This window comes from Uranotaenia lowii, chromosome 2 (genome assembly GCF_029784155.1).
Source record: "Uranotaenia lowii strain MFRU-FL chromosome 2, ASM2978415v1, whole genome shotgun sequence".
NCBI classification, from domain to species: Eukaryota; Metazoa; Arthropoda; class Insecta; order Diptera; family Culicidae; genus Uranotaenia; species Uranotaenia lowii.
The window spans coordinates 369,391,948-369,464,036 of NC_073692.1; the positions used below are offsets into that span (position 1 = coordinate 369,391,948).

The window sequence follows — 72,089 nt, forward strand, 5'->3', positions numbered from 1 at the left end:
AGCAGGTGATGATGGACGGTTTGTTTACAAATCACACACCTTTTTCCCCGATGCTGAGATTTCAAAGTTTGTTGAACGACGGAAATTGGATCATGCTCTTTGGGGGGGTGGCAAAGAAAAATCATTTTTCTTTACGCGCGCTGACCCTGAGCGGCTTGTTTGTTTGGGCTGAACTTTTCCTTAATTTTTTTTTATTTCCCAAATATTTTCGACCAAGAGTAAACTAAAATTGACGTGATTGTGTCGTGATCGTTGAAATGAAAATGAAAAAAAACAGCTAAACAACAATTCTCACGCCATGAAATTGGCGGAGATTTTCGTTTTCCGTTTTTTTTTTTTTTCAAATTGAACGCTACTAATTGAGTGAAATTTTTAATGAAAGCAACATAATTAACGTTATCGATGGAAGCAAGAGAAAGAAAGGAAAAAAGTAAATTCAATTTGCCATTATATTTTGAATGGCTCCATTATGCCGTAGGCTGTTCATTTGCGTTTGTGTTCCTGATTGGTTCCGACTAATTAAGCTCAATGTCGTTTGGCAAAGAAAAGTTTACTCATGTTCTCCCTGCTAATTTCAGTTTTTTGGGATATTTTGTTTATGGATATTTTTAAGCTGATTTGCATAAATGTTTTTCTCCTAATAAGACGTTTTTCGATCATGTCAAACTTTCAATAGTGTTATATTGACATTCGGATGTGAGTTAAAAAATTAAATAAACTAAGTGTTATTAATAAAATTTTCAGCATACAAACTCAGAATTCATTGTTCATATGGTGATACATAATTCAGAAAAAAAGAATTTGAAACAGAAAGTTCAAAACCTAGAATTGAATTCATTATTCATCATTTTTGCCATGAAGTTGGAAGCAAGTTTTTTGAAATTCAGAATAAACAGAAAGTTAATGTTTCAAAATTTAAATTCCTAAATTATGTTGCCTCAAATTCTTCAAACAAACAAAAATCGAGTCACTTAAAAATAATGTCCAAAAATTGTTCGAGCATTCCCTAGAGTCAAACAAATTATGAGCACAAATTTTGCCTCATTCAAAGGCAAACCATAAAATTGGCCCAATAAATCCTGCGCCTGCATCCATCCGTTTTTCTTTTGGTCGGATTGTGCTCAATCATGCTCGGGCTTTTTGTTACGATGTTGTAAAACTTTCAGGACAATCCAATGAGGGCGCTCCAGCAAAATGCTAAATGTAAACGACGCCATTATTCGGGATGGCCCTAGCCTAGCTCTAACTTTTGCCTCTCGTCGTCGTCGCTTCAAGCATCATCATCCTGACTGAATCCGGCAAAAGCAAATGAGCGCCACGTCGACGAGGCGAGGCGTCTTTTGCTGGACTTTGGAGGCTGTAGCCGCTTTTGGTCGGGGCTAAATTTTCAGCAATAGTGAGATGGAAATATTTGATAAATAATTCATAACCTCCAACGACGGCGGGTAATAGTTTTACTCGTCAACTTTGCGCGGCAGAATTTTAACACAGAACGAACTAGAGCGGCTCTAGAGTTAAAACTTGATTTGGGCCTTCGGGGTTCGGGAGAACTCGTTACTAGTTGGTGTCGCATTTTAACAAGGTTTTCTCGGAGCGGATTTTGGCAAGGGAGTCCGGAGCCGGAACTGGGATATACCACCTTCGACTTTGTGAGGGTGTATATTTTTGGGTAGAGTGTTTTTGATTTACCTACCGGTTGAGGTTAACGATTTATAGAATCAAAATATGCTGTGTGCCATTGACATTATTTGGGAAACGTACATGTCCTGTAACAACCCATATCGAAAATAAATTTTCTTCAGATAACAAAAAAAATCTGATTTTCCTTCGAATCACAGTTTATCACTGGGGGATTTTTGTGGAAATCGCACTCATTTAGACTCCTGTGCAAATAATACCTAGACGATCAATGACAGTTTTTCAAATCAGTCGTTGATCGCTACTGATTTTCGAATCACACTTACAAACGGCAAAATCATTGTTGTTTTGAACGAAAATTGTTATGAAATGCGAACCAAGGAGTTTAATAATGAAAGTTAATCGACCTACATACGACAAGAAACGAATTGAGAACAGAATGCATTCAGTAGGTACATTCCGGTATTAGAATGTAAATGGAACAAACAAATCCATTATTCGGACGTTTTAAGAATTAAAAATTTAGCTAAAAATAAAGAAATCATCTACTTGTGCTAAACATCTTTCGAACAGTTTGAAGCACAGTTGGCCAGTATGGCTAATCTTCTTAACTGAAGTCAGAGCTGTACTATAAATTAGTGACTGAGTCACTCAGTCACTTTCAAGGACAGTTTTTCATACTCTTCGTTTTATTTATTTATGATTTTGGAGTCTTTAACCGTGAAGTCATACATACTTAGAGCACCTGCAACGGTACAAGCGTAAATATTGGTTTTAGGTATACCAGTTTTAGCACAATTTTAAAATTTGGAATCGGCTAAAACACACGCTTTCCACCGGTGTGAGAAAAAATTGAAAACGGGACACTTCTATTGCAGACACTCAATAGTTGAGAAGAAAAAACCCATTCTATTAGAAAAATTACATAAGTTTGAGTTTCACACAATCTAACATCTTAAAATTCTTTCTACAAATATTATTTTTGACAGAACCGTCAGATCAATTATTATTATTTATTATAAATCTTTATAATGACTACACAGTCAGGAAAAAGGATAATTTTTAATTGAAAACTAAAAGAATTTTTGCACTTGTTTGGCAGAACATTATCAATATTTTGAAAATAAAAGTTTTAAGTCAATTATAAACTTTCCCCAAGACTGCGAGTAATTTTGACTTCTGAAAAAAAGTTACTGGAGTTTTCTTTATGTTTATTTTTCAAAATCTACGAAAATACGAATATAATCGATCAATTATGAGTACATGACTTTTAGCGTTTTCGTTTATTTTCTACTGGCGCGAAGGCAGTAGCAAACTTCTAAAACAAACAAAATCGTCGCCCGGGGCGATGCATTTACATTATCTACGTCGTCATGGGTGACGGTTTTGTTCGTTTATGAGGTAAAAGTGTGCCCCCGTGCCAGTGGAAAATAAATGAAAACGATTTTTTTTGTGATTAATAAAATTTAAAAAAAAATGCCACCCACGATTTCCTCTCAACTAAAACCAAATCTACAATATTTTTTTATAATCTACGACAATACGAATATAATCGATCAATTTTGAGTACTCGAATGGACTAAACAGCTAGTTATTTATTAATTCTAAGTCAAGAATAGTGTGACATGCATTATTTATACTTGATGTGGTATTTATTAACATCTTTTCTCGAGGAAGAATGACCTTAACGGGTTAAACTGTTATTTTTTATAGGTTATTATATCCTAATTATCCACTGGGCCCATAACCTGTTGGGATTTCGTAGAGTAATCGAATTAAAACGCGAATTCAAACTCTTGTTTAAGGTAACTTTATTTGAGCAACACACAGAGTATAGCGTATAACTAGATGTGTTACATTAGTGATGTTTATATTTTCACATTTTCTCGGTGTGCCTATTGCTGATTTGAAGATCCATGAGCATTTAATCAAAGATATTATAATGCAGTTGTCCACTAGATTCCGTTCAATATTGTATCACACATTGTGTCCAATCTCGTGCAATCTTCCATGCAAATTGTCCGTTCGACAGATGACAGCTGACAGATGAAGTCTCCACACGCAGGGCTGTGTTGTTGGTAGAATGTCCAATTGATATTGTGTGCAATTCACTCGACTTGCATATAACCTCTAGTTCCCGAGTGAAATGGTTTCTCAACATAAACTCCTATCAAAAAAGAAAAAAAAATCTTTTCTTAATTTATGTAACGTATAGGCTGGTTGAAGCGAAAAAATAAATTCAAGTATTCCTCAAAAAGAAACAATTATCACACCCAATACTACCCAAACATGTGTGAAAATCGGTGTTCGGCATCGCTAACTGAAAAGTTAGTGGTTCTAATTAGATCGCTATTTCGGTCAAAGTAAGCGATCGCTAATTAAAACCTAAATGTTGCGTAAAAGTTATCGATCTATAATAAAGCGCTAATCGCTCATAAATAGTAGAAAGTTTTGGAAAAAATAAGCAAAACACAAACTTTGCAGCCATCTTTAATTATAATATTGACTAGAAAAGTTGTTAAATGATATCAATAGTGTAGAGAACAAGAGCACTAGCAAATATATAATCCGAGATAAGGTTTACTCGGAAATTACATTATGTTTAAAAAAAAATTGTAGGCAATCGATATTTTCAGTATTGGCTCCTCAACTACCATGTGCGTTGAGACAATAAGAAATGAGAGAATGGCGAGTTTATTCTCTCCCATGTAAAGGAAAAACATCGCATCATCGGAAAGACAGAGAAAAATAGAAAGAGTAAAAACAGGATATCGAAGATCAGTCTATTAACGAATTTTATCGCGAATGGTTAGTTTTTCTGTCATCCGCAAAAAAAGGCGGGTGAAGTGAAACCAGTGTGAAAACGAGGAAAGGTTACGACAAATAGGAGCAGTTTTCGAACTTATTTTGTAACATTTCTGTATATATCAGTTGCGACAGCCTATTTTTAGTTTTAGTCAGCGTATTTAGTGGAAAGTAAAAGGAAAAAATTTGAAATCCAATTTTTCAAAATATTCACCTGTTTATTAATTTTTTAACACCAGGTAATGCAAAAATTCTCTTTAGGTCCAAAATAATTTTTCATTTTTTTTGACATTAATACTAAAAAGATTGATTGATTTATTGACTTATTTTGTCCTGGAAATTTCAATTTTTCACAACTTTTTCATTTTTTCATATTCAAAGAAGGGTCATGCTTGAACATAAATCAAGTGAAGACAATTCAAAAAGATGCTTATTCCTATGATTCCAGTTAAATTCGAGATCGAAAAGTTTCTTAAATCAATCTTTAACGAAAATTTAAATACCTGATCGGATTCAAAATTTGAAATCTGAATGATGCCGAATTTATTATCTATAAGTCTATGGCCAAATAAACACTTCAGCAGGTAGCGTTCTTCAGTTAGCGGAACTAAAAATTAGCGGAACTTTCTTATCCGCTAGCAGAAGAAAACTATAGCGAGAACATTAATTCGCTAACCGAAAGTTAGCGGACTGATTAGCGATTAGCGGATAAGCGTTTTTGTGCCGGACACTGGTGAAAATAATCATCTTTGGCTAAAATTTTCTCACCGTAAACCCCAAACGTCAAAATCGATCCGTTGTATTTTCTAGAAGCCTGTTTCAAATTTGCATGACTTTGGAACAAAGGCGTATAACGGTTGGCATTTTGAAAACGACGACTGTGCTAAAACAGCAATTTACGCTACCGCTGCCAGACAGATGTTTTTAAGTATGGCGTTTTGACTGCTCATTTTAAAGCTGTTTAGCCGTAGGATGAGAATTAAAAAAGGTGAAAACTGCTTTGCAGAGCCATTAAATTTATTGATTTGTTAAACCTTGACAAAAACATTTCTTAAAATTTGTGAAAGCTCTAGCCAACAAAATCTGCCATTTTAAAATGATTCTCATTGGAATTAGTTTTTTATATTTTGAAATGGTTATAACTTTTTTCGTGAAAGACTAAACTTTTTCTCATGTTACCAAAAAAATGAAGCTCAAGAATAGGCAAAACCAATAATTAAAAACAAACTACATTTAAAGCTCAAGTATTTTGGATGATTTAATACGCAAAAATTTCTTCTTCGATACAAAATTGAATCAGGGGCGGTCCTAGAGTTGGCTCTTGGGGGGGGGTGATTTTCCAAATTTTCAAAAATCAGTCAATAAGAAATATCGTAAATACCTGGCGGAAATATGTGTATTTTGAGAAACATAGTGATGGATGAAGGAGGGGGGGGGGGGGGGTGTTTTCAGTTACCAATAAGTCTTGTATTTAGTAGGTTTATAAATTTGTAGGTTTGTAATTTAAAAAATTTGAAATTAACGAAAAATAGTGAAAACTTTTAACAAATTGCTTCATTATACTTATTTTGAAATCTTTTTATTAAACAATCTGCGAATAATAGATGTTCACGCCCAAAAAAAGTGTTGATAAAAAGATAATTTTCGTAATTTTACATTTGGAAGTTAAAAAATTATAACTTTAAGAATTGTACAAAGAATTTTCCGATATAAATGTTATTTCACAAATGAAAATTAAACACACATTGTCTTAGAAGAAAATTTAAAAAAAAATCTTCAAGTAATTTACAATATTTTTACTGGGAATCTTCATTACAGGGTAAGACACTCACCAAAAATTTCAATGATTCTCATTTTGCAACGATTCCAAAACAATTATTTGAGAAAAGTGTTTGTTAATAATTGGTATGAATTAAAAACTGAATATTTAATTATTTTTCTGAAGTATTTTGCTGAACCGTTGTTCGAAAGTATCGAATTATTATTAATTCTTGTTCAAATTCTTCAATTTTTAATTATAAAGCTAGCTTAGCTTAGCTTGATTGACTACTCACATCCACCTCAAATCATTGAACTCGAAACGCACAATGAAATATTCTATGATCAAAATTAATCATTCTTATCAACTCATCAGCTGATAACTTCGTAGGGTTTTTTGATTTACTTTTTTATGATCAGAATCGTTACTATAAAAATACATTTCGAATTCCATGATCGCAGGCGTGGCTCAGTAGAACGAATTCCACATCGCCAATGGTTGCTACTCCGTGATTGACCGAGGCCATCAATTTTGTCCAGAGGTCAAAAGAACGGTGTCTGGGATTGACACACATTCACAATGAACAAGACTGATGCTCTCTCTTTAAACATCAATAACGGCGCCGGCCACGTCCTAGTAGTCAATGGATAGAGGAAAATAAGAGAAAGGGATGATAGAAAATAAATTCATGCTTTAGGACCGAGGTCACCTCTGCATCCTAGCAAAACATTTTTTTTAGGATGGGGGGAAAAGGATATGATCAGGAAACACTTTTGACCAGTGTTGGTGATGAGTTTGATTGAACATATTTACCAAACAAAAGAGCTCTAACTATGCTACACAACTGGTACATGTAATGTTTTAACTATATCCTTTAGTTTCATTTTTCTAGATAGAACTATAGATGTACAAGTTGATAAAATACTGAATACTTAGCTTGAGGGCTTCTCACTACTGCTCCAAGAACATATTTGAATCAGGCTTGAAAGGACCCTCGGAACACAGTTTTTACATGGTGTGCAGAAATGGCCAATGCTGTACCGCAAGACTTCAACCGGCAGAAGGTAACCATTTTCAGCCGCTTGATCAGCTCGCTCGAAATTGCTGACCGTTTGTTTGTTTGGCCGAAGGGTACTCACGTGGCTTATGACCGTTGGCCTGTTTAGTAAGATCCATCCACACACATCGTTTGCTCCATTTGAAGCGAAAATTGGAGCGAATGCGTCTTGTGACCATTGTTTCTTCACTGTATTTGCTGAACACAAAATAAAGATAGGACTAGAGCTATCGAAATTTTTAACGACTCAGATCTTCAGTTATTACAATTATGTACTCCTTAAAAATTTAAAAGTAAAATGCAACATGATGTATTCCACAAGATATCAATTGAACACATCTTTGAATTTGAATCAATTTATACGGTAGTCGAATTGCGTAATGCAATTCTTACGCTTGGCTACATTTTCAACATAGAATGGTGAACATATTTTCTGAGAAGTGTATTCTAATTTTCACAGATGTTTTTTCCCTTTCAAATTTATAAATTGTTCACTGTCTTAAAAGTATGAAATAATTAAAAATTAGTAAGGTACTTAGCTTTAACCATTTTGCAGAGACCCGAGTTTGAATGTTGATTTTCAGGCTATCCGGAAGTTTTGTTTCACCCAGCGTAGCGGTCCACAGCATTCAATGATAATGATCCTGGTTTAGAGCTCCAGAAACAACTCGGCCATACCAATTCCAAATCCGACTGCATTCCCTGTTGCAGCTAACAACTTCACCAAAACTTCGAAAAATTTCCATTTTTCCGAACAACTTTAAAAAATTTCATCGAGAGCAAAATTTAATTCGTCTTGACAAACCAGTCGATTGCTTCGATCTCTTCAATTTTTAATTATAAATTTGATTATAAAATAATATCATCAAAATCATATCTTAGGTATGAAGCTTTTGAAACTTCATTTTCATTTGTTTTTCTCTTGAGTTTCATGCTCTCATACTAGTGTGGTAGATATGATATGAGTTTTGTTGGAACCGAATCCAAAGAAAAAGTTACTAATTTGCAGGAACTATTTATGAAAAAAGTGAAAAGTAGATTTTTCTTCATGCTCTCAATATTTTCAAACTTTTTTTTATGACGTTTGAATTAAATAAAAACATATTGAATAAAAAGTCAATTTCTGAAAGTTTAAACTATTTCAAAATTTCAGTGAAAATTCTTAATCAATTGCAATTGAAATAACCAAACTTTCAGATTCAGAGTGGATTTTACAACCTAAAAAATTAAGCTGGATTTCTACCTCAAATTTTAGATATTATTGTGTAGATGAGCTAAAAACAGTATCTGCGATATAATTGGTGTGAATCCTGAAATCCAGCCTTTTTGGTCAAAAATTAGAAAAATGTCTTTCAAATATTCAACTTGAGCGATTGTCTTGTTTCCGAGAAAATAGTCGGGGATTAGTTTTATCTTACCTGGTAAGAATTAAAACATAGGCAAGTTTTTAAAGTCTATGTTTTAAAAATTGATTTTGGAAATAAATCTCTGAACTTGATTTCAGCTTTCATTCATCACCTTTAGTTTCAGAAGTAATATTTTCAGTATTTTTCGAAAATTGAATAGATATCATTAGAGATGTACCGAATAGTGCGAATGGCCGAATACCAACTATTGGCCCTTTTCAAGTATTCGGTGAAACGAATATTCTGAAAATGAAAAACCGTCAATAAGCTTAAAATGTGTTCATAAGTGCCGTCTGCATCACCGAATATTCTGCAAAAAATACCATTGTGTGTAATATTTTAAAAGTGATGATAGAATTTCAAAGCAAAAGTGCTATTCAAAGCAGGTGAAAAACACTGGTGAAGCATAACTGATATCAAGTTTCAACCAATAATCAAAGTTTCACATTTTTAATGTAATTTTTAATAACCATAAAATCCCCATAGGTAATTGAAATTTATTTTTATAATTTTAATCATAATTTGGTCTCAGAACAACTTTATCGTAACCATTTCTTACTTAATTAACTTAATTTTGAAAGATTTAAATTAAATAATTCATTTTTTCATAAAAACTATTGATCATTATTCTAATTGTTTAATTGTGATAACGGCTCAAATTGAATGAGGCCTTTCGAGCCAAAGGGGTATAAAAGCATAAAAGCTAATGAAAGACGTAAAATATCTCAGTTAATAAGGCTTGGAAAGAAAAATAAATGATTAACTTAAAGAAAAGAAACTTATTTCGAGAAAAATAAACTTTAAATTTGATGTACTTGGCCATTTTCTATATATTTATCTTAAATTTTAATTTCTTTTCCAAACTTCAAAGTATGTAGATTGAAATTCTAAACATCAGAAAATAGTTTAAGTTATGAAGAATGGTTTTATATCAATAAAGCTTAGTTCTTTTAGAAATGGGACAGTTACGAATGCGTGTATCTCAAAAACCTTTCGTTTGATCTAAAAACTTTCTATGAAGGAAATGAAGGTAATCTTATGATTATTCGTGAAAAAATTTGAAAAAAAATATTTATCGTTTTTTGTAAGACTAAATTCTACTTTATTCTTGGTACCTCCCATCGGCTAGTGCACACTTTTTTCAGTCATGGTTGAGATCAGTTTTTCAAACTCAGACTTCGTCTAATCTGTATTTTTAGTGGCTACATCCTCTTCTTTCAATTTCCACTACTTTTTGGACCAATACTTCTCTTTTAGAAAAAAAACTGAGGACAATTTAGTGGATACAGATGTTTCGAAATTAACAAATTTGATTATTTTTGAGCCACTTTTTTAGCGTTTTTAGTGTAATTTCTGCTGGCAAAATATGGCAATAACTAAGTAAAACCACCATGAGATTAAACTTAAAGTATAATCGGTTAGTATAGATCGTAGTTTGCGAAGGGTACATAAAAGATTACACTTTTTAGGCTTTTAAAAGCAGCGAAAACCATAGTTTTCGTTTTGAATATTGTTATTTCTTTACACAGGAGCAGAATTTTGGCAAATCATAATATTTTTATACAAAATAATCAGCAAATATATACTTTAATATACTCGGGACCTTGCCACGAGCGGACATGGTATAGGATTCAAACGCTGGAATGTGTTTTGAAAAGGGTATTTCATAAGTTTTGTCGTTCATCAGAAATCATCTATCCCATAGCCTCGGAACCGGCAATACAGCTTACGAGCTTTAGAACTAGCAAAAATTTAGTGTTTGAGGTGTGGTTTGAATGACTCATTACCAGGCAACACTTTCAGCTTATCGGAGAAAATTTTTTTATTTGAAATTTCAGCGATCTACCCTTAGTTTTTCGATTTTTGAAAATTAAAAATGCTGGTATGAGACTTGATTCCCTGATGACCCTTAGCCGGAGTTGCCGATCATATGCTTCACTCCAATGCTTGATTTGAACTTTGTGGACATTTTTGACAGTATTTGCATACTTTTCCACCACTTACATACAGTGATTCTTCGAATAATCAACGGTTTTGTCAACTATCAATTTGATTATGATGGATTTTGAATGAAACTGTGCAAAATTATTTTTTCCTTTTTCTCTTGCATCGTAAATATCTCAAAAACGCGTTAATTTTTAATTTTGAAAAAAATAGGTCGGATAGTACTTTTTACAGGCAACAAAATGCTGGCAAAATTTTGAATGTCCGATTACTAGTAAACGAGCTATTAGCAAAAGAAAGTGTCCCATTTCTAAAAGAACTATGCTTTAAATCAAAATCGATCATTTTTGCTACGTCGAGGCGAATACAATCAAAGCTCATTTTTTTTAAAAAAAAAGTTCCAAAATAAGAATTTATTTTCTAAAACAATCTTCTGAAAATTAAATGTTTCTTTTTAATTTAAATTGTCTAGACAGTTTCGGTATCTTCAATCCGGAAAACAATATGAGCTTTTGAGAATCTCAAATTGAGATGCATTCTGTAAATCGGAGATAGCAATGAAAATTAAACCAAGAAATGGAAATGTAGTATTAGATGTAGGCAATAAAAATCGAATCTGTCCAGGTGGACATCTGGGGGAGGGGGGTAGGGATTGCCAAATGTCCACACTTTTGCACGGAGAGAGAGAAGAGGGTAAAAATCTCATTTTTCTGTCCACGTGATATCTGGACGGCCACAAAAGTATTGCAGATCGATTTGATCCATCAAACATGGAGCAAATCGATCTGCAATAACTCGTAAGATAATAAAGTTATGGTCGAAACAAGTTTGCAGGCATTTATTGAATAAACTGGCTATTTGGTGAACATAATCAAAAAATGATTAAATTACGGCTAAAAAAGTTTGAAAAAACATTTTCACTAAATATCCAAAAAGCGAAAACAACTCAAGAGCTTTAAATATAACTTATCAGATTAGCGATACGTTGTTTGATGACAGAGACCCGCACGAAATTAAATTGAATATTTCGCATGATCCCAAACTTTTTGCCGATACAACATATTGAGGGGTAAGCCCAAACTTTTGATCGATAACTCAAGTAGCTATTTTATTTGTTTGAAGCACTATGTAAATTTTGAGCACAAAATTTAAAAACATGTATTTTGACATTTATAAAAAATAATCAAATGCATTTCGAATTTTTAAATTCAGTCCACCCTACCCTGAACTGATCGGGTTGAAATATAAAGTGCGATTTTTTGGAAATTTCCCAACGTTAAGCCAAGTTCAAGTCATATTAAGTAAACATATACATTTTGCCAAAACATACGAAAAAGGTTTTGATCATCGACTTTAGAATGAGATCAAAAGATATGCAATATGTCATAAGATGACTGAGATATAACCAAACAAATTTTCTTGTTTTGAGGGGGTGATCCCAAACTTATGGCCGGTAGCGTATATGGTCAGCAAATTCTAATTCAACGCTGTAAGTACCTCAACAAAAGTTATTTGATGTAATTCGTTCCAGAGAATTGCAAGTTACAGCTGTTTTAGTTTGGAGGACCGACTTTTCTTTTCATTTTAAGCTATTAAGTGATTAATAAATTCATTTATTGAACAAACACCCCCACGGAGTGGAAAAATTTGAGAATTCGAAAATACACCTACTATGAAAAGTTCTTAGTTTTCATATCTAATCCAGCGTTTGCGAGTATTTCGTAACGGTTTTTTGCCGCTTGGGGGGGGTGATCACCCCGATCACCCCCCCCATAGGACCGCGCCTGAATTGAATCGCGTTGCGCACATTCAGGAAGTGACCAAATCATCTCAAATTTTATACTGATGCTCGATGACCCAAAAGACATCGAAAAAACATATGAGAGAAAAAAGTCATTTTTGCAGCTGTCCAATGGACCACTATTGGCTTTTCGAATAAGTTTAACTGACTTGAGATCAACTAAAATAATTCATCCGTCATCTAGTATAGATGATCAACAATATTTTGTATTGTGATAAAAAATATAAAACGTCATCAGAAATTAATCGAAATCAAATGTCCTTATCAGAGGTACCAGGTGTCCTGATTTTCCAGGATTTGTCCTGATTTTCAAGAGGCCGTCCTGATTTGTCCTGATTTTCAATTTATTTACAATTGAATTTATATTTCAATGATAAGCGTAACAAAACCTGAAATAAAATAGTTTAACCCATTAACCGATGAACACACTCGTTTACACAGAATAAAAAAAAATCGTAAACCAATATTTTTGATGTCAAATCAGGCACTGAATGCGAAAACGAAATTCAAAAAAAAACCCAATAGAATAGTTTTTGAGTTATGCTTCAAACATGGAATTTTGGAAAAATAAAAAAAAGTACTTGTTCTTGTTCTTGTAATCTTATACCGTAAAACAGGGTAAGATTGATCACTTTTTTCCAATATTTTCCGATTATTTTTTTTTTCTGTTAAGGGGAATGTGGCATGTTTCATATTTTTATAACTAGTTCTGGACTCTACATAATGTAAAACATGGTTGCAGAAACTTATAAGACTTTTTTTAAATTTCATTTAAGGGGCCGTTCAGTTACCACGTGGACAGAAAAATGAGATTTTTGACCCCCTCCTCCCCCACAGTGGACAAGCGTGGACATTTGGCAAACCCCTACCCCCCTCCCCGGATGTCCACGTGGATAAATTTGAAAGTTTTTTTAAATTCCTACCCAAGGTTATTCAAATCCTTTATACCCCTCTTGTACCTACCTATAATTTGACGGTTAGAAAACACCACTTTTTGCCATGAATACTGATGTTATGAAATCGTTTGGTACATCTTTGTACCTGAAAATAATCACATTTTCGTAGGTGATGGAAAAAGCAGGACTTGAACCTGCAATCTCCGCTTCAGTACAACGGCGCGTTAGCCAATTTCACCACGACGAACATGATAAAACCGGCCAACACGAGCAATCGAGCCCTGCCGATCAACTGCTGGACCTTCTATCGTAAACACCATGAATATTCCGCATGTGATCTTTCCCGCTATTGATCTCTCTTGGCGAGCCGTTGTATCTTTTTCGAAAAATTCATGATATTTACGGCTTATGTTCTTTCGTTCTTTGATAGCTCATGTTTTTCTAATTCTTTCCATCACCTACGAAAAAATACCATTTTTTGCCTTTTTGTTATTGAAATGGAAAATGAAAAATTTAAGATTTTGATTTAATCATCTTCATATTTATTCACCTTTCGAAAATATTTTGAAAGTAAGTTTGTCCACGTGGACATGACCCAAACCCCTACCCCCCTCTCCGTGGACAAGCGTGGACATTTCCATACCCCCTCCCCCCCCTAAGTTGTCCACGTGGTATGTGAACGGCCCCTAAAGGGGATTGTTTGCAAGCCTTCGAAAAAAATGATATTTCAAAGTTTAGAAATTTCAATTTTACTAACATTTGAAATTTTCAAAAAACAAACCAAGTTTTATCCAAAGTTGAAACTCATTTTGAAGGTTTTGAAACGTAGAAAAACGTTTTAAAATATTTTAACTTTAGACTTAGTTATTGATGATAATGTTAAAAATTCACTAATATCAACAATACCCTTGATCATACGCAAAAATTAAGTTCAGATGATGAAGATTTCAAAATAATGTTATGCAATCCGAGATATTTGATTCTCAGTACAAGTATTTTTTTTTATTTTCCAAACTGTTCAACTGAAACTTTTTTGAATATCATTTTCGGATTCAGTGTCCGATTTTGTATTAGAGGTTATCTTCAGTTTACTAAGTTTGGTTCAAATAACATTTTAATGGTGTTTTTAGCTTAGCTTCATTGACTACTCACATCAACCTTGAATCATTGAACTCTAAATGTCCCTTAAGATGTCTGGATGAAAAACTTGAAAGTACATATTCTAATATACTCTGTGATTGATTACTAAATTTGGTTTTACTACAAGTCAATACATTTCGGATTCCAAGATTGTAGGCGTGGCTCAGAAGAAAAAGTTCCACATCGCCAATCAATTTTGTTCAGAGGTAAAATGAACGGAACTTGGTATTTGGTACACATTCACAATGCACAAAACTGATGCTCTATCTTTAAACATCAATAACGGTGCCGGCCACGTCTTAGTAGTCAATAGATATTTGAGGGAATGGAAGAAAATGATAAAAGAAGAACTTTGTGCCTAAGGACCGAAGCCACCTCTGCATCCTTGCGAAAAAATTTGATTAGGTATGTGGAGGAAAGGAAATAATTAGGAGACACTTTTGACTAGTGTTATGCTGATAGCCTTTTCTCCTGAAATAAATTGTTTATTCATTAGAGCACTTTAGCTAGATAAGAAACAACATTTTTGAAAGGTGATTATGACTAGAACACTTTAAAGTTAATCGTTTTAATTTGATTTCCATCTGCATATCTCTAGTAGTCGTTGTTCACATAATTCAAACTTTTATGTTAAGCATTTTTCAGGATTTTTTTTTCTAAATTTTACCGTATTTCCTTAGGATGAAATTGTAGAACTTTGTCATGTTCAGCAAAGTTGTTTATTTAACAACTTTGTGAACTGTGAACTTCGTGTTACCTTCTGGTGTTCCCCAAGGTGATCATCTTGGGCCACTAATGTTTATCATGTTCATGAACGTTTTTTGCTCTCAACTGACCTCACAAAAGCTATTTTACGCAGACAATTTAAAGCTTTTTAGCCAAATCATGACACCACTTCACTGTATCTTACTGCAGAATGGTCTTGACGCTGTTATAAGATGGTGCACAATTAACGGGATGTTGGTGAATGTAGAAAATTGTAAACTAGTGAGTTTCTCAAGATCACGCAACTTGCTCCGCCATAATAAAGTTATGAATCATTGCTCTCTGGATAAGGTCGACACCATTAAGGACCTAGGTGTAATCTTCGACAGTCGGATGAGATTCCACACACACGTTGCCACCATAATCAAAAAAGCATACGCAATGCTTGGCTTTCTTCGTCGCAACACTGTCCATTTCAACGATATTTATGCTTACAAGACTCTTTATTGCACGATTGTCAGAAGCATTCTCAAGTACGCAGCTCCTGTTTGGACCCCGTTTCAATCGACTCTTAGCCAATCCATCGAAGGTGTCCAGCCAGCCTTTATTCGCTTCGCTCTACGACAATTAGGATGGAATCCAGAAATCGCAACACCATACGAACACCGACGTAACCTTATACACTTAAAAACGCTGTCCCCAAGAAGGAAATTCTTAGTGTCTACTCGCATATGACATTCTGAGCGGCAACATCGAAAATAGTGAGTTGTTACATAATGTCCATCTGTTCGCTCTTACACGCCCACTTCGAACTCAACAGCTCCTTTGGATTCCCACTCACCGAAAAACGCACTGATACTTCCACCCAATGGACACGTGCAACCGCTACTTCAGTGAGTGCGCTAGCATTTTTGATTTTGGCCTTTCAAAACAAATGTACAAAAAAAGGTTAAGACAATTTTTAGCTCAATAAGTCTGTGCGAAAGTATCCTTCGAAGACATTTAAATGAATAAATAAGAATCAGTTGACTTGCTTCTCTTGCCTAAACTTGGGTGGACGCTTGATTGCTCTGAAGATAACTAAGCGTTTTTTAAATCTACACAGTTTGGGAAGAACACAGCAAAAAAACTACACGCTCCTACTCTGAACGGGCTAATCTGAGGAGCAATGCCAAGCATAACCTACACAAAAGCATCGACATAATTATTTGTGCTTCCGTTTTAAAAAGTCTCAAGTGCTTAATTTTTGTTTTAAGAAATCTCCAGATTGAGAACAAAGTTGGCAAAACATCCGGAAATCCAGGTCGACAACCAAACTCACAGGAATCACGTGCCTTCCCTCTTCTCTTCAAACCAATATGAACTAAATTTTATCGAAACAGCCTCTCCAACAGCAGTCAATATCCGACAAATATTGTTTACAACCCGCGCAAGTGTCTAGCCCCGGGATATCTTGACATGTGAAGTAGGACCCCTAGACTGGGAGTGCGTAGCGTGTGTGCTAATGTGGGTGGGTTAACTGTCCTTTTGAGAAGGGTGTTTGGAGGGATCCATTTTGGCACATCCCAACACAGCTTCAGGCACTGACCTTTTATGAATATTTCCTTTTTTTCATGAATACACACACGTGCAGTTTTCCCGTTCCATCTTTGTGTCAAGTCGACATAAGAAGGATTTGGTTGGGTTTTTTTTTCGCTCTTGTCTTACCCACTCTGGTGTGGCCATTCAAGTTCAACGAACGTTAAGCTCCGGCCAAGATGAATTGGGTTACTTCACTCTATTTAGTTGCTCTCGGCACAGCTGGATGTAGTCGAATCCACATATTGTATGCGAGAAAATTTGAAAGAAAAGCATTCAACCAGAAACTATTGAAAGTTGATTCCTATACGGAATCATCTTGGGTTGGGTTCTTCTTGAATAAACAGCAGGAATTGAAAACGCCAAAATAAATTTAAATGAGACACACCCATATTCATTTTATTTTTATAAGTGCTCTGCACTGCCAACTATTTGCTATCAAAATATTTTTCCGAGAACTATTGAAACATTCCGCTAGTAGTTTTTGCGCACGACGTGATCGTACAGTGCCACCTGATCGTAGACATCGCTCTCCAGCTCGCTTCGGGTAGTATTTGTTCCGTAATCGCCCATGATCGGATCCGGATAGATGTTCTTCCGATCGTGGACATTCTGAAAAACCAACCCATTAACCCGATCAAACATCACTCGGAAGTTCCGGGAGCTGCGATGAGTGGCTCGGTCCGATTGCGAATTGTAAAACGACAAATCAAACTTGCTGGGGCACAGAATCTGTTCCCCAGAAAAAATCGCCCTCCAATCGAGACTTCCAGCTCCCCCGACATCTACCCTCTTCAGTGCGGCCTTAAAATCGATGTAACCAGAAAGCTCCGTCGCACCTCTCCGATACCGTATGAAGATAATTGTCTGCCGGCGGATGGAAATAAAATAAACCTCATTCGATTTCGACTGACCCAAAAACAACTAACCGAAAGAATTCCGAGCTGGTTGGGACGTTCCCTGGAAGCCAGCTCCCGGAGAAATTGACTCTTGATTACGAGATTTTTGCTAAAATTTACGTTGGGACCCTGAGCGACGAAAGCCATCTCGCCCATCTCATGGCGCCGGCTCTCGAAGGCGACCCGGTCCAAGGACCTAAAACGGCACCATAAAGTAACTTCAAAAAATACTTTTTAAAAAAAATTAACTTACTGGTAGCCAGTTTGATGCAATAGGATTCCATTTAGTCGATGGCCCAGATAGCGGGTATCTTGAGTGGTGATCGAGTTTTTCAGATAGGTCTGGTAATCCGGACACTCCAGAATACGGAGATCTTCCTCCAGCAGCTGCATGGCCTCGAAGCATACTAGCTGTTGTCAACCTCACGTAAGGCTTGGCTGGCTTCGATGAAACTTTCGAAACTAAGAGCAAGTTCACTGGTGTTGGGGAAAAATGGTAGAAATTTTGACATTTTGAAAATTTTAGCATGCAAAAGTGTTTTCAATATCTTTGGGCGTTGTATTTTTTTACAGCACTGTTTCTATTCCAGCCGTATGTGATTTTTTTTTGTTGGGTACCTATCACTGCGACCAGTTAGTTGATCTATTGTAATATGTCCCCTGTTTATTTAATCTATGCTAAGTCAAGGAAGATCACTTTCATATATTAGATAGTGTCCCTATCTTGAGATTTAGCATTTTCCCAATCTGGTATAACCGCTCTTATGAAGCTGTTCACCTTTTTAGGACCAATTGAAAAAACTTCGGAGGGATCTATATACCACAGCCGATTATTTTAATCCGTTTCGATATAAGAGAAGGACATTCGCAAAGAAGATGCTCTGACGATTCCTTCTCCATACTGCAGGAACGACACTCGTCAGAGTTTAATCTGCCAATTTTTTTCATGTGATATCTGCATTCACAGTGACCTGTAACGAGCCCTGTAAACATTTTAAGGTCTTTCTTAGATAAGCTAAGGGCTATTTCTGATTTTTTAATACTTGGTTGGATAAATTTTTTAGCCTGTTGCCCTACAACAGAGTTTTTCCAATTGTTTGCAATTATACTTTTTTCTTTATTTTTCATTTCTAATTTAAAATAGCATTTGGAAATACTGCAAAATGGTTCTGGTCCCTCAAGCGGAATAGAAGACCCTTCTCTGGCCAAGCTGTCAGCCTTTTCATTGCCCTCTATACCGCAATGCCCAGGAACCCAGTAAAGATTAACTGAATTTTTTTGAGTTAGTTTTTCCAGGCAGTTGATACATTCCCACACTAATTTTGAAGAGCATGTGTAGGACCTAAGTGATTTAAGAGCTGCTTGACTATCTGAAAAAATGCATATGTTTGCATTTTTATATTTCCTTTTCAAACAAATGTTCACACATTCTAATATTGCATAGATTTCGGCTTGGAAAACTGTCACCCAATTACCCATAGAAATTGAAATGTTTACACCAGGACCTGTTATACCCGCCCCAGCAACATTTCCAATTTTTGAGCCATCCGTAAAGAAAGAAAGAGACCCAGAGCGTAGCGTAGGACCACCTTCGTCCCATACTCTCCGGCTAGGTTCTATTCTATCAAATTAACACGTTCGTCGCCACGCTCATTTTGGTAGTTTTGCTAGCCGGGCCCAAAGAAATTTTCAGAGAGAGAAAGCAAAGAGGGAGAACTCCCATATTTGAAACGTGTGGCGAAGCTGAGCGGTAACTCCAGTAAGAGAGCGTCACCTGCTTTTTGATGTGACGGGACGCTCCAGGAAATACACCCGTCTGCCAAATATGGGTGACGTGGCGACGAACGTGTTAAATGAATAATTGAAAACCGGTTTGCTAGGTATCCAATCCTTATTTAATAAAATCATAGGATTTATCTGAAATTGTTCCTTAATTTTCATTCTATCATTATTCAAATTCATTTGTATTGAAGTTCCTTCGATAACTGTCATTGCTTGTTTATTTGCTTCGAATTGAACACACTGGTGAAGTGGTAACATATGTAGCATTGCTTCCAATGCCTTGGTGGGAGTGCTACGCATAGCCCCGTAGTAGATAATAGAGCGACTCGTTGCAATTTTTCGAGGCATCTTTGTGTTGTCACCTCTTTAGTTTTCGGCCACCATATGAGCGACGCATAAGTTATTCTAGGTTTGACTATAGTTGAATATATCCAGAGAATCATTTTTGGTTTCAGTCCCCATTTTTTACCAAAAGTCTGTTTGCTTATCCATAGGGCACTGGTTGCTTTATTTACAATGTATTTAAGATGGGCATTCCAATTTAGTTTGTTATCTAATATAATTCCTAAGTACTTAACCTCTGATGTCAGTTCTAGGGGACTGCCATTTAGAGTTAAGGCTCCAATGTTAAATTTCTTCTTTCTTGTAAATGGAATAATTGATGTTTTCATGGCGTTTACATTTAATCCTTCATGATTACACCAGCTTGATATGAATTTCAATGCACTCTGCATTCTATTAGTGATGATCTCTTGAAATTTGCCCCGGATGAAAATGACAATGTCATCGGCAAAGCCAATAGTTTCGAAACCTTGCATTTCTAGCTGTGTTAACAGCTCATCTACAACTAGCGACCATAATAGCGGTGACAAAACCCCGCCCTGTGGGCAACCTTTTTTTGCTTTTATTGTAACGGAGGACTTTCCTAATGAAGATGTTATTAATCGATTTGACAACATTATGCAAATCCATTTTGTGATTGTTGTATTGAATTCGCGGGCAAGCATTGCTTTCTCCACCGATAAATGAGAAGCATTGTCAAATGCTCCTTCTATATCTAGAAAAGCAGCTAAGGCTATTTCCTTACTTTCGATAGATTTTTCTATTTTTGAAACCAGTGTGTGAAGCGCCGTCACTGTAGATTTACCCGTTTGATAAGCGAACTGATACTTATTTAGAGGGTTTTTTTCATATAGTCTGATTTTATAAATTCATACATTATTTTTTCCATAATTTTTAGGAAAACTGACGAAGGACTAATTGGTCTGAATGATTTTGGTCAAGATTTATCTTTTTTATTTAGTTTTGGAATAAAAATGACTCTTACTTTTTGCCATTCTTTTGGAAGATAAGTGAATCTTAAGCTAGCTTTTAATAAATTGGTTAAAATTGGAACGATGATTTCAGAACCTTTCTGCAGCAAAGCTGGAAGAATTCCATCATCGCCTGGTGATTTGAAAGGTTGAAATGAATTGATGGCCCATTCTGTTCGGCCTTCTGTAATGATGTTAATGATTGACAGTTCACCAAGTGCTGTTTCAACTGGCTCACAAGGTGTGACTTGAATTTCCGAATCTTCTCCTTCTATTATTTCAGAGCATGGAAAATGGATTTTCATCATAAGTTCTAGAGTTTCTTTTTGAGTAGATGTTTGAGTATCATCAGTGCGTTTGATAGTCCCAAGACCATTACAATGATCTTTTGAAAGTGCCTTTTGTAAGCGTGCAACTTCAGTTGTACTTTCAATTTTTTCACAAGTGTACCGCCAGGTTTTCCTTTTCGATTTGCGAATTTCCCTATTGTACTCTGTTAGTGCTTTTCTATAAATTTCCCATTGACATGACTGTTTTGCTTTGTTGAATAGTTTGCGAGCGTTTTTCCTAAGCTTTTTTTTTAGATTGCAGAGTTGTAATCGAGGATATTTTTAGCTTACAAAAACGAAAAAAAACTTATTTTAAACGTAAAATTCTTAAAGTTCGAAATTTAATGAAATTATTTTGAATTTCAATTCTGAAGTTAGGTGACAATTTTTAAGAAATCGATATTGGTTTTCCCGAACACGCTTCTGATAATGTAATTGACTACACGGAAAAATAAACTCCCACTGACCGGATTGTTGTTCCAAACCAAATACGAGACACATAAGCATTAAAGCGAGACAGAGAGAGAGAGAGCGAGAGAAAGTCCCTAAACAAACAACTGGAGCTGAATTTCCGGCTTTAATTATGGCATGTGCAGCATTCGGATTGGCGAAAATCCAAACAGTAGTTGACATGTCATTAAATTTGCATTTGTCGGTTAGAATTGGGAACCAGTTCCGGTGGATTGAATTTGATTCGTTGCCAGTTGGCTGAGCTAATTAAACGTTGTCAAACGAATTTCGATTACACCTCTGACCACATTATAGTGTTTCCGAATTTGAATGGGATTTCATTTTTTTGAATGAATGAAATTCCAAATCTTCAAAGCTATGAAACATTAAAATATTAAAATTCTTATTTTGACTATGAGAACAACAGTTAACTCTGACACCCGACTTTCAACTTTCATTTCCTGACTTGCGACTCCAAATTCGCAAAGCAAACCCAGTAGAGAACAGCCACGATTTTCGATATTCGGAAGCTATAACCAAGAAGTCAAGCGTAGTGAAAATTAATGTGTACAGAAGTTTATGTATCGCGTCACATGTAAAATTGTGAAATAAATTGTTATTAATAGTTAAAGAGTATTGATAGTTCTAATAAAAAGTAAAAAATAGAGAAAAGTAGCGTACACAGATAAAAAAATGTAACCCTACATTACAAGTGATTTTACATTTTAACACCAGCGCTGGAAGAAAATTGAAAAATAGTATAGCATCTTGACCTTTTCAAGGGAAATTACATGTCAATGCATGCTGAATCCAGCGCCAGCGTCAGTTTGTCAATTTTGTTTTTACTCCTGTTAGATTCTCGTCCTGTTTTGCGTCGGCAACAGCTGTCTGTTTTATATTCGGTAAAATTGTATTTGCTCATTAGAGGTAAAACAATTTTGAAAATAAGTCTGACTTATGTAACATATTTACACTGGTTTTATCATTTGCAGGAAATCGAAAAATTCTCGAAAAGGTAACAATCTTTGAAGCTCCAACTGTGCAACCAGTCGTCGTTTTCATCCGTCAGCGGGGGAATCAGCAAAAACTCGCAAAAGTTCGGGAGTGATCGAACCAAGTGTTGTTTTTTTTCAATTCCAAGTGTTAGTGTAATTCAAGTGAAATAAATTTATTTCTCTGTACTAAAAGTGGTGTTTTCTTTTTCATTCAGTAACCATCCCCTGTCTAATAAGATTCATGAGATGAGATAGATCATGTAAACCTACATGTAATAACAGCATTGAACGCTGACGAAAATTTACATGAAACAACCAGTATTATCGCACGTAAAAGGCCGATTCCTTTCTACCCATGCAGTTTCATGTAAATCTACGTTGATTTTTCTAAGTGTGTAGAGTAAGTAATTATAATTAAGTGTTAATTCAGAGAAATTCTAGGTAAGTTTCTTCAATCATTTTTTTCTGACTGGACGTCCGTAGGACAGGGTAAAAATGAAAGATGACTCGGACTTGGAACATGACGAAAATAAACATAAAAGACCCCCAGACAAGGACTTGGAACCAGATCTCTCTAGCACTGACGACGACAAGGATTCTCCATCATTTCGCAGATTTCCGGAACAGACGTCATCTGAAAATTCACATGAAAAAAACTATCACAAACACGAAGATAAGAATAATGCACCGAGATCAGCTTCATCACAAACACAAAAACAAAAAAAGACATCTGTCACTAACACGATCAAATAGCACAGAAAACACACACACACAACACTAGGTCTAAACTTCCGAAAAATGACAAAGTACAAAACAAAACAAACAAACAAACAAACAAACAAACAAACAAACAAGATGACACGTTAAAAATGATGAAAATTATCTCAAAAATTTACAAGAAAAATCTAATTGGATTAAAAATGATTCGTACAACGATTTTATTATTGAACCCATTTCAACCACAGATGATGATGATATTTTACTCGAACCAATGGAAGTAGCGAAGTTCCTACATGAACTTAAGCTTAATCAGTTCCCGGAACTTTAAAAAGCGGGACAGTATAGATCCAAACTGACATATAAGTCACCCAAGGACACCGAAAAAATTCTTAATCCTGCAGAAGTTTTAAGAAATAATAATAGTAAAGAAACAATTCCTAAGATGCTTCTCGATTGGAATCATAAGAAATATACCGAATTCGATATCTGAGTCGAACGTATAATGAGAATGATCATTAAAAAACTTTATGACATAAATTCGATTAAAATAACGTTTGAAATATCACAATTACCTACATCTGTACAAATTTATAATGTCTTCACTAAGCCTGAAATGTATAATTACCCGGTCCGAATTTGCAAGAAGTGTTGAAGGATCGGTCATAAGGAATTAGTCTGTAAGGGTAAAAAAAATGTGGTACATTGGATGATAAAGACTACCCAGATTGCAAAGAACTTCAAGCAAAGTGTAAAAATTGTAGAGGTTCGCACAAACCAAATGATAAAAATTGTCCGAAAAAAAAGTAGACAGCAAATCAATACAGCCATGGTTTTGAATAAGATAACTTTTATTGAAACCTCAGAACTATATCCCAAAAATATAAACAAATTCGATATTCTTCAATCTACCGAAGAATTCCTTCCAAATAGAACACTAGCTAGATACAGACCTTCTGAAACAATAAAAAATCCAATTAAATACAACAAAATTATCAATGGGTTTAATAAAAATAAACATGAAAAACAGCACGGTGAATACGTACAAAAGCGATTAATAGTTGGCGAACAAATTTTGCTACAAATAAAAAAAATAAATTGAAAAGAATCCTCACAGAACAACAGAATTTAAAAAATTAAAATCAGAAATTATGCAACAAGCATCAACAAAACTAATAAATTTTATGAAAAACACAAAAACGAACAACACTGAAATTGAATCAGATGTTAAAGAAATAGAAATTGGATCAACAATAAATGAATTTATAAATGAAATTATTAAATAATATACAATTGATTGATAAACTCGGACTTACTGATAAATATTTCAAATAGAAAATATAATAGATAAGTTTTAGAAAATTTAAATATTTCCCAAATAAATATAAATAGCCTTAGACCACAATTGAAAAGAGAACAAATTAAAAAGTTTATAAGAGAAAAAGAAATTCAAATAAAGCTAATACAAGAAATTTGGATTAAAGAATCCGAAAAATACAAATTCCTTAACTAAAAGTTTGTTAAGAAATCTAGAGACGAAGGATATTCAGGAGTGGGTATTCTTAATCACCCTGAACTAATTTTTGAAGAAAGATTAATACCTAATATTAACTGAGATCTTATTGCTGTAAAAATTAAAAATATAAAAAAAATCCTACAATTTTTATATCATTATATATTGCGCCAAACATGACACATGCAGAAATTAAATTACCTTTAAAAAATATCTTTGATTTGATTAAAAATAGAAACATACCAATTATAATAGGTGGAGATTCAAATGCTTAACACTCACTATGAGATAGTAAATACAATAAAAGAGATCAATTAGATTATGTATCATAAGGTTGCCAGATTGCCCGGTTTTATCCGGGTTTGCCCGGTTTCATTCGGGTTTGCCCGGATATTTAATACCAAATTTAAGAACAATCCGCCCCGGCCCGGTTGCCCGGATTTCATTGAAAATGCCCGGATTTTGCCCGGATTTTTTAACTTTATTTGGCAAATAAAACATAGAAAAACAACAAACACCCCCAAAACGAAATTTTTTGAGCAAGTTGTAAAAAAATTATCATGAAAGGTTTTTTGGAAGCCTAAAATACGGTTCAATATCTATAAATGAGTTTTGTTGAAAAAAAAAATATTTTTTTTCCTTAATCTTTGTTGAGAAATTACTGAATTATGACAAAATTTGCGCGGATTTTGCCCGGATTTTTGGTCGTCAATTTGAAATTGAATGCCCGGATTTTGCCAGGTTTTTATGTAAAAATTGCTCGGTTTGTCCGGCCAGGATACGTGCTGAAAAAATTCCCAGCAAACATGAAATCGCATTAAAAATGCGACTCAAGTCATTAAAAACGTTGCTGTGAATCGTAATTCCAACTAACGCAAGTAAAAGGTCGTAAAATTCGAAGTCGGATTAAATGGTTTTAATCGGATATGATTGAAAGTCCACCATGTTTGCAGATTTTGAAGACGATTTCGTTCCTTTGCTTTTTCCCGCGTGGGTCAAGTGAGAGAACAGCTTTGTTGTTCTCTCTGCGACCAGCAGTGCAACCAGATTGCTAAAAATCAGATGGTGTATTTGCAAGAATAACCCAATGACAGAGGCAGCAAATATTGTCGCTAGCAACGGTTCGCGTGCGTGGAGAGAAAAAACTTGTGCGCTCTAGCATTCTTTCAGTATGTATGAATATGGTGTCGAAATCGTATACTCTTATCGTTTTAGCCAAAAGTTGAAAATTTGTATGTATATTGCCTCCACTTTGGTAGGTAAATGCTGTTTTTTCGAGTTTCATACGATCATTCTATAATGTATATGAAACGTATAACAAAGTTGCTGGAAAATATACCTACAAAAATGTTTGCTGGGATTCTGGCAACCTTAATGTATCAGATTTGTTGTACGATTATGAAATGATTTCATTAAATAATGGAAAACCAACAAGATGGGAAGAACTAAACCAAAATTCATCAGCAATTGGCCAAACATTGGCAACGACTAGTAAAGCAGGGAAAATTTCGGATGAAGATCTAGGATCAGATCATAAACTGATAGAATTTTAAATATTCGAATACAAAAAAAATACAGGACAATTCACAGATCACAATAATAATCAAAAAGAAAGAAGTTAAAAATATTAATAAAATAGATCATAAAAATATAAAAAATGCTAATGATTTAAATGAAAAAATTGAAAAAGCAATTTCGGATTGTACTTACAACATAGATATAAAAAGTAAATCCAAACTAAAACCATGTTGGAGCGAAAAAGAAAAGCAATACTATGAAATTAACAACAAGAAGCAAATAAAATTTTGGAAAAATTTGACATTAGAAAACAAAAAAGAATATAAACAATCTAAATATAGCTTCAGAAAATATTAAAAGATTAAATAAATAAATATAATAATGAATTATTGGAAAATATCAATGAAAATACAGGCGTAAAAGAAATATGGAATATCGTCAAAAGAATTGAAGAAAACTTCAAAAACAAAGAAAATTCAGAAAATATGAATAATGAAGAACTGGCTGGAAATGAAAGCTCAATTTGGTTTCTCGTCAATAAACTGTATCAATCATTTAAACTCTTTAATAACACCAGCAAGTAGAAATAAGAGAAAATCATTATCAATTTTCATAGATTTAACAAAAGCCTTTGATTCGGTTGATGTTAACATCTTGCTAAAAAATCTCGATAAATTCAAATTGCCGCTCAAATTCATAGAATGGATTCAAAACTACTTAATAATCCGAAATGTTTTTCAGAAACAAATGAGAAAAAACGGAGCACATCCAAGAACAGCATTGAAAAATAATAAAGCAATAATAAGATCACAGATTGATTATGGATTAACAATATATGGAAATGTAGCTAAAACCAATCTTGCTAAAATTAACTCATCATACAATGACTCTTTAAGAACTTGCCTCCATCTTCTAAAATCTACACCGATAAAGGCAATTTACTCAGAAGCAAGGGAAATTCCAATATTTCATAGAGAAAAATGGCTAGCCAAGATAAAAGTTTTAAAATCTTAAATAACAAACCTATTAGTAATATATTAAATCAATTCAAAGAAATAGAACAGCTTCCCAAAAAGTACACTTTTTCTGGAATTAATTACCTTTAAACAAAGATAAATCCTACACTTAACAGCAGATCAAAAAACTCTAAGATTGAAAAATATAAATGATACAATAGAAATTAACATTGAATCTTTAGGAAAGAAAAATGATTTGAACGAAAAAGTCATCAAATCTCTAGCTAAAGAACATTTAGAAAAGCACTTCATAAATTATAATAAAATATACACAGATGGATCAAAAACAGGTAATAGCTGAGGAAAAAAAATTACCATCATGGCAGACTTTCTATCAAATCCGATCTAAACCGACTTTTGACTCTCAACTTTCAACTCTCGTTGACTCACGGCTCTCAACTCTTGAATCAACATTCGACTCTCGACTCTTGACTTTAAGATTTCGGCTGTCAACTCTCGACTTTCGACAGTGGACTTTCGGCTCTCTACTCTTGACGTACGACTTTTGACTCTTGACTCTGAAATCTCGACTATCGACTCTGACTATGTCCGTCAACATTCGATTGTCTATCTTGGACTCTCGACATTGGACTATTGACTGTTGACTCTCGACTGTTTACTATCGACTTTTGATTATCACTTGTTGACTGTAGACTGTAAAATCTCGATTCTCGATTCTTGACTCACTTCTTGACTCACTTCTTGAATCAACTCATGACACATTTCTTGACTCACTTATTGACTCACGACTTACGACTCACAACTCTCGACTTTTAACTCTGAACTGTCAGCTCTCGATTCACGACTTTCAACTCTTGTCTTTCAACTCTCGAGTCAGGAGTCACGACTTTCGACATTTTACTCTCGATTTCAATCTCTTGATCCACGAAGGTCTATTATCGACTCTGGACATTCGACTTTCAACTTTCAACTTTTGACTTTCGATTCTCAGCTCTCGACACCGAACATGCACTTTACAAAATTCGATTTCCGACTCTCAACTATCGATTTCAATTCTCATCTCTCGACTCTCGACTCTCGATGCTTGACACTCGATGCACGATGCTCAGGACTTTTGACTTTCATCTCTCGACTCTCAACTCTCGATTCTAAACTTTCGAATCTCGATTCTTGATTCTCGACTCTCGATGATTGACTCACGACTCTCTACTTTTTTAACGTTTTTTTTTATCTTTCAAACTTTTCTCTTTTTGACTCTTTTTTACTCTTTCTGACTCTTTTTGACTTTTTTTTTTGTTTTTTGACTCTTTTTGACTCTTTTTGACTCTCTTTCACTCTTTTTGACTCTTTTTGACTCTTTTTGATTCTTTTTGCCTCTTTTTGCCTCTTTTTGACTCTTTTTGACGCTTTTTGACCCTTTTTGGCTCTTTTTGACTCTTTTTGACTCTTTTTGACTCTTTTTAATTCTGTTTGTTTTTTTTTACCTTCCATGGCTCGTTTTGAATTTTGTTTACTCTCTTCGACACTTTTGACTATATTGACTCTCTTTTTTTATGTTACTTTTTGATCAGACATTGATTGATAGGTGTTGGGGTGCGGGATACCTTCGTGGACTGTATTTTTGTTGGGGGATTCCTTGGTTGGGTGGAGCTATTGGGTCAGCTCTTTCGGCGATTGTGACTTTGCGTATCAAAACACTGACTTGGATTTTTACACTATTTATTCACAAGTCACAGGTAAGTTTTTGGCACTATTTATTCAACGCGGTTTTTACGGAAAATCAACGGTTTACTTAAACATTTATTTTTACTACGACAACATTTAACAATTAACTATTCTAATTCAACATCTGTTCTAATGGCGTTTTTTCTTAAGACTAAGACTGGATACAATACAAAATTTTGGCTTCTTTTTTGGTAAAGGACAAACATAGTCCACAATCATTTTACTCCTTCTAATCAGCTGTTCATTAGAGATGCTGACAGTTGCATCTCGACATCTTTGAACCGTCCTTCTTCATTAATGATCCAGGGTCGTACGAAGGGTTATTGGTTTAGCCTGACATCGCTCTCTAGTAATCCAACATCCTCGCCCATCCTGAATCGCTCGCGGTTCTGAAAATAAAAGAACGAAATCTCACGAACACAAGGGGGAGGTCTGATCTGTTTGGTTTTCACGGGCAAGTTGGGAATCTTCTTCAGGCTGAAATGATTCTGGTAGTATGCACAGCTTTTCAACTGGGCGCGTAGAAGGTCCTGTAGCCGTCTTCAGAGTAACTACTCTAACAACACCGTCGGATCCAGGATGCAGCTTTTCAACACGTCCCATCTTCCAGCGGCATGGCGGTAGATTATCGTCCTTGATAATCACTAGTTTCCCAACAGTTATCTCGACAGGTGACTTCCATCTCTTGTATCGCCCTTGCAACTGCGTGAGATACTCTGTTCTCCATCTATCCCAAAAATGTTGTAGCTTTTTCTGGATAACTTGGCTCTGATTAAGCCGATTCATCGGTACCTCGCTGTAATCCCTTTCTGATAGCTGTTGAAATGGTTCTCCAATTAAAAAATGCCCTGGTGTCAACGGTTGAAGGTTTCCTGGGTCATCGGTTAACGCAGTGATCGGTCTCGAGTTTAAACAATTCTCCACTTGAACAAGCAACGTGATCATATCTTCGAAGGAAACAGCGTTTTCTCCAAGAACCTTGAGAAGATGCTTCTTGGCCGATCGAACTGCAGCTTCCCAAAGGCCTCCAAAATGGGGTGCAGCGGGGGGAATAAAATGCCACTGAATATGGTTGTTTGCGCACTCCTTGGCTACCTTCTCCTGATGTTGGCTGTTACGGAAATGAATCAGCAGTTCTTGTAGAAAATTACGAGCTCCTACGAAATTCGTCCCATTGTCCGAATAAATATCCGAACAATATCCTCTTCTTCCAATAAAGCGGCGTAATGCTTGGAGAAATCGATCCGTCGATAGGTCCGAAACTAACTCGAGGTGCACTGCCTTCGTGCAGAGACAGATGAAAACTGCTACGTAGGCCTTAACTGCTGGTCGTCTTGGGGCTAAGCGAACATATACTGGTCCGAAGTAGTCCACACCGGTCTTGGAAAACGGTCTCGATCTCGTGACACGAGCTAAAGGCAATTCACCCATGAACTGCTGGATGGGACTAGGTTTGGCGCGGAAACACTGTTTACAGTTGTGTATAATTTGCCGAGGAACATTCCGACCTCCAAGTGGCCAATACTTTAAACGAACAGAGCTGAGCAGCAACTGTGAACCTGCGTGCATCAGCTTCTGATGGTAGTACTCGTACAATAGAACTGTGAAAGGGTGTTTTGCCGGTAAAACTATTGGATGCTTGGTATCTTCCGACTCCTCCGATTTCCCTAATCGGCCGCCAACTCGTATTAAGTTCTCTGCAGAAATTCGAGGAGCAAACCATCTTAAGGGCGAGCTTCGATGAATATCCTTTCCTTCGACCAAGCACTTCCATTCTTCAGGAAACGTCTCCAGCTGTATTCGGCGGATTATAGCGTATTCGGCGTCTCTAAGCTCTGTGACGGTTAGAAAACTCTTGGGATTTGTCTCATTTTTCTTCAAAATACGCATCAGTCGCATCCAGTATGCGGTGCAGCGTACAAGCTTGGTAAACGACGAGAATTTTCCAACGTATTCTGCTCCAAAATCGGTTTGACTTGTTGTCAGGTTCACTGCAACATGCCGGACTTCTGCATCTGCTCCCTCAGTGCAAAAGCTGCTGGGTTGTTCCGGATAATTATCCTGCAGTAGCCATTCGGGACCATTCCACCAAAGATTGTTCTCCTGGATCTGATCGGGATTTAAGCCTCGGGAAATAAGATCTGCTGGATTCTGTACCCCTGGAACATGTCTCCAAACACAGTTCTCCGTAGCTGATTGGATTTTCGCTACACGGTTTGCAACAAACGTAGCCCACGTCGTCGGAATCGCCTTCAACCACTGCAGCACGCAAGTTGAATCCGTCCAGAAAAACATATCCATTTCGACCTTCAACGCCTCTCGTACCTTGCAGGATAATTCCGCTGATAATAGTGCCCCGCACAACTCCAACCTGGGTATCGACTGGCATTTCAAGGGTGCAACCTTCGATTTCGACGCTAGTAGATGTACGAAAATCCTTCCTTGAGCCTCGATGCTCTTGATGTATGCGCAGGCACCATACGCCTTTTCCGAAGCGTCCGAAAAGAAGTGCAGCTCCATCTTAACACAATTTGGGACGACTGCACAGCGCTGTATCTTCAACTCGTTCATCAAGTGAAGCTGCCGGTGAAAATTACGCCATTCTCGTTCAACTTCAACTGGAACCGGATGATCCCAGTCAAGCCTTTCTCCTTTCTCATTCAATTTCCACAGCCTCTGCATGAAAATTTTTGCGGTTGTGGTGACAGCTCCTACCATACCAAGGGGATCGAACAACATTGCGATTGCCGACAGAATTTTCCGTTTTGTTAGCCTTTCGTTTTCCGGGGTATCCAATATGGTAAAGTTGAATCGCAAAACGTCTGTTCGAGGTTGCCACACAAGTCCTAGGGTTTTGACTGCCGGGTCTGGATCCAGTTGTATTTCGGTCGTGTGCGGCAACGCAAGGTCTTCGTCGTCTATTGATCGCAAGGCCGTCGGCGAATTGGATGCGAACTTTCTTAATCGAAACCCTCCACGTTTCGTTAGGCTGATTAGTTGTTCGCAGAGTATTGAAGCCGCTTCTTCGTTATCCGTTCCAGTCAAAACGTCATCCATGTAGACGTCTTCCATTATTGCCTTGGATCCCATTGGATATGATTCCTGCTCATCTGTGGCCAACTGCTTCAATGTTCTGGTAGCGAGAAACGGTGCCGGCTTTGTACCGTATGTAACGGTGGTGAGTTCATACGTTTTCACGTCCTCCGATGAATCTTTCCTCCACAGAATGCTTTGTAGCGGCATGTCTGCTCTATCGATACCTATTTGTCGGAACATTTTCTCGACATCTGCGACAATCATTATCCGCTTCATTCGGCAACGCATGATAAGGGCTCGTAGCTCGTCTTGGATCACAGGTCCTGCCAGGAGTGCATCGTTCAGGGAAACGCCACTGCTGCTCTTACACGATGCATCGAATACCACTCGAACCTTCGTTGTTGTGCTGGCCTGTTTGATGACTGGGTGGTGTGGTAGATAACAACGCTTCTCCGGGCCCACATGCGCCCTACGCATGTGCCCAAAATCCACGTACTCCTCCATGAACTGGTTATATTGATTCCGCAACTCTGGATCCCTCGCCAATCTCCTTTCTAAGCCATCTAGTCGCTGAAGTGCTATGCCACGCGACTCGCCCATCCTCGAAAGTATCTCATCGTTCTTCGGTAAGCCTACGGTGTATCGTCCATCAGAACTCCTCTGGATAGTGCGAACAAACTGCGCCTCGCAGCGTTGTTCTTCCGGGGAAAATATGTTCGGAGACCCTATCTCCTCACACGACCAAAACCTGGTGAGAAGTTCGTCTAGATGAACTGTAGAAGCTGCATTGCAAACGATGCGCCGAGCTGAACCCTGGTGTTCAACTGCTCCGGTGACCAACCAACCGAATACTGAATCTATCAGCATTGGCAGCCCCTCGCCAAGCGGAATTTTGTTGTCGGTTTGCAAAAAGGAGAAGAAATGCTGAATGCCGAGTACCAAATCGACCGATTTTGATTGAAAGAAACCTGGATCCGCTAGTTCCACACCCTGTGGGAACTTCCACGAAGAAACCGTCACGCTAGTAGTAGGCAGATCTGCAGTAACCGCTGGGAGAAGAAGAAATTCCATATTTCTCGCAAAACTAGATGTACGTGACTTCACAACTGCAGAAATCTGGTATTTCACAGTTGTATTTGCCTTGCCGATTCCGAGTACCGAGATATTTGAACGCCTTCGGGAGATCTTCATCCGTTGACAGAGCCTCTCTGACATGAAGTTGCTCTCCGATCCGGAGTCTAGTAGAGCCCTCGCGTGAAAGGCCTTCCCTGTATCGTCTTCAACCAAAACGACTGCTGTGGCGAGGATTATCGTCGACGAGTGGTTCCTGGCAACATTTGAAGAGACAGTTCCTGCTGTTGTCTCTGCAGGATGAGATGACTGTTGAACTCTTCTGGCGGGTGATGCTGATTGAGGATTCCTATAACCTCCACCGTCTTCTCTGAAGCACACTAAAGTGTGATGCTTTCCCCTACACTTACGGCACACTTGCATAGATCTGCATTCTGAGGCTTGATGACCACGTCGAAAACAATTCCTGCATAGAGAATGCTGCCTCAGTAATTTGTCACGAGCGGATGCATTCAACCTTGAAAACGCTGGACAAGTGTAAAGCAGATGAGATTCTGAGCAAGCGATGCACGTTCCGGATGACATCTGTGCTGCGCTATAACTTGTTCTCGAGGCGAAGTTCTTTTTAGGCAACTGTGAGGGCTCCTGCTTGGTATCCTGGGCTTTTGATGGTAATGAGGCAAGAATTTTGACTCGCGTTTGAAGGAACTGTGTGAGATCCTTGACAGTGTCCTCGGTCTGATGCGCACTGTGCTCTTCCCAAGCACGACGAGTTACGGGATCCAGCCTCGAGCATAATACCTCCAACAGCAACAAATCCTTATAATCCTCGGGCTTCACCAGCTGATCTAACGTTTGCACCACACGTTCGAAGCCTTCCAGCAACACCTGAATTTCTGATGACGATTCCTTGGTAACCTTCGGGAGTTTGAATAGATTTCCAACTTGTCGACGTTTCAAAACCTTGCTGTCGTTGTATCTAGTCATCAGTGTTTCCCAAGCGATGTTGTAGTTGGCTCTCGTTAGAGCCAAAGGGTCGATGAGTGCTCTGGCTTCTCCGGCTAGGCATCCTTTTAGATAGTGGAATTTTTCCACGTCTGGTAAGTCCACCTTGGAATGGATCAGCGATAGGAAAAGATCCCGGAAACTCAACCACTGATCGATGTTGCCGTCGAAAGTCTGCAACCTTATCTGGGGTAGCCTAACATGTTCCGTGACTGGCTGAATGGATGAATCCATGATGCGGGTGGATTGCAGAACGCTGGTGTTCGCGGTGTTTCCTTCCAACTCCTTGATCCGGTCTAACATGCTGGCCTTGGCATCGTAGTAACGAGTGGTGAAGTCCAACCTTATACCTGGACAAGCGCCTTCCTTCGACGAATACTCTTCATGAATTTCTACATCCATGATAGCATCGTTGACCTTGTCCCATAACTCATTCAGCTTTTCCAACCTGACTTGGATTTGCTGAACAGATGTAACCTCGCCCAAAGTGTTCGCAAACGCGGTTAGTGCCTTGAACATCTCCAGCATTGCCTTCAATCTGGTTTGGAGATTCCTCAGCGGTGGGTTTCTGGTAGACGATTGGGCGCCGGAAGTAGCCATGGTTCTCGGTTAAACGGATTCACGCAGTGGTACACAGTGATAAAATGACAGGTGAGTATTTGTACTACGAACAAGCTTCGGCAATGAACATACACTGTAGAGCTTAACTTACTTTAAAGAAACTAAAGTTGCACTCCTCTACAGGTATCGATCGACTCCCGAAAGCCTTGGTGTACTACGCGTGCGTTGCCTTCAAACGTGGATTTTCCTCAATATTATTCGCGATTGGAATGGTTGCCCTCAGATCAGATTTGAATTCAGGATACAAACGGGGAAAATACGATGTAGTATTCAGATTTGAACAAGCTTCGGCAAAGGACATATACTGTAAGCTTAATTTACCTTAACAAAAATAAGGCTGAACACCTTTACAGGTATGCACGTCCTAGCCGCAAATTTCGATACGAGGAAATAATTTCACGCCTCGGTTTCCGTGTGAAAATTTTCTTGAAGCCAACTCGTTCGTACCCTCGATACCAAACAGAATAGCAGGATGGATGATGGGAAATAATGGCGATGTAGTATTTGCAGTCTATTAAGCTTCGGCAGGACGTATACTGTAGATTCTACTAACCTGACCGAAAAACTCGTTGCATGGATTCAATTTTAAAAATTATTTGAATCTAAAATTTTGCTGACCAGTGTATTTATGCTGTGTTGCACTCAATCGCTATAGTGCATTCGTGTGCCCCTTGCATCAATCAATACCAAAGCCGAAAACTCAATCAAACATATAACGGTATGGGCACGGTTGTGTTCGTGAGATATTGATTGGTTGGTTAGTTTCGTGTCGTAGCCAGCACCGGCTGGTCGGTTATTTTTATCGGGTTGATCGGGAAAAAGTGCTTGACTCACCTAACAACGGTGCAGTGTCCGGGACGGTTGAATCGGGGTTGTGCGGTTGTGTTTCTGGCCAAATGGTGACAAAACGGGTGCTAATAACTTAGCACAGAAGAGCTAGCCAGTAGCCTGCTGCTGAAAGGAGTCTCCAGCTTCTTCGAAGGACGATGAAAACGGTGGCTATTGTGACCTTGACCTACAGCAACAATGGCGCCTTCCAACCTTTGGAACGGCAGGTATTGATTAAGTGCTGTACCCTCAGGGCTTTGAAGGAACGAAGCCAGCCAGCTGGATGGGATTGGCAATGAAAATCACCAGGTAAATTTCATTGAGAACCGGGTGATGAAATTGGGAATCTAGTGTCGTTGGTGCCAATGATGATTGTGATCAGCACTGCTGATGATCATCAGCGAAAGTGGTGGTGAGCCGTCGGATGGTGGTGATGAGCAGTGAGATCAGTGGATGATATCACTTCTGCCGCCAGTGTTGGTTCCGGAATGCCTCGCTGATGTATTGGTGGTGTTGCGGTACAGATGTGGTAGTGGTGTCGATCTTCTCCTCTTCACGCGTTGGGGTTGGTGAGATTCTCCGAATCTCACGTATGTTTAGAAGCAGAGTGGGAAACAAATGTTGTGTAATATGCAACAAAAATCCAAGCAATTGGCTGAACATAAACTGTTCTCGGGTAATTTACCTGGAGAACCGTTTTCAGCGGCTCGATTGCTGGATACCTGCTGCCTGGACCGATAAGTTGGGTGGTGATGATATTGGGCCGATCTTCCAGGTGAGTTTGGTGCGAATGTTGTGATTCCGAAGTGTGCAGAAGATGTGCTAAACGCAACGTTTTGTTTGTTGCAAACGGCGATAGCTGAACTTCTTTTACGACGGCAAGCGAAGTGTAAACCTACCAACGCGTTTCGTGTGCTGGTGATCGTAGGTGATCGCTGCTAATTTGCGAGTTGTAAACGCGCACCTGGTGTCGGGTTTCCGAGTCTCCTTCTCGGGGAATATCCTTCGCAATGGCGATTATGAATTGTGCCTCCGTGGTGTGTTTGGTTGGGCTTGTTGATCCGGCTCGAAGGACCAAAATGTTGGGGTGCGGGATACCTTCGTGGACTGTATTTTTGTTGGGGGATTCCTTGGTTGGGTGGAGCTATTGGGTCAGCTCTTTCGGCGATTGTGACTTTGCGTATCAAAACACTGACTTGGATTTTTACACTATTTATTCACAAGTCACAGGTAAGTTTTTGGCACTATTTATTCAACGCGGTTTTTACGGAAAATCAACGGTTTACTTAAACATTTATTTTTACTACGACAACATTTAACAATTAACTATTCTAATTCAACATCTGTTCTAATGGCGTTTTTTCTTAAGACTAAGACTGGATACAATACAAAATTTTGGCTTCTTTTTTGGTAAAGGACAAACATAGTCCACAATCATTTTACTCCTTCTAATCAGCTGTTCATTAGAGATGCTGACAGTTGCATCTCGACATCTTTGAACCGTCCTTCTTCATTAATGATCCAGGGTCGTACGAAGGGTTATTGGTTTAGCCTGACATCGCTCTCTAGTAATCCAACAGATAGGTAATATATTTGATTCAAAACTGACATCCTAATTTCATTTCAAACATTTTCTGCTGATCTTTCCCGCAGGCAACAATTAAAATTCCTTCCATTGCACCAATTGTTTCAGTATTGAAAACTTTGGCATCGAGCGCTGTTCCGAACAACTGCTTTATGTTTTTGCGAACCCACTTTGCATTTTCCGACACAAGTTGAAATTGTTTTCAGATCCACACCTCTCGTCATCATCGCTTCAAAACTATTTACCCCACCAATCATCGATCTCTTGCTTCACTCTTTCTCTGCGATTGGCAAACGAACTATTGCTTGCCTTAACCTCAAATAAATATTCGACTTATGGATGTATGCTATGCTGGGATGCCGGAAAGTAAAAAGTTTGGAAAAGTCCATCAGCGGAAAACCCCCGAGGGGAGAAGTGCAACCGGTATTCGGAAATATGTTTTTCCTCCTATTTCTATGGATTATTTATTTATTTAAAATAGAAAATGAGCTGAATGTCGAACTGATGAAAGCCTGAAGGTGAACGTTTCGCTTCTCGAGCACGACGATCGACACCATTATGGAATGGGGGGAGCGAAATTGCTTTGCAACTAGTTCAATTTGCTCTTAAAATCTCAACGACTCTTCAGATTGCTATTAAACGAGGGAAGGAATGCTTTAATGAATTTTAATGACCCTCGATTACGATTCGTTAATTTATTCTGTTCATCACCACGAACATAAAAGTACGAAAAAAAAAGTTTTCTCATTTATCACACTTCAATGGCGAAAAGAAATTGATAAGGGTCAGTTGATTTTATTGCTCGCTCATCATCGATCATCTGAAAAGCCACAATTGACTGGCGCGGGTGACAAAAGCAGCAACGCTATCGAGGATTCAATAAAACCAAATAAAAATAAATATGAAATAATAAAAAATAGAGCGCCGGAACCAGTTCGAGAGCCAACAGCCAGTAAAGGATGCAGGCAAGTGAATCTCCATCAAATGCAATTTATTCCACATGATAGGGCTCAATATCTCATGAACAAATTGCCATTGGCTGGGATTCGCGAAAGGATCGTCCTGAAGCAACGGAAAAAGGGAAGATGGAAGCAGCGATGATTGATTGTTGCAATTAAATTGCATTCAAAACCTCATCAAGGGCCCTGGGTGAGAGTGAAAGAATAGTAATGGAGCCAGGAAATTGAAATGAGAGAAATTCCGAGTAATTACCGATGTTTATGGACAAAAATAAGAATGAATAAAATCCTTTTAATATCGGTTCTTCTGAATAAAATTGTTTTTTCGTGGTTTTTAATTCTGTGAAAAAAGTCATCCTTTTATTATACGAACCTTTCATGCAAAACTGACTGGCTGATTTCGGTTACAGTATTTTTGATTCTAAAATCTCGGACCAAACCTTTACGATCTGAGTTAGCAGTTAAGATTTAAGAGTCAAACGTTGACAGTCAAAGATCAAGAATCGTAAGTCTTGAGTATAGAGTAGACAGCTCAGAGTCAAGAAGTGAGTTTCAAAATTAAGACTTTAGAATAAGCTTGCCAGATTGCCCGGTTTTATCCGGGTTTGCCCGGATATTTGATGCAAAATTTCGATAAAGTCCGGTCCGGCCCGGTTGCCCGGATATCGTGAAAATAGTCCGGATATTGCCCGGATTTTTTCACAATTTTCACAAAGACACCAAAAAAAAAAAAATTAAAGTTTTTGAGTAAGTTTCAGCAAAATCGATTAACGGTATGGAAATTTTCAACGGTTGTTTCAAATAATTTCGCTGATTTACTTTCATAAACCTTTAAATATTTAAGTGTTCCAAAAAGTTTTTGGAAGTCTGCAATTACATTAATAAAATATTAATTTCAATTTTTTTTTTGCATTTTTTTGCTATTATGTATAATTACACCTAAATTTTGCCAGGTTTTTGCCCGGTTTTTGGATTTGAAAAATTGAAATCCATGCCCGGATTTTGCCAGGTTTTTTTGAAAAAATGCCCGGAATTGCTAGGCCCGGATGGGAGTGGAAAAAATTCTGGCAACCTTACTTTAGAACCAATTCTCTGATAATTGAGAGTGAGAAGTCAAGTGTTGAGTGTCGATCATTTTGAGAGTCGACAATTGAAAAAAGAGAATCGAGTAAAAATAGGTAAAAAGCAATAAATTATGGTGACTAAACAACAGTAAAAAGAAGCCAAACAAACGTGAAAAGAGCATGAAATACAAATAAAGTCAAAGTAGAAAAAAAAGACAAAAAATCAGAAAGATCCATAAAGAGCCGAAATAAATTGAAGAAAGTGGAAAAAAGTCAAAAATAGTCAAAAACAGAAAAAAAGTCAAAAACAGTGAAAAAGCAAAGAAAAGCAAAACGAATCAAAAAGATTCAAAACGAGGAGAAAAATTAAAAAAAAGGAAATTCAGTAAAAATAAGTAAACAATAATAAAAAGAGTAAAAAAGGGTAAAAAAGGGCAATAAAGGGTAAAAAAAAATCAGCAAGAATCAGATAGATTAAAAATGAGTCGAAAAAGAGTCAAATGAATAAAAAAAAAGCAAAATAAGTCAAATGTACTCGAAAAGAGGAAAAAAAGGCAAAAACAGTCAAAAATAATCAAAACGAATCAAAACGAAACAAAAAGTGTCAAAATAAAATAAAGAATAAAAGAATGTCAAAATGACGAAAAGATTCAAATGGAGTCAAAAAGGGCAAAGAAAAAGTTAAAAAAAAAATCTAAAAGAATCAAAAATAGGAATAAAAGAGCCAAAAAGAGTCAATATTTTATAAAAATTTAAAAAGTCAGAGAAAAAACAAAAAGAAACCAAAAGACTCAAAAAGAGTTAAAACTGATCAAAACAAGTCAAAATTAGTTGAAAGAGTGAAAAAGATAAAATAAGAGTCGAAAAGAGTCAAAAATAGTCAAAATTAGTAAAAAGAGTAAAAAAAAAAATTTAAAAAGTGTAAAAAAAAGAGTAAAAAAAGGTCAAAAAGAATAAAAAAAAAACCGTCAAATAGAGTCATAAAGAGTCAAAAAAGAATTAAAAGGCGTCAGAACATAAAAATAGAGTCAAAAACAGTCATAATAGTAAAAAAAAACAGCAAAAACAGTCAAAAACAGTCAAAAAGAGTCAAAAAGAGTCAAAAAGAGTCAAAAAGAGTGAAAAATAGTAAAAAAGAGTCAAAAAGAGTAAAAAAGAGTCAAAAAGAGTCAAAAGTGTCCAAAAGAGTAAAAAAGAGTCAAAAAGAGTCCAGAAGAGTAAAAAAGAACCAAAAAGAAACAAAAAGGATTAAAAAGGTCAAAAAGAGTCAAAAATAGTCAAAAAAAAGCCTCAAAAAGAATTGAAAAAAGGCAAAAATAGTCAATAAGAAACAAAAAGAATATAAAAAAAAATCGAAAAGAGTCAAAAAGACTCAAAAGGTATCAAAAAGAATTAAAAACAGTCAAATTAAAGTCAAAAAGAGTAAAACTGAGTCTTAAAGAGTCAAAAAGAATAAAAAAAAAAAGTCAGATAGATAAAACAGAATTAAAATATTTAAAACCAGTTAAAAAGAGTCAAATAGAGAAAAAGAGAGTCGAAAATGGTCAAAAAGAGTCAAAAAGGGTTAAACAGAGTCGAAATGAGTTTTTAAAAATTTAAAAACACTCGAAAGCAGTAAAAAAGAGTCAAAAAGAGTCAAATTGAGTCAAAAAAAAAGTCAAAAGTAAATAATAAATAAATAAAAGTGTCTTAACGAGAAAAATGGGTCAAAAGACTGAATAAAAGGCCAAAACAGTCACAAAGAATAAAAAAAGGAGTAGAAAAAGTCAAAATGAGTCAGAATGAGTTAAGAAGATTCAAAATTAATCACAAAGGTTCAAAAACAGTCGAAATACGTCATAAAATTGAAGAAATTGTCAAAAATAGTTATAAAAAAACGAAAAGATGTCAAAAATGTCAAAAAGAATTATAAAGAGTAAAAATTAATTTAACGAGTCAATATCGGTCCAAAAAAAAGAACTCAGTGGACGAAAAGACGTGAGTCGGAAGTCAAGAGTCGAGAGTCGAATTTTAATAGTCAAATGTCGTTTTTTACGTTTCGGCCTACAGAACTTCAGCCATCTTCAGAAAAAAAACTTTTTTTGCCGGGTGCTTCCTAACGGCTGTATATTAATATTAAGTAACGGCCGTTAGCCAAACACGCAGCAAAACAAACAGCTTACATAAATCACCGAAAAATATGAATCAAAGAAAACCATAGAAAAGTGCGGTGATCAAAACCAAACAACATAATCAAATGTCCAGATTCGAAAATCTAGAATCAAAAAACGAGAGTCAAAAGTCAAGGAACAAGAGTTGGCAGTCAAGAGTCGTAAGTGTGGTTATCGAAAGAAATTTTGAAAAAAAATTTGTACTTCTCTTTGATTGAATCCAAAATAATCTGTGATGGTTTTCTGTGGTGCATTTCCATTAATTTTATAGAAAAGTCATGACAAATTGGATCTTTTTTTATTCGACTTAAACACATAATTACATAACAAATCTTATTAAACTTTTTGCTACTCAATAATTTAAATTCTTAGATAATGTTGACATAGAAAAATTTATTTTTGGAAATGAATTTCCAAAAATCAGTGATTAGTAAAACAGATTCTTCTATAGCGATTTTTTTTTCAAAATTATGTAAAATTACAGATTTTAATGTGATTTCGACAAACTTGTGAAAAATGGGTTAAAATTTCTCGCTGATGACGTTTTAGTGTATCTTAGTAACACATACTTGCTCAAGAGGCATTGTGTCGAGAGTTAAAAGTCGAGAGTCGAAAGTCCAAAGTCGAGAGTCGAGAGATGAGATTTCATATCGAACGTTGATAATTGAAAGTCGGTAGCTGTGAGCAGAAAGTCAAGAATAAAATATTGAGATTCCAAAGTCGATGTTTGCGAGTCTGAAATTGAAAGTTAGAAATCAAGAATCGAAATTTTTGGTCTTGGGAATCAACAGCCGAGATTCAAGAATAGAGTAAAGTTTCGAGAGTCTAATGGAGCGAGGAAAGTCGAGATTCAGGATCGAGAGTCGAAAGTCTAAAGTCAACCGAAAAAACTTCTTTTATAGCTAGTAGTCGAAGATTGGGAATTAAAAGTCTAAGGTCCAGAGTCAAAGCTAGATATTGTACAAGAGTTGAGAGTGGGGAGTCGAAAGTAAGAAGATGAACATTAATAACTAGCAGAAATTTATGATTCGAGTGTCGGTAGTCGGAAGTGGGTTGTCGAAAATTAAGAGGCTGAAGTCGAATGATGAAAGCCAGTCGATAATCTTTTGTCAAAAATCGACAGTCAAAAATCGATAGCTGTGAGTGGAGGTTCGGCAATCAAAGGTCGAAATTTGAGAGTCGAGAATTAGGAATCGTAAATCGATATCCGAGGATCTCAATAGTCAAGAGTAGAGCCGTTGTGTATCGAATCAAAAGTCGTGATTGAAGAATCGAGAGTCGAAAGACGGTAGTTAAAAGTCAGGAATTGAGAAATGAGGCTCTAGAGTTGACAGAGTTCTACCATTTGCCCGACGTTTTGGCCGTTGATCTTGGTCTTCTTCATGGAATAGCAATGGATTTGCTTCCTCTTGACTAAATTCTAATAAGAAATCACAGGACCAAAAATATCAGTCTTAAAAATTACCAAAAAAAACTGACAGTCATAATTCAAAATTCGAAAACCGAAAGTTGAAAGTCGAGAATCGAAGGTAGGATGGTAGTCAAGATGCAAAAGTTGAGAGTAGATAGTCGAGGTTCGAGAGTCGAGAATCGAATTTCGAGATTTAAAAGTAAAGAACTGAGAATTGAAAGTCAAGGGTTGTGGTTCAAAAATCAAAAGTTGAGAGCTTAAAATTTAAAGTCGAAAGTTAAGCTTCTAACATCCAACTCGCCTTTCGACGAGGTTTACTTAAATTGGCAATGAACCAAATCCAACCATTATTTTCACTTACTTTTGCGCCGAATGTTTCAAAACATATAACTCTATCAATTTATATTAGTTATTAAAAGCTGTTTTACGCTGTTGTCAAAAGCTACAGCTAAGAAAATTTTAAAACAAGTGATACATGGAAATGGGCCCATTCATCAAAAGTTATCATTTTGGTAGGCTCAGAAATCTTTTTTCCATGTGTTTTTGATCAGAAAACTGGCTGGCTGGCTGGCATTTAAGTTTGAGAGATTTTTTGAGAAAAAAAAATCCTGAGTTTTGTAGAAGAGATGAAACAATGTTTCATTGAAACATAAACCCTATCTAAAGGCGTGGTTTGGAAAAAACTACAATAATTAAAAAAGTATGAACAATAAATAGGTATTTACTTTTTGTTTAAGTTGTTAAATTCCGGTTTTTGTGCAACAAATCATACAGAAAAAAAACTTTGAGTCAATGTAAATATGTTTCAATATTTAGGAAAAAATGATTGAAATGTGTGAAAGCTACAACCAAAAAAGTACTGAATGTCAAGTCAAGTAGTTTAAAATGTCAAAAGTGTTTTGTAGAACCAAAGTGGTTTGTAATCATAAGCTTCTGCGGATTTTTCAGAGAAAAAAATAGGCGTTTGAGAGTTAAACAAAACCTATTCGAAAGATTTTCACGGTGACACGTGGCTACACTTCTGCTTCGATGGCGACCGTCATAAAATACGTCGAACAAAATTGGCATTCGTAGCACGTCGATGATTGATAGATTAATCATTCCAGAAAATGACACAGTGCAATCGCATTTCATGTAATAAAGCTTTTAACGGGCCATTATGGGCCAGAAAATTTCGAGACAAATTGAGTCTAAATTACATTTCAGTTGAAAAAAATAATTTAGCATTATCAATTTCATCATATTTTCTGATTCATATATAAAAATTCAATATTCATTTTGACAAAAAAAAAGTTAATTTTGGAAATTCTTTCAAAATTTTCAAAATCTGTGAAATCTGCGATTATTCACAAAATTCTGTGTTCTGTGACACAGATTCTGAGATGAAAATTTACTCAAAATTCTGTGAATTAATAGTTTTTTTTACCAAATTCAAGTGTTTTTCTTCATGATTTTTATTTAATAATTATGATATTGGCGGATGTTGAAAAAAATATCCCGGATTTGCACGGCTCGTATACTTGGGAAAAAATAGTTGGCAAACTTAGGCTAGAATTATTTCGGATTTTGAGGCTCCAAATTTGCTAATATATAATCATTAAAATTCGATACCTGTGACAACAATTCCGATTCTGCATCCAGTTTATTGTTACCGAACTTGAGTTTGGATCATTATTAAAAAAAAATCCTGATTGGAATCTCAGTTTGCATTTCATACTGGTAAGTTCATAACTCATCCTTTCCAAATATGAAAAGAAAATATTTAAAATTGTAAACCATTTTGAGGATTTGAAATTTTGACTGTTGATTCTTATACCGAATTGGTTCTAAAGAAAATTTCATGGTAGTCTAGAATTGAAAAATCGTAAAAAGTTTCATCATTCGCAATTTTCCTTTAGATTCACAAGTTGAATTTTAAATAAATGTTTAACTGATGAAAGAATTCATAATGAAAACAAACAATTCTAAGTTCAAATATGAGATTTCTAATTAAGAAATCAAATCCAAGTTTCGCTTTTTGACTCATAATTTGTACGAATAATTATCTGGAAAACGTAGACTCAAACAAATTCTTGAAATTCGGAATTCAGATTTCGAACCCAGGTTCAAAAGGCAGTATGTACTCTGAATTGGAATCAAAAATAAAAATTCGGATTCAGCTCGAGGTTAAGTTCTATTATCAAGATTAAAAAATCAATGTGAGAGTTTTAATAAGTATTCAAATCACAGTCGATCACAGTTTTATAATTTTGATTGAAGATTCCAAATGAAAATTTAATATTCAATCAGAGTTAGTTTGCAACACAAACCAGAAGAAATCACAAATATAAAATTAACATTTTGATTTAAGAGAAAACTAGATTTTATTTTTTAACTTCAACTGAAAACAATATTTAACTAATTTTTTGTTTAACATAATTTATATGAAAATTCTTCTTAAACAAAGTTTCAAACTAAAACCTTTAATTTACACGAGTTTATAAGAGTAGAAAATAAATTTCATTTGAATCGCAAACCTAATCTCTTACTTTTATTCCTAAATATTGGATTTTTTTAATCAATGCCTCAAATGGTCATGCTTTTGGTTAAAAAGAACTAGCTTTTTACTCTTTTATTTCAGAAAATATGAAATCTTCAAATTCATAATATATTTTTGAAAACTTCTCGAAAAAAACATTGACAACTTATGGGACTTATTTTTGAAAGCTTCAAATTAATATAAACACCTTACTATTAATGTGAATTGACTCAAACCTGAATTATTATATAGAAACTTATTTTTTACTACTGTTATGCATACATTGTTAAAGCTAAAATGTTATTGAAAAAATATTGAGACTAAACACCTCTATAAAATCATAGAACCATTCCCGAGTTCAAAATTTGAACTTCATATGTCAAATGTAACACTCAGTATCGTATTAAAAACGTGCAACTGTGCTAAACGTCGAATCAAGACAAAAATTTAATTATTTACCTGTCGCTAATCAATGTGTTGATAATCGCGTCATCTGAAATGAAACCGAAAACAGAATAATTCAATTAGTACGTTATCTATCCTGGAATAACAGCAGAAGCAGCAATAAAATAAATTCGAAATGCAATATTCCGACACTTCGATCCATCAACAGCCGCAACAGAAAACGATAAACAGCTAGCCTAGGTAGACGTATGAATGGAAAAACATGCAGGAATCTAATTAATCGAATGGCTCGATCATCCGGCTTACGATTGGGTTGAGTTGGGTTGGGTTGAGTAGCCTCGCGCATTTCCATATCTTTCATTCATTTCGATTGGTTTCCGGTTTGATGCCGCAATACGATTCCACTGAAGCTCCAACAAACACCCCCGGCAGGACACCAAAAACGAACACCGACAAGAGAATTCAATAAACGGGAGTCTTTCCATTTGTAGCCGCCCCGTCGAAATGTCACTCGTTCTAGTCCAAGTGAAAGGGAAATGAGGAAAACGCGAGGAGGATTTTTGTCAAAGCAGATGTTCCATGGTGTGATAAGCACCACCCACTCACTCACTTTTTCCTCCATTGACTGGTGTTATTGTTGTTGTTGTTGATTCATGACATCGCGACGACTGGACCGGATATGGAAGAAAGATGGTGGCAACCGAAAAATATAATTCCTAAATAGAAAAAAACACCAACCTCACAATCGTCGACTGTCTGACTGACAGAGGAATAATGCAAACAGTTATTAGCTGCTATCGAAAACGCGCAACAAGTGTCAACAGACCGGAATTCATACGAATGTGATAGATGACCTATCCATCAAGGGAATTGCGAGCGCGCTCTTTTCTTGGTTAGGTTTTTCCCTATTCAAATGAAAACATGGCAGTTTTGTGCTTTAGGTGGAATTTGGGATTTTCCAGTCATGAGTAATTAAAAACTGTTAGTGCTCGTTTAATTATGTAAAAGACAAAATGTTTTTTATTAAAGATTTGCTTATCACCAAACCTCCATAGCATGGATTTCGAAATCAATTTAACACATTTTTTTTTATCGGTGTAATGGGCGATGGAATCAAAAAGTTATTCTTTCTCTCCTTAAGGAAAACCCGAAAGATCTGTCAGAAGTTGGGTGAAATTTTAGCAACATCCCACTTGCACTAATGGAAAACCATCACCCTAATTTGGCAGTGCTTCTATCGCCTATAACTGTATTCACCTCTTGCTAACAAATTTTGTTGCAGTACCTTCGGTTTAAGCATAACGTAAGAAATCATGAACAAGTCAAAGAACGATTCAAGTTCAGTTTTAAAAACTCAATAACTGCTGTATCGAAAAAATATACTCACAATCCCTCAAAATGCTAGCACCTCGACTGCCACTGCATCTATCGCCAGCGCTTCTATTGTATATTCAGAGAAAAATTGGATTAACGTAACGGTTAAATCCGAAACTTGACCACCGTAACTTAACAGCTCTGCTGATAGGTTGCATTTTCGTCAGTGTTGCCGAGAAAAACTTGAGCAAATAATCATATGAAATGTATAACGTTTTTAAGGTCCAAATTAGGCCGGAACAAATTTCAATTTCTTCTTTCGTCACAGAAAAAAAAGACAAAAAAGACTAAAAAGACAAAAAAGACAAAAAGACAAAAAAGACAAAAAAGACAAAAAAAACAAAAAAGACAAAAAAGACAAAAAAGACAAAAAAGACAAAAGAGACAAAAAAGACAAAAAAGACAAAAAAGACAAAAAAGACAAAAAAGACAAAAAAGACAAAAAAGACAAAAAAGACAAAAAAGACAAAAAAGACAAAAAAGACAAAAAAGACAAAAAAGACAAAAAAGACAAAAAAGACAAAAAAGACAAAAAAGACAAAAAAGACAAAAAAGACAAAAAAGACAAAAAAGACAAAAAAGACAAAAAAGACAAAAAAGACAAAAAAAGACAAAAAAGACAAAAAAGACAAAAAAGACAAAAAAGACAAAAAAGACAAAAAAGACAAAAAAGACAAAAAAGACAAAAAAGACAAAAAAAGACAAAACAGACAAAAAAGACAAAAAAGACAAAAAAGACAAAAAAGACAAAAAAGACAAAAAAGACAAAAAAGACAAAAAAGACAAAAAAGACAAAAAAGACAAAAAAGACAAAAAAGACAAAAAAGACAAAAAAGACAAAAAAGACAAAAAAGACAAAAAAGACAAAAAAGACAAAAAAGACAATAAAGACAAAAAAGACAAAAAAGACAAAAAAGACAAAAAAGACAAAAAAGACAAAAAAGACAAAAAAAGACAAAAAAGACAAAAAAGACAAAAAAGACAAAAAAGACAAAAAAGACAAAAAAGACAAAAAAGACAAAAAAGACAAAAAAGACAAAAAAGACAAAAAAGACAAAAAAGACAAAAAAGACAAAAAAGACAAAAAAGACAAAAAAGACAAAAAAGACCAAATTGCCAAAATTCAATCAATTTTCAAAAAATTTAAAAAATTTCTAAATCTTCGAAATTTACAAAATTTACAAAATTAACAAAGTTTACAAAATTCACAAGATTTTCTAAATTTTCAGAATTTTCAAAATTTTTAAAATTTACAAATTTTATAAAAAAAAAAAATTTACAAAGATTACAAAATTTACAAAATTTACAAAATTTACAAAATTTACAAAATTTACAAAATTTACAAAATTTACAAAATTTACAAAATTTACAAAATTTAAAAATTTACAAAATTGACAAAATTTACAAAATTTACAAAATTTACAAAATTTACAAAATTTACAAAATTTACAAAATTTACAAAATTTACAAAATTTACAAAATTTACAAAATTTACAAAATTTACAAAATTTACAAAATTTACAAAATTTACAAAATTTACAAAATTTACAAAATTTACAAAATTTACAAAATTTACAAAATTTACAAAATTTACAAAATTTACAAAATTTACAAAATTTACAAAATTTACAAAATTTACAAAATTTACAAAATTTACAAAATTTACAAAATTTACAAAATTTACAAAATTTACAAAATTTACAAAATTTACAAAATTTACAAAATTTACAAAATTTACAAAATTTACAAAATTTACAAAATTTACAAAATTTACAAAATTTACAAAATTTACAAAATTTACAAAATTTACAAAATTTACAAAATTTACAAAATTTACAAAATTTACAAAATTTACAAAATTTACAAAATTTACAAAATTTACAAAATTTACAAAATTTACAAAATTTACAAAATTTACAAAATTTACAAAATTTACAAAATTTACAAAATTTACAAAATTTACAAAATTTACAAAATTTACAAAATTTACAAAATTTACAAAATTTACAAAATTTACAAAATTTACAAAATTTACAAAATTTACAAAATTTACAAAATTTACAAAATTTACAAAATTTACAAAATTTACAAAATTTACAAAATTTACAAAATTTACAAAATTTACAAAATTTACAAAATTTACAAAATTTACAAAATTTACAAAATTTACAAAATTTACAAAATTTACAAAATTTACAAAATTTACAAAATTTACAAAATTATTAAAATTTACGAAATTTACAAAATTTACAAAATTTACAAAATTTACAAAATTTACAAAATTTACAAAATTTACAAAATTTACAAAATTTACAAAATTTACAAAATTTACAAAATTTACAAAATTTACAAAATTTACAAAATTTACAAAATTTACAAAATTTACAAAATTTACAAAATTTACAAAATTTACAAAATTTACAAAATTTACAAAATTTACAAAATTTACAAAATTTACAAAATTTACAAAATTTACAAAATTTACAAAATTTACAAAATTTACAAAATTTACAAAATTTTTCAAAATTTACAAAATTTACAAAATTTACAAAATTTACAAAATTTACAAAATTTACAAAATTTACAAAATTTACAAAATTTACAAAATTTACAAAATTTACAAAATTTACAAAATTTACAAAATTTACAAAATTTACAAAATTTACAAAATTTACAAAATTAACAAAATTTACAAAATTTACAAAATTTACAAATATTACAAAATTTACAAAATTTACAAAATTTACAAAATTTACAAAATTTACAAAATTTACAAAATTTACAAAATTTACAAAATTTACAAAATTTACAAAATTTACAAAATTTACAAAATTTACAAAATTTACAAAATTTAAAAATTTACAAAATTTACAAAATTTACAAAATTTACAAAATTTACAAAATTTACAAAATTTACAAAATTTACAAAATTTACAAAATTTACAAAATTTACAAAATTTACAAAATTTACAAAATTTACAAAATTTACAAAATTTACAAAATTTACAAAATTTACAAAATTTACAAAATTTACAAAATTTACAAAATTTACAAAATTTACAAAATTTACAAAATTTACAAAATTTACAAAATTTACAAAATTTACAAAATTTACAAAATTTACAAAATTTACAAAATTTACAAAATTTACAAAATTTACAAAATTTACAAAATTTACAAAATTTACAAAATTTACAAAATTTACAAAATTTACAAAATTTACAAAATTTACAAAATTTACAAAATTTACAAAATTTACAAAATTTACAAAATTTACAAAATTTACAAAATTTACAAAATTTACAAAATTTACAAAATTTACAAAATTTACAAAATTTACAAAATTTACAAAATTTAAAAAATTTACAAAATTTACAAAATTTACAAAATTTACAAAATTTACAAAATTTACAAAATTTACAAAATTTACAAAATTTACAAAATTTACAAAATTTACAAAATTTACAAAATTTACAAAATTTACAAAATTTACAAAATTTACAAAATTTACAAAATTTACAAAATTTACAAAATTTACAAAATTTACAAAATTTACAAAATTTACAAAATTTACAAAATTTACAAAATTTACAAAATTTACAAAATTTACAAAATTTACAAAATTTACAAAATTTACAAAATTTACAAAATTTGTAAAATTTACAAAATTTACAAAATTTACAAAATTTACAAAATTTACAAAATTTACAAAATTTACAAAATTTACAAAATTTACAAAATTTACAAAATTTACAAAATTTACAAAATTTACAAAATTTACAAAATTTACAAAATTTACAAAATTTACAAAATTTACAAAATTTACAAAATTTACAAAATTTACAAAATTTACAAAATTTACAAAATTTACAAAATTTACAAAATTTACAAAATTTACAAAATTTACAAAATTTACAAAATTTACAAAATTTACAAAATTTACAAAATTTACAAAATTTACAAAATTTACAAAATTTACAAAATTTACAAAATTTACAAAATTTACAAAATTTACAAAATTTACAAAATTTGCAAAATTTACAAAATCTACATAATTTATAAAATAGACTCAATTTGAAAAATATGACAAATGTGACTGGCAATAATAATATTTAATGTGAAGTTTTGACAAAATAATTCTAATTCTATCAAAATTTACGATATTCACAACAATGTGAGAAAAACGTCAAAATGCGACTGAATTTACAAATGTGACAAAAATGACATAATAGACTAAATTAATAAAATTGAAATGTCAAAATTTTACATCGATGAAATGATAACTCATTCATATATTGATTACATAGCAAGTTTAGAACCTTTTTTAAAAATTAATTTTAAAGTTAAATGTAACAACATAAATGCAATTTTATTTGAAGAAATGATTTGAGACTGTTAATTGTCGTAGATTTCAAAATAAAGATAAAATTAACTTAAATTGAAAGTAAACAGAATAGCCTTTCAAGTGAATAGAAAATTGCGTCCTTTGTCTTTCCTACAATTAAGTAAGGATTGATAAAATTTTCAAAATACATGATAAAATAAAAAATTGACTGATTTCTTTCATTATCCGTTGTTACTTTAAGCATTTAACAAAATCAGGTAAATTTTATCAATAACTTTAATGTTATCTTACAAAAAGCAACCATGTATTCAAACAGTTTTACGAATAAACCTATTAATAGCCGCTTGCCGCCGACCGTGGCCTAGAGGATAACATTCAAGGCTTCTAAGCCTAAGAAGTAACCAAATCAATCGATTTTATTCAAATTTCCAAGAGTTTGTAGTTTATCAAGAAATAGAGTAATGTTCAGTAACATTTGTGGTTGGTTTGCGAAAGATTTCAAAATTCGTTAAATACGTTTTCTACTAGTTTATCTAATCCATAAATTTACTGATTTTAGCTGAGAAATGAATGTTTTTGTAAACACTTCGAAATGAAGGTAGTTTTTTTTAGGTTTCATTAGTGACAATAGCTTTGATCACACTAGTCGAAAGTGTCTCCCGATCAAATCCTTTAACCCAAACCTCCAAACCAAATTTTTTTTGCTAGAATGCAGAGGTGACCTCGGCCCTCAAGCACAAAATTGATCTTTCATCCTTTTAAACCTTTTCCAACCTATCCATTGACTACTAGGACGTGGCCCGGGCCGTTATTGATGTACCAAGAGAGAGCATCTGGTCTGAGCATTGTGAATGTGTTGCCAATGCCAGGCTCCATTCATTTGACCTCTGAACAAAACTGATGGCCTCGGTCAATCACGAAGTAGCAACCATTGGTGATGTGGAACTTTTTCTACTGAGCCACTCCTGTAATCATGGAATTCAAAATGTTTACATTTTCATAGATTATGATATTTTCTAAATTGAAAATATTTTAAAATAACTTGAACTTGCATTGGTTTTTTTAAACGAAAGATTTTATTATTTAAGGTGGATGTGAGAAGTCAATCTAGCTATGCTAAGCTAAGCTAAAGTTGAAATGTCAAAATTTTGTCAATTTTGTAAATTCTATCAATTTCGTCAATTTGGCAATTTTATCAGTTTTCTCATCAAAGTCAGTTTTGTTGTGCTTGTCATTAATTGCAACTTTCTGAATGTTATCAATCTCAATAGTCAGAGCATTTTCTTCAAAGTGGTCATTTTTTGTCAATTTACCAAGTTTTGTCAATTTCGACATTATTTTCATTTTTCTAAATATTTTAACGATGGAATCGATAAATTGTTTGGGTGCTGGTTTCATTAAAGTAAGTGAGATGCACATATTATTCCACTCATTTATTTTTTTTTCTGCATCCTCGTTTCCTTCACTTCAGCGATTACTCAGAGTCATTTGAAACAGATGGTTGAGCTTTTTTTTTTAGTTGAAAATAAAGAATTAATATAAAAATTAAGCATTAAAGTTATTAACAAACGATTTTGTTTTTTTAATTTTTGAAATTTATTTTGGAATTACTGCGTTCTTAATGCTTTTAAATATAAAAATTTTATGATTCAGAACTTGATTATTATTTTGTGTGAAATGTATCTACACTAAAAATTAAACTCTGTACTTGTAACAGAGGCAACAATCCAATGTCAAGTGTATTAAATCGGGTTTTTAGCACCGAAAACGAAATTTTCTAATAAATCTGAACAATATTTAAAAAAAAATTGGAAATAAAAATAAATAACATAACTTCAAACGCGATTTTCTCGAAACAAGTCATGTGGCTCATACGACCTTATCAAGACAAACTCTAGAAATACTCGAACAGGCTTAAGGCATGAGAGGTTAAATCCGATGCCAAATATCGCAACATGACTTAACAGAATGTTTTCGCCAAAATTCCAATTTCAGGAAAAGGTCCTCGTATGAGGTGGGAAATTCATAATTTCTGTTTTTGTAGACGACAGCAAAAGAATAATATCGAACACAGTTGTACCAGATAATTTTTTTTGTAACTATCTGCCATCTGCAACGTTGATTTGAAATCACGAATGACACAAAGATAGTAAACCAGTAGAATCGAAAAAAGGTTGATTTCGTGAAATGACACAGAAGCTTCTATAGGTATCTACCCATTTCACAATTGTTTACATATCATACTCCCTGACAGATTCTATTAATTTTGTGTTGTTTGAACAACTTTTGATATGTCAGGTTTTTGGGCAATCATGATTATTTACTTCGTCAATAATGTCACAAGAAAATTGATGAACCGCCTTCAACGGATTGTTCACACTTGTCAAGATACTAATCTACTTTCTATTATTTTTTTTATCCACATGAATTTGATTTTATCTGATGATTCCAATAATTTCAGAGGTTCAATTGATTAATCTTGCTGTTATCACAATATGTCGTTTCAACACCACTCAAGCATCTCGAGGTAACATTTTCTTAAACTTCCCATAATTAGCAACTTTTGTTACAATTCATTAATTCCTGTCTGTCAAACAGAAATCGAGATTTTTTAGCGTTCACATTATTTGTGACCCTGTGTCTCTCTATATTTTGGTCATTGTGTCACTCTCTGTCTCCCCGTTATTGATGATTGATAAGCACGAAAATCAATGGAACGGTATTGAACCTTCTGACGACCGATGGTGGGGACCATTCGGGTTTCGGCATCATGATAACAAATATCGTATAAAAACACTTTCCTCAATCCACTTATAAGGAAGTATGAAACTTTTCTTACAATTTTTATGGGAAATTATAAAAAATATTTTTAATTTGTCACTCAAAAGTTGATAAAAATAATTCAAAAACAAACACAAAATCAGATTCTACAGAAATTCAAAATTGGGATCCAAAACGAAATATTCAAGTTTCAATAACAAATTGAATTTAAGAAATTTTTTTGGATAGATTCTCTTTAAAAGTACTCATGAAAAAAATGTGAGATATAAGTTTAGAGTAATTTTTTAAACATTTGGAAAGACTAACATCTTAATAAAACTTTTTAAAGGTCTCCACTTTTCCTACCATATGACGTCAAAAAGGTAAGACTTGAGCTTCCGTTATCGAAGCAAAAAATATGATTCAATTTATTACCCCAACTCATGGTGGCTTTGGCCCAAAATTTTGCGCCCATGTAGCAAATCATAGCAGCAACGGAAGCGGAACATCAGAAATTATCCTTCCTCGGGAGCGCTACCTACCCATGGCCAGCCGATAGCACTTGTGTCATCGAATATTAGTGGAAATTTGATTTATGGATCATTTGTTGGCACCGGATTTTTCGGATAGGACGACGAAACGTGACAAGAGTTACAACCCCGAGATGTGAGATAAGAGAACAAACAGTAGTTCCAACCTACCTTAATTTCTTTCCTGCTCAGCTGATTTGTGACAGGGGAATTTATGAGGAAGATATGCTGCCGAAATCGGTGGATTTCCTTTTTGTGAAACCGAGTTAACTTCCCGGGAATAAAAGAATCGATTGGATTGATTAAAGAAAACGATGAAATTTTATCGGACGAAAACGCAAAATTTGTTTCTATTGAGAGGTAGAATTTCCAAAACTAAGTTATGTAAGCTGTGCAATTCTCTTTGGACCTAAAATTCTCTTAAATCTTTTTCTGCAACGAAACATTGTGAGAATATATTCGCAAAAAAAACTTAGAATAGATCTAAAAGTGATTTCAACTGAAATGTTCTATTTAGTTTGTTTTTTTTTATAAGCGTTATAATTATTGTTACTTGATTTATCGGCCTTATTGGCGAAAAGTTATTTCGTTTTTAGTACAAACACCTCATGAATTTGACATTTGATAGACGGATAGAAAGTTAGAAGAAATAAAACATGGTAAAAATGACCAGGAAGAATTTTATTAATGAGCATTTTGAAAAATTACGATGATTAATCACTCTAATATCTGTTGTGAACCTACTGGGATGAAAAGTTCTACTGAATCAAAGCAATCGAAAGATTCCTTTTATTTCAACCACGGTATAAGAATTTTTTTCTATTGATGTTTCAGCTTTGTTTCCATGTGTCCCCGTTAAGAAAACTTCTTATCTGTTAGAGGATTGGTTGCGTCGACAATACAACGGGAGCACTTGGAAACTTAAAGTTCGAAACTACAAAAAAAATGATGAACCTGTGTATGGGACAAACTGTTAATAAATTTAGAGATATATTCTATAGACAAACACAAGGTGCACCAATGGAAAATCCTCTGTCTCCATTCTTGTGTGCAGTTTACTGGTGTTTGGAAAAAGTGATAGAAATTTTGACATTTTTGGCACATTTTGAAAATTTTGCCATGCAAAAACTTTTTCAAGATCTGTGGCTTTCAAGTTTTTTTACAACACGTTTTGTATTTTCACATGCTGTGATGCAAAAATAGCATTATTTCTATCACATACGGCGGAAATAGAAACAGTGCTGTAAAAAAATACAACGCCCAAGAAACTTGAAATCATTTGTGCATTGTTAAATTTTTAAAATGTGCTACAAATGTTAAAATTCCTATCACTTTTTACCAACACGAGTAAACTTGCTCTAAAAGCAGATTCTTGAACAGAGCAAAAATGTGCCGGTAGAAAATACAAAAATTATTTTTCCAGAAATATCTAAGTAGGCACACTACCAATCCACGTATTGCTTTGATTATAGACACTATAATTTCATATAGTCTGGCAAAGAGAATGACGGGAGCCAATCGAACTGTCATTCGCGGGAGCCAATCGAGCAAACTTTCTAAATATTGGAACATCATGGTTGAAGTATTGTGATTTAAAAAGCTTTTCTAGCATTTTGTTACCATAAACTAAAGTTATTTAGCATTATTTTCACTATTTTTTCAACTATAAATCATAATATATTTTTCAAAAGCGATTCCTAGTTTAAGTGATAAAAATAGCATGTTACTATTTTTTATTTTTCAATTGGAGAGAGTTATGAAGAGCTTGAACATTATCGTTGAATGCTCGATTGGCTCCGCGCGAATGACAGTTCGATTAGCTCCCGTCATCCTCTTTGCCAGACTTTGTGAAATTATAGAGTCTATAGTTTTGATCATTGATTGAAATTCAAGAAGAATGGAGGAGAAACGATCATCGTTTTTTGCCTTTCTTTCAGAAAGGTATAGTTATCGGTCGATTTGGGAGATCATTAATTATGGGTCTTAGATATACCTTTATAGGTACCTATCGAATCAGCTCGACGAGTTCAGACGATGTCAGTGTATTTGTATGTATTGGTGTGATTTTTTATAAACTTTGTCACTACGTTTTTGCGAAACTGGGAAATACAATAAAAATGATTTTTGTCTTAAAAAATTTGATTTTTTTCCCTCTTCAATGTATAAAAGAAAGAAAAAAAAACAAAATAGTTTGAAAAATAAATTTTCATAGTAATTATCATCAAATCATCACACCAAAAAACGTGTCAATTTAGCTGGCTGGCCACAACAAGCAATCACTAAAATCAAGATTATCGTATATATGACGTCAAATTATATGTGACGTCATTGATACGCGCTTGCTATCGAAAAGTATGGACCTGTCGATGTGTGAAAGGGGAACCAGACAGGCTTCACTCCCTCTCAGGTTTGATGTCATGGTGACAGAAACCGTATGGGAGGAAGACGCCAGTTCATATTTTCCCGGCCAATGATTGAAATTTTTTCATTTTAACGGTTCAGTTAACACCGAACCATTTCAAAAATTTCGGAACCGAAGCTCCGAATTATAAATTGTAAAATGGTTTCCACCAAGGGGTACGACCCCGAAATTTGTGAAGTCGTTGGTGAGTACGTGATGCCCACACTGCATGGTACGAAAGCGATAGTAACTTCGCCCAACATTATATTCAGGAACAGATTGCTCTGAGAAGGGGAAAACAACACGGGTACGCGGACGATGTATGCACATCCTCTCATCTTCTCACGTGCCGTTCGTGCTTACGAAGCTTTTTCTTAAGCAGCAACGACAGGAGAGTATTTCGCCCGTGAGAGCAAATTAAATCTAATAAGACAAATGCTACTGAATCCTCTCGAGCTTTAAGCTCTCGAGCTTGTTTTTTTGTTCCCTTTTCTCTTCCTCTCTTCAGATCTAACGTTGCGTTGTTGTTGTTGGGGTTGGTGTCTAGAGAAAAACGATGACGGCTTGGAGGTCAATCTTAACTTTCACTTGCTGAAGCCAATGGAAGATGACAACCAAACAGTAGCGCCACCAAACCCTCCATAGTAGAGTTTGAAGCATTTGGGATTTTTTTTGGAACATGCATATAAAGCTAAAAAGCTAATAATCATTATTGACAAAGTTGAAGAAACAGAAAAAAAAATTGACTAAAAAGACCAATTTGACGAAATTGACAAATTTGACATAATTCATTGATTTGACAAAATTCACTTGATTGAAAAAATCATAAAATTGACAAAATTTATAAAATTGACAAAATCGAGAAAATTGGCAAAATTGACCAAATTGACGATGAAAAACTGGATTAAAATTCACTGAATTGACAATATTGATAAAACTGACAAAATCAACAAACTTGAAAAAATTGACAAAATTGACAAAATTGACAAAATCGACAAAATTGACAAAATTGACAAAATTGACAAAATTAACAAAATTGACAAAAGAGATGACAAAATTCACTAAATTGACAAAATTGACAAGATTGATAAAACTGACAAAATTGAGAAAATTGATAAAAATGATTAAATTAACGATGACAAAATCGAAAAAATTCACTAAATTGACAAAATTGACAAGATTGATAAAACTGACAAAAATCGACAAAATTGACAAAATTGATTAAATTGACCAAATTGACCAAATTGACGAAATTGACAAACTTGGCTTAATTCATTGATTTGACAAAATTAACTTAGCTGAAAAAATCATAAAAATTGATAATATTTATAAATTTGACAAAATCGAGAAAATTGGCAGAATTGACAAAATTGACGATGACAAAATCGACAAAATTCACTGAATTGACAAAATTGACAAGATTGATAAAACTGACAAAATTGAAAAAAAAATTACTAAATTAACGATGACAAAATCGACAAAATTCACTCAATTGACAAAATTGACAAGATTGATAAAACTGACAAAAATCGACAAAATTGACAAAATTGACCAAATTGACCAAAATGACCAAATTGTCAAAATTCACAAAATTGACAAAGACAAAATTGACAAAATTCACTATATTTACAAAGTTGACAAAAATGAAAAGATTGACAAAATTGACTGGCGAAATTTACAAAATTGATCCAATTGACCAAATTGACAAAATTGACAAATTGACAAAATTTACAAAATCGAAGAAAATTGACAAAATTGAGAAAATTGGCCAAATTGACAATGACAAAATCGACAAAATACACTTAATTGACAAAGCTAACAAAATTGACAAAATTGACAAAATTGACAAAATTGACAAAATTGACAAAATTGACAAAATTGACAAGATTGACAAAATTGACTAATTTGATAAAACTGACAAAATTGACAAAATTGACAAAATTAACAAAACTGACCAAATTGACAAATTTGACAAAATTGACAAAATTTTCAAATTTGAAAAAGTTGACAAAATCATGAAAATTGTTAAAATCGACAAAATTGACAAAATCTAGAAAATTGGTTAAATTGACAAAATTTATCAACTAAGAATGCTGACAAAATTATGAAAATTGAAAAAATTTACATTATTGACAAAATTGAAAAAATGACCAAATTAACAAAATTAACAAAATAGACCCAATCAACAAAACAGGATAAAAATCTCAAAATAACAAAATTAAAAATACTACGCTTTCAAAATTTTCAATACTTTTAATTTTCAAAATTTATTCTACCGATTTTCTGCATTTTGGTATCGTATTTTACTCTAGCAATTGAAATTTTGTTCCAATGATTTTATCTATGTATTTGATTCCTCTACTTGAGAGGTTGAATTATTTGAAATACATGGTCAGGCATCTTTTTTCAAATTGTATTCTTAATTTTTATACCCCTTCCATTTTGAAGATATCATATGCTGTAACTCCAAAAGGAGTAAATTGAGTTATTCCAGAATCTAGTCATTCAAAAATCTCCAACTAGTTGCAAATAAGGTTATTTATATGAAAATTATGATTATATAAAAATACTTTTATCCTAATAAAAACTTTGAATCTTTAATTCCTAAATTCATTTTGGATTTATTGCGTATGAAATTCATTTATCATAATTCATAATTCATTTTGTTTTATATGTACCCAAATAAAATTTACAGGCTGAAAGAAAGGCTACAATCCACTGTCAAGTGTATTAAATCGGGTTTTTTTGTAGTAAACAAAAATTTTCTTGAAGAACTTTTGACATCCATGAACGGTCTTGACAAGAATATCAAATTCACTAGCAAAATAGAAGAAGACAGGTAATAACCTTTCCTGGACTTCTTTTAAGAAGAGATGTAGGCCTCTTCAAATTCGATATTTACAGGAAACCGATGATGAGGGTCATACCGAGTACTTCCAACCGTTCGTTTCAGCAGAAGATGGCGAATCAACATTACTTTCATCAAGTAATTCAACTTCTAGAAATCAAGAAAAGAAAATCAACACTAGAAAATCGGAATCAATAGGTACGTAAATCATACGTACCTATTGATTCCGGGACAGCTAAGGGGTCCCGTGAAAAATGAAATTGATTAGTTAAACTCTAAAATATGTTTAGCGGAGCCTCAAGAGTAAGCATTGCTCAAGTTTTACCGCACTTATGCGGGCTGAGCAAATTAGCAGTTTTAGCATTTTTTTTTGCTAAACGTGATAAAATCAAGTGTTTTGATTTTTAATTTTTCGACACAAAATCCGGATAAATCGGATGCAGAAATTAAAAAAAAATCAAGAAGAAAGTGAGAACTAACAACAAAAAATCAATTTAGATAAGACTGGCCTGAAAAAATTGAGCCCAATTTTGAATTTCTGTTTTTTAATAATGTGAAGTAATCCTGCAAAAATAAAAAATAAAAACTAATTAGCTAGAGTCCCTTTTTCTGTGCTTTATCAAAATTTGAATAAATTGCACTAGTTGCAGTACAGACAGGCGCGGTCCTATGGGGGGGGGTGATCGGGGTGATCACCCCCCCCAAGCGACAAAAAACCGTTACAAAATACTCGCAAACGCTGGAATTTCTATGAAAAGTTCGAACATTTCCTAGTAAATGTTCTATGGAATTTTCAAATTTTTCCACTCCGTGGGGGTGATTGTTAAATAAAAGAATTTATTAATTCTTCTTCTTAAAATTGGAAAAAAATCGGTCCGTCAAACTTAAATACAATTTTACAATCATATCTATTCAATTTCCTAAAAATACCAAAAATACTACTTCTTAAATTAGAGGTGGTGAACAAAACCTGATAAAAATTGAGTTCAGAAATATACCTTCAAAAACAGGTTGCTTCAACAAATGCTCCAAAAACTTGCCTATGTATTATTTTTTCCCAGATGAGATAAAACCAGAGATAATGATATCCCGTCATAACTCGACTATTTTCTCGAGAACAAGGACTTTTCATTTAAAAATAGTATAAGCTATAAGAAATGAACCCTTTGTTATTTTTTTTATTTTAAATTATACATTATGTTTGAAAATATTAAATGCATGAAGCAAAAATACAATTTTTCACTTTTTTACTATATCATTCGTTTCAATTTTGTAACTGTATCTTTCGATTCAGTTACAATAAATTTTAAAATCTATGAGAGCTTGCAATTTAAGAGAAAACAAATAAGTTCTGTAAGTTGCATACCTAAGAATTTGATTTTAATGATTTTGTTTTAGAATCAAATAAATATTTAGAAAATGATGAATCGAAACAAGAGTTTATATTAATTAGCTTTTTCGAATCACGATTCAGCAATATACTTCTGAAAAATAATTAAACATTCAGTTTTAAATTCTTTGCAATTGTTAACACATTCTCAAATAAATGTTTGGATTTCAAAAGGTATTGTTGGAAAACGAGAATCACTAAAATTTTGGTGAGAGTTTTACGGTGATATTAAAAAATTGTAGATAACTTGAGATTTTTTCACATGCATGTATTTTTTTATTTGTAAAATTACATTTATATCGAAAGGTTCTTTAAAGAGTTCTTATATTGATAATTTTTAAACTGCTCAATATACAAATGACGAAAATTATCTTTTTGTCAATAATTGTTCGCAGTGAATATTAAAGATCCGCAGATTGTTTTATAAAAGGAGGTATATGCTATTTAAAAGGATATCAAAATAAGTATGTAAGAAAGTTTGTTAAACTTATCTAATTTCTAATTAATCTTTTTAAATATAAACCTTTAATAAATTTAAACGAAATTTATAAGGAAAGAGGAGAAGCAGTGTGCATCATGGTCGTGAAATATTGTTTTTTTTTTTAAGAAGTATATCTAATCAAATTCATCCATTACTTTGATGATTTATCACATAAATCCAAAAAACTGTTTGAATCAATACAAATTTTTTGCTGATATGAAATTTTTTTTCAAGAACCCAATTTCAGCCTCTATTTTTTATCTAAATGTTCAACTCCACATTCAATAGGGTTTTTTATGAATTTACATAGCCACAGAATTAAAACTTTTTTAAATGAAAAGAATTTAAGAGCTTATTTTGATTTATGTTGGTGCCCTAAATTATTTTCAAATAGGTTAAACATTATTCAAGAAAATTCTGCACTTTTCTGACAAAACTTTTAAACATTACAATAAAAATTCGAAATAAGGGTTCATATCATATTTTTTTTCCGCAAGAACGCAAGTAATGTTGGCTTCTGTGAATTTTTTTTAATTTAAGTTTTCTGTTTATTTATTGTTCCCAATTTTGTAAAATAATAGACTTTTAACGAATTTTTAAAGATGTAATGACTACATAGGATTTAAGATATTTCTCAAAGCAGAAACCAAATCGTTTTTCAGACTTCAGCAAATTTTTCAATAAAATAAAATCTTAGTTTTTTAAAACTTTCTTTAGTCAATAATGTCAGAAATTCTTGTGTTTTAGAATTACTAAACACTGTAGATTTTTTTTAAGATCATTCATCATCATGAAAGTAGTATTTCTTAATAGAATAAAATATAATAAACAAGTTCAGAATCAGTTTTTTTTCATATTAACTTGTAAGTCCTTCAGTTATCAATGATTGATTTCACTCAAAACTGATTCTTTTTAAAACTCCATATAAACTCCATATCACCAAAACGAGAGGTGATAAACAAAATCTAGTTGAAGTACGAGTTCTACTAAATCAATCATCATCATCATCATCATCATCATCATCATCATCATCGCAGCCCGTGATGTAGAGGATAGCCTTCAAGTCTTTTAAGCCAACGGGTATGAGATCGAATCCCGGTCACGGCATACATAGTACACTTTCTGAGAGTTGGTGGTTTTAGCATTTGTAAGATGCTAGCCATTATTTCCTCGAAAGTTGTACGCTTAGAGTTAAGTGAAAAAGGAATCTCTTCGAGGAAACATCAAATTTCATTGAGATCCTGTGTGTGTTTGTGTTGGTTTAAAAAAAAAACATAGACACCAAAATGCTATCTCTGCTATATGCTATATCTTATTTTGGAAAGACGTTTTCATTAGAAAAATCATTTTTAAATGTTAATAACTAATCTTTTCCATCTTCATATTATATTTAAATTTATGAAGAGTTAATCACAGTGATTTTGTTTGTTAATTTTATGTATCGACCTTATCGATGAAAATTAAAAGAACATAACTAAGAACATTTCAACATTATGAAAATTCTTGTCAAATAGAAAGTTAGAAATGTACGGATATTGAAAATGAGAAAGTAGAATTTTTTAAGAAGCATTTTAATCACATGTCATCAATTCATTCCTCATGGATAAAAAAATAAACAAAAGAATAAATGAATAAATAAATAAATAAAAGGGATCAGTTTCGATCATCGAGTTTTGATCATTTAAGAACTCTTCCATTTCCCGAATTGTACTTTGTCAGTGATGATAAGTTGTTGTTGTATTTTAAATACATAAAGTTATAAACTTGATAACTTGATAGAATTAATTATTTTCATTTTTAAATTAATCATCTACTAATTTCGAATAATTTCTCTGAAGTTCTCTGGATATAATTTCCTCATCGATAGTTCACATTTCAAATTGTTATTGAATAGTATTTCAAATGGATGACATTACAGAGGAATTTTTCAACCGAAACTAAAGAAAGAAAAGAAATGTAAATTAATATGGTTGATAATTTACATTATTATCAATTAAATATTCTGACCTGATATGGTTTTTTTGTAAGAATTCGAGTTAAATTTCTTATCAAATCTGGTGTTATATTTGATCTATTCTTCTTCTATGCACTGATTGTTACGCCCGAAGCTTCAAATTCTGGCTTTGTTCCAATTTTAATTCGCATTCCGTTTTTGATGTTTTAAAAAATACTTGCTTGAATTTTTTTTTGTTCCGAATAAGTATCAACATTTCGAATGAATTATTAATGACTAACCGGAAATAAAATTGATTTGAAATTTTGATTCTGATTTATTTGGATTCGTATCAGTATCTTTTTTCGAGTTTGTGTGATGATTATGGGTTTCAATACGGTTTTAGAAATCAATTTGCTTATTTTTTGTCCTTATTTTTGGTATTTTATAATTTCTAACAAAATTTGAAATTCGAAATCCCCCACACATGGACGTGTCCATCGCACGGTGATGGTGTGCAGCAAATATTAAAGTCTCATTTGAAATTGCACACAACGCCCCCCCCCCCCCCCCCCAATCCGCCCCCCGCACTCTCCAAATGAACGTTTTTTCGCAATATATTTACGTTATTGACTGATTTTTGAAAATTTGGAAAATCACCCCCCCCAAGAGCCAGCTCTAGGACCGCCCCTGAGTACAGATTATAGAAAAACATCTCCTATTTTCATAAGGTATTATTTTTGAGAAAAATTTAAATAAGCAATTCATGGATAGGCTCATGATTGGTCAAATTAACTGAAAGTAGTATAAACTTTCCAGAATATTATGCGGGTAAATGCCGAGTATTATCTAAATCATAGGTGAAGCCTAAAAACTCCTAAGATACTCCTGAATTTATGCAAACATGATTTCCTTGCATCATGGCCGTAGGAACGGGGGGGGGGGGTTTGGGAGTTAAACCCCCCTCCCCCCATTAGGATCCAAAAAAGCAGAAAAGATGTTCAACTTCACACTCAAAATTTTAAATTCCGAATCAATTATGAAAATAGAGTAAGGTTAATCAAAAGTAACAATCTACACAGTAACAATCATCCCATGTTCAAAATTCTGCTACACTTTTTCAAAATTTTCTCATTTCTTCATTAAAATTCAGATCTGAATAATAAATATCAAATTAAATTAACCCATTTCGGAGGTTCTGATTCTATAATTCTCATAACCAAAAATTTATTCCTATTTTCGTTATTCGGATACTGTATCCTGTTCAGGATTCTTGATTTCCAGTTCGAATAATCATAAGAAATAAAAAATGAAAAGGTTCTTTGAAATCCTAATTCCAAATTAATTTTGCATTTCATATAAAATTTGTATAAGGTTTTGAGATCATATGCATTTCCAATATTTCGATAATAGTTTTCCAAATATGAAAAAAAGAAAAAAATTGTTTAACATACAAATTTGAAGTTCCTAAGCTTAATTTTTGCACGAAATTCAAACATTTAAAGCTTCGAAATGGCAATCCAAGATTGAAAATTAAGATTCAGATTCATCATATGAATTTCATATTTGAATTCAGATTCACAATACAGATTAGAAATAAATAATTTAAATAGTGAATTTTGATTAAACCTGAACTACAGAGTTTAAATAACAGGTTCATGGAAGAGGGCAGCCAAGTTGGCTCATAAAATCTGATCTGATCTTGAATCAAGATTGAGGAATCGTATTTTTTTGTACATTTCAGAAATCGTTTAGAAATATGAATACAGATTCAAAGCTCAATTTTAGAATTCAGGTTCAGAACTGATATTCAGAATGCAGATTCAAAATTCAGAAAGAAAAATCCCTGTAAATAAATTTAACAATCAACATAAATTGTTGAGGAATTCGAGCGATCATGAACTCAAGATTGCTGGTCAATTCCATTTCCAGATTTCAATTTTTTTATCAAAATAAGTTTGTACACAGGATTATCATTATGGAATTGATTCTTTATGAAAAATATTTGCTGTTAAAGAAACATGTACCTGATCTTTACCTTAAAAAATCTGCACAAAATTCAATATTCTGTCTGTGTTCTGTTTAACATTATTAACACATTAAAGACCGCGAGAAAATCTTAGCCATCAGACACAAAAATTCGACATTTTATATTTCAGAAACCAATAGACAAAAGTCCTGCTTATTAACTTAATATATTTGAGTAATGGGAAGTGTTTTGTTATATTTTGTAGAATGAGGTTTCATTATTCGATTCATAACATTTTAATACTAGCGGCAAGCGAAAAAAAACGAGATATATTGTATTTGGTCCGAAATGTATCAATATTAGAGATTTTTAAAGCCAAATTTCAAACTTTTTATAATCATTAATTTGGTTCAAGTTTGCATCAAGCTAATTCGATCCGATGAATTTTTAACTGTTACTCTTTTTTTTTTTGTTGAAAATTTGATTTATTTTCATTAAAAGTTTAAATCTATGAATTTGCCAAAGAGTCTGTAAGATTAGGCTTGTTTAATTTGAGTAAAAGGTTTTTTTCAGAAATGGAAAACTCTCCTAAAAAAATTTTCTTTGTGCTCAAATAATCTAAGTTTCATCTACCAGAATCTTAAACAAATTCAAAAAGTTTAACCATCTATGAAAGCGAATTTATTTATTTGTTTCGTCAACCGTAACGTAGACTAGTTTGATACATGTGTATTTAGCTCACCTTTTGGGTTTCAGACCAATTTTCTTAAGTTACGATTAAGTACGAAAACTTTTAACGTAATAGTACTTAATAATGAATAACCATAAAGTAAAAAAAAGATTTTTTTTGTGTACGTGCATTGTTGTACAAAAAATCATAGGTAAAAACTAGCCACCAAACACCCCCCCCCCCCCCCACCCCCCCATGAGTTGGTTCTTCCTACGGCCCTGCCTTCCATGTGAAAAATAAGCCCATAGGCGGGTCCATGATGTAAAATTATCAACATGAAATTCAGTTTCTGTTATTCGCCAGATTCAAAATTCAATATTCAAATTTTGGCGAAAATATTGGCCACCCATGGCCGTAGGAACAAGGCGTGTTTTGGGGATTAAAGCCCCCCTCCCCTCCCCAAAAATGTCAAGCAAAAAGTTCTTCTCTAAATTCAAAACTCTAAATTCATAATAAAATTTTTATGAACGACTAAAGATAATCAAGAGTAACAATCTCGACTCAAAACTAAGACCAAAACATCTAAATGTTATCCCAGGTTCACGATTCTTCTACAGATTTTCAAAAATAATCTCACTTGTTGATAGATATTTAAAGAATGTACTCGAAAAACGCTATCGAAAGTTATTCACAAATTGGGTTGGTGCATGAATTTTAGTTACAGTCCTTAGTCTCCAATATCGAATTTACAATAAGATCAGACTCGCTAAGGTTGCCTGATTGTCCGGATGTTGTCCCATGTTTTTACTCATTTTCAAAATCAAAGAAAAAATCAAATCGCGTGATAAAAATTTGGTGTTTTGCGTCCAAAAAAATTTTTTTAACAAAATTTATCCAAAAAACTGGCTGATGTGTTTCGATGAAGACAAACTACTTTTTGAGTTTTTTTCTTCTTGATTTTTATTGAAGAATTCCAAAGTTTGACTGGATATTGCCCAAATTTTGGATTGTAAATTTTGAAATCGAATGCCAGGATTTTGTAACGTTTTGAGATAAAATAGCCCATATTGCCCCTACTCAAATAAGTGCGGAAAAATATCTGGTGAGCTTAGGTTTGAATAATTTTCGATGTTCTGGTTTCCCATTTTTTTTTTCATAAATCTAAAGTGTTGTTGTTGTCTAATCCAGTGTTGCCTGTGACTGGATTGGGGAATTTGTATCCATTTTATAATTCTTGATTTTCTGTCTGGTTCATCATTGGGACAAAATCCCAATCAGAATCTTGATTTTGCATGTAAAACTAAAATAAGATTCATTTACCATGTTCGAAACTCATTATTCCTGAATAATAAAAAATACCATTTTTAAAATTAGGATTTCAAATTTTTACTCTTAATTCATTCAATTGAAACTTCCATAATGGCAATCCAGAAATGAAATATCCGAGTTTCATCATTCGGAATTTTCAGTCAGATTCTCTAGTGGAATTAAGAATAAAAAGTGAAAAATCATGTAGAAAATCAAAGATTCAAAATTCGAAAAAAGGATTTCTGGTTAAGAATTAGGTCTTGTCTTTTCCTAATTCTTGGGTATTGCTCAGCGGTAATTTATTGTGGATAAATTAACTTGTACTTCATCTTTGGGTTCAGGAAATATATCTTATTGGTTTGTTGTTATATTTACATATATTGTAGATAATTAAAAAAAAATAACAAAAATCTTAATGTATCGAGTTTACAAAAGTTAAAATAATTCTGATTTGAACCCCAAACAAGTTTATCTTTCAAACAAAGCCATCAAGATCCCACATTCATTTTTTTAAGCTTCAAAAAAACTTAACTCTCTTAGGACTTATTTTCAAAAGTAATGATTTGAAATGAATAACTATTAATATAAAGGAATATAAATCCGAATAATGAGATACTCTTAGAAGCATTTCGTTGTACTATTCTTAATGTATGCATTTTTCAAGCAAAAATGTCTGGGAAAAATTTTGCCATCAAAGCATGGCAATTCTTCCTACGGCCCAATGGACACCCATGATAAAAACCGAAGAAACAAATGACAAAGTTAGTGAAGAAAAACATTGAAAATCATTTGAAATTTCGTGTTTTTTCGAGCTTACATGACAATCTGGAATGCTAATTTTATAAGTTCAGGTTTAAGAATGAATAATGCAAAATTAATGGACACTCATTTCCTGAATATCAATTTAAAAATATCAAAAGTATCAAAAGTTAAAAAAAAAAAATGTTCAGTTTTGAAATTTGCATTGAAACTTTTCGACCAGATCTAACGGAAGTTTTATTCTTATTGATTTTGAGGAACTTCTATTTCTATTTGAATTATCTTTTGTTGAAGTAAATATCTTGTATTCGGTTTATCATTTTGCAGTTGATCATTCTCAAGTTGTTTTCATCATTAGAACATTCTCATTGTTGAATTGGAAATTTTAATGTGTGATTCTGTGTGGAATTTTTTGAGGAATCAAAATTATTGATTAAAGTATGTATAACCTCCGTTGGATTTTTATCTGATTTTTTTAAATGATAACTGATCTGAATCTGTGTTTTGAACATTGGAAATCTTGTGTTCTCAAATGTTACGTTTTTTTTAAATTTAACATTTCAACTAATGAGAATCTAGTTCAAAATTATAATCTGCATTGCATATCTAATTTTTTTTACACTTAAAAACTCTTTATTTCTACTATAAAATTTAAAATAAAAATATGTAATCAAGATACAAATTTGAACCATCCGAATGACAAAAAATGATCCTGAATAAACAAACAAACTATTAACACATTACAAAAAAAAAACAGAAAAAACGATTTTTGTTTTATGTTTTGAAGATACAAATTTGAAATAAACTTTTATATTATGAATTCTGCTTTGAAACTTTAATACTCAGTTTTGAATTTGAATTTTATTTGTGATTTGTTTCTCAAATCTAGATTGGAAATTGTAATTTTAATTTGATGCATTGAATTTTGATTCTATATAAAATCAACATTGAACAAATAACATTAAACATCAACAACAGTAACAATAAAAAAAATCGGCATTAGATTTTGAATTTTACTCTTGAATTTTTATACATAAATATCTGTGTATATCTATGGAATTTGAACTCAAGTATATTGTTTTTTTTTTTAATTTTTTAACCTGAAATCCTAATGTTACTTTCTAATTTCTATAAGGGAAATATTTATTCTGCTTTCGATGATTTTTTTAAGGGAGATTTTTGCTAATTGAAGTGAGCAAAACGATACACATTCATCAATCGAAAACGCTCACTCAAGAAGATAGTAAGTTGCTATAGAAATACCGTGTTTAATTTTGAGAGTAAATAAATATTTAAAGTTTCGATTAAAAAAATTAAAGTTTCAGATATTTTTTTCCATTGTCTTCAAATTATAATTAATCGAATAATCATTGAATTCGGCTCAGATTTGTCTAGATTAAGTGTTTAAAAATTCGAAATATAAAGCTTAGATTTTCCCAGATTTTAAAAACATCCTCCTGATTTGCTCTGCTCGCATAAATACGGAAAAAAAATCTGCAATATTCTAAGGGGCCTCTTAACTTATATTATAGTGATATTACTTCAGTATTTATTTCACGGGGGCCCTCTTCGCAGTTTAATTTTTTATTTCGATTTTCTAGTTTCCTTTCCCTTTTCTAGGTTTCTAGAACTTCAAGCAGTAGGAGAGAAGCGGGCTAAATGCGCAAATTAAGAAAAGTACTCATTTTCTCCCATATTCCAATAGATAGGAGTCTAAAAACTATATGAACATGAGCCGATATCTGGTTTGTATACGTTAGAACAATTTTTCTGTTAAAATCTCTTACAGTTTTTGTGAAAATAATTTTATTATAAAAGTAGTCAAAATAGTCGATTTCCGAAAACGGCGAACTAAATGCGCATATTTATGTTTTTAGCTATATTTCATTTATGCTTGCAATATTTTGAAATTATTTAATTGAAACTGGTAGAAACGTCAAGGCTGAAATTTTGGCGAAATTTTAGACATCACTAGATCTTTTGCATGACACATAGTTAGGGATGCCATATTTCATGGTAATATTTAGTTCATACCGTATTTTTGTCGGATCGGTATTGTTATGTTCACTGAAAGATTATGATTTGATCGTAAATTTAATATTTCAATGATAAAAAGTAAAAAAAAAAATACAAGACTTATGTATCTATTTTTTCTCAATTTAGGCATTTTACCTGCCTGATATAGGCATTCAAAACCTTACTCTTATTCCAATATCTGATCATTGAAAACTTTGCCAAAAGCTTCAATTGGTAGAATTGCTGATATCCAGATGAATAAGAAAGAAAAACCATTAAGGGGGGGGGGGGTCTAACGGGTATAAAAAACACCATTTTCACGATTTTTTTCTAGAGCTATCGTTCAAACAAATGTATTCAAATTTTTTGCATTATACAAAGCATTGTTAAAAGAACATTTAGTAATTTTTTCGTTGAAAAATATTGAAAAATGAGCCGGGGACGGAGCATTTTCGAGGATGTCTTTTAGAAAACAGGATTTGCGGTGGACACTGTATCTCAGCACAGAATCATCTGAGTTCAAAAAAATCAGAGCAAAATATTTTTAATAGATGTTTTTCTGGACCCCAACGTTTTTATTTAACTTTAAAAAAATTTTATGCAATTTTTGTGGCTGTTTGAAGTAAAAACTACGATTTTTCACGAAAAAATCTGCCATTTTTCACCTGTAAAATCTCCCCAAAGTAAAAAAAAAACAAAAAAGAAAAACTTTGGGGTCTGGTATTTTATATGTAGAAAATATGTACCAAATTTGAAAAGAATCGGATAAGTAGTTTTCAAATGACGATGTCCACGTACTTTAAAAATGTGCTTTCGAGAAAAACTCGTTTGAAGTTTCTGCTCTTGCTTTCTTGCAGTATTAGATAGGAGGAAATAAAGGCCTATAATTTCTACAGTTTTGCTTCAATTGACTTGAAAATTTGACACAACATTCTTGAAATGTTTTACAATAAGAAAATAAAAAAATAAAAAAATCGATTTTTTGAAAGTGTTAGACCCTACCCCCCCTCCTTAACATTTTTGTTTACAGATTCTGTACGCACGATAATAAAAGTTCAATAAATTTTAACAAAACTGCCAAAATACTTGTTTGAATTTTCAAATTTGTTTAACTTTCTATAACAACTAAATTTTTTCATGCTTTCACCAGTTTTTTATGTTGAATCTCCAGCCATATCGTCAATCGGCTGTATGCGCATATTACCCAATATGCGCATTTAGGAACACTTCCCCCTAAATATAATAAAAGAAACCTTTTATACTCAAAACATTTAAAATCTCTTCGAGACTTCTTATTAATTCATTCAAATTAAAGTACCGTTTCCCAGCGGGAAGAAAATATTGCATCCAATGAATCAAAACTCGTATCCCGCTTGGTTTGCGGTACCCCCGTTCATTCATTCATCCCCCCTTACCGGTGGAGCTTCCCCGGGACTGCCATTATTCCGTAATCAATCTGACCGAAGCATCAAACCGACACTCGATTAGGACGCCATTTAATCCAAATTACATCCCCAGTCGCGCGCCAAATGAAACGTTTTTTCTCTCTCTGGCTGGATGGTGGTGCTGCCATTTCCTGATACAATCCACAAACCTCAACACAACCACATCACACCACAAACAGTAGGGTGTGGTGATTTTTGGTTTAATTCAATTCGGAGATGTTTTACATTTTTGGGTTTTTTCTTCTTAGTAGAATCGGAAT

At 33.3% G+C, this 72,089-nt stretch overlaps 2 protein-coding genes across 2 annotated transcripts; both read right to left on the bottom strand.

The window, feature by feature from the left end:
• Nucleotides 1-17,122: 17,122 nt before the first annotated feature.
• LOC129749738 (cilia- and flagella-associated protein 299-like) lies at nt 17,123-18,045 on the bottom strand. The gene is made up of 3 exons (XM_055744795.1): nt 17,882-18,045; nt 17,659-17,824; nt 17,123-17,596 (listed from the first exon to the last, which is right to left on the bottom strand). Exons 1-3 carry the CDS (start codon nt 18,019-18,021, stop codon nt 17,204-17,206), a joined length of 699 nt encoding a protein of 232 aa, XP_055600770.1. The 5' UTR covers nt 18,022-18,045; the 3' UTR covers nt 17,123-17,203.
• An 11,313-nt stretch (nt 18,046-29,358) lies between these two features.
• Nucleotides 29,359-34,659, bottom strand: LOC129743156 (uncharacterized). The gene has a single exon (XM_055735126.1). The coding sequence runs from the start codon at nt 34,657-34,659 to the stop codon at nt 29,359-29,361; it is 5,301 nt and encodes a 1,766-aa protein (XP_055591101.1).
• Between the last annotated feature and the right edge of the window lie 37,430 nt (nt 34,660-72,089).

What these genes read in the sequence shown, in the direction of transcription:
- LOC129749738 (XM_055744795.1), bottom strand. Translation starts at nt 18,021, where the DNA reads ATGCAGCTGCTGGAGGAAGATCTCCGTATTCTGGAGTGTCCGGATTAC. An exon ending in TTGCATCAAACTGGCTACCA is followed by an intron (nt 17,825 to 17,881) that starts GTAAGTTAATTT and finishes GTGCCGTTTTAG; the next exon opens with GTCCTTGGACCGGGTCGCCT. An exon ending in ACCAGCTCGGAATTCTTTCG is followed by an intron (nt 17,597 to 17,658) that starts GTTAGTTGTTTT and finishes ATCCGCCGGCAG; the next exon opens with ACAATTATCTTCATACGGTA.
- LOC129743156 (XM_055735126.1), bottom strand. Translation starts at nt 34,659, where the DNA reads ATGGCTACTTCCGGCGCCCAATCGTCTACCAGAAACCCACCGCTGAGG.